Below are 72,089 nucleotides of genomic sequence, written 5' to 3' on the forward strand. Positions count from 1 at the left end.
CAAACCAAAATAGACACTATTTATAATGTCAAAAAATTTGGGGGAGTTCATGCACATAAAATGCAATGCATGAAACTAAAATTTGTCATTTTGAATTTTGAAAGTTGGGAACAATAAAATGAACAACTCAATGAAGCCAAGGTGTTAGTCCTCTAATGTTGCTAGGACTCCACAAAATGATCAAGATAAAATAAAAACAAGAGAAGTAGACAAACCATAAAGGAGGTGTAAAAATGTAGGAGCCTCCAAAAGTTTGCTAGTTCTCACCCATCGTGTCATCATCATCATCTTCCTCACTTGAGGCATCATCAACCTCCATGGATGTGGAGTCATGTCCACTCTCATTTTCACTCTCTTGTTCTTCCTCACTTTCCTCTTCTTCTTGAACTTCTTCATCTTCACCTTCTTGGTTACCACTCTTATCAACAACCATCTCCTCTCCACCTGGTCCACCACCACTAGAAGTGCTAGGAAAGAATACCTCTTTATCCGCCCAACTAGGCAAGGGACAAGATGGATCGAGAAGTCCTTGCCTAGCAAGATGTAGAAGGGGCAGATATTGGGCCTTGTAAGCATCAAATTTATCATTGTAAGCTTGTTTATGCATTTCCTTCATTAGTAGAGTCAAGTAATCATTTCCCGCCTTGGCATTTTCGGGGTTGAACTCGTGGTATTCAAATGGATAAGGTGGGTTGATAATGGAGGAGGAGGGCTCGGCAACTTCTTCCCCTTGGTGTTGAATGATGTGTTCGGTCTCTTCGGAGAGTGGGAGAAGGTAATTCGGTCTATGAACATTCAAGCGGCAAATTTTGCTAGGCAGTGTGAAGGATTTAGCTTAATTCGTCAACCACCCAAATTTGTTATCAAGAGTATCATTCTTGACCCATTTGAACTTTAGAATCATGGTGGGCAAATCGATAAGATGGCCTCCTTTTACCGGTGTATAAGTGTTATTCTTGTTGAAATCCCGGTTAAAATGCTTAGCCAAATAGGTAACTAATCCTCCATTGGTAATAAAGGTCGTGCCTTCTTTGCCACAATCAACATTAAGCCATCGATCAATCAAAAGTCGTAAAGCATTGTATGGCTTGGTAAACTTTCTCCCAATGTTTAAAGCCGACTCAAGAAGAATAAAATCAAGTTTGGTAAGATGATTTGTGCCTTTCCTAGCTATCAAAGTATTCCTAATGACCTTATGCCATACTCTAATGCCCGGATGATGGACTAAGAGAGGACGACAATCATGATAAGATACGAATTTCTTTCCGTAAATGGCCATCCAAAGAGGAGCGGGATCATACTTGGTAGGATTCTTTGTAAAAGTCGCATTATCACTAAGGCCAAATATCTTACCCATTTCGTCATAAGATAAGCATCTATCAACATTTTCAAGAAGAAACTAAATAATGGTTCGGGTCTCCACCTTTGTGACTTTCAAAGAGCTTAAAAACTCTAAGGTGAGGGAGGAGTATGTCAATTCTTGCATTGTAAACAATTTACTCAACCCCATAGACTCGAAAAAGGTCTTAGTTTGCTCAAGAACACCCAATTTTGACAATGCATCTTCACAAATGAACTTAGTAGGCATGATGGTTTTCTTAGCAAAGAGAATAAATTTCTTCCTATGGGAGTCGGAAGTGAAAATTACCTCCGAATAATCGGCTAATTGTTCAATGACCGGAGTGGTAGAAGTAGTAGCTTCCATAGGAGGACCTTGTTCTTGAATCTCCAACCTTGCATTATGAACTACCAATGCCTTTGATGCTTGTTTGTCTTGAAGAGCATGTTGCCTCTTAGAAAGTGTTTTCTTTTGGGGTGCCATGCTTCCACCTTTTGTTCTTGCCATACTCCTTTTCTTAGTAACACCAATGAAAGCTTGAAATCTTCAATTTCTAGTAATGCCCAAATCGATTTAGGATAGATGAAGGTTGCCTTGTATTCTAAAAATCGACTCAAAACTTGAAGATTTTGGTGTTTGAATCACTTGTTGTTGCTAAAGGAGTGATTAATTTTTGTTTTGAGGAAGTTTGGATTTGATGTGGTTGATTTTGGTTAAGAAAATTGGTTTTTGTTGATGGAGAGGATGAGGGTTTTGGGGTTTTGGGTAGTGTTTGTGTTTTGAAATAATGAAAATTAATGGGAAAGGAGGGTTTAAAAGACCCGTTGGTTTTTGAATTGCAGAGGGAGACGAGCGGCTTCAGTATTGGGACGCTCGGATTCTTCAATTTCTGGGTTCAGAAAAAGACGCATGGGACGAGCGGATTGCAGGAAGGACGAGCGGATTCCTGAGCTGAGACGAGCGTCTTCCGCTTAGGACGCTCGGATTCCTTTCCAGTGAAAAATCCCAAATTTTAGCAGTAAAAAGACGATCGTCTTTCCTCTTGGACGACCGACCTGACTGAGACGAGCGGATTCCTTGCTGGGACGCTCGGATTCACAGTCAGACCCAAAAATATTTTCTGCAGCTTCATAAGACGAGCGTCTTATGCCTTGGACGCTCGGGTTCTTTCAAGACGAGCGGACTATCCATCGGGCCACTTGGATTCTTCCTCAACCACATGGATTCAGGTCCATCCGTGGGTGCTTCGTAACCCGTATCATTTCATTCTTCAATTCTTGTGTTCTTCATTATAGGGGCACTACAAAGGCATGAATAGCCTAGGCAACTGCTATCCCCACACTAAAGCAAAGCACTACACATCAATAAACTCATAAGTCCCTCCCTTACTTCTCTCAAAATGATGAAAATCTTGATCAAGGCATAAAAATGTAAATCCAAAAATGACAAAAATGCAATACAATAATTGAAATGCAAGTTAGGGTGTTAGAATATTTACAAATGGTGGTTTAGGGAGGACTCCACCAAACTCTCATCCAATGTGAGATGTCAAGGGGGCATGTTCAAGGTGTTGTTGATGTTACTCAACACCTTGAAGAAGTAGTCGAAATCTTGCTCATTATCATGATAAAGATCCTCAATAGACCTTTGCACTTGTTTTTCTCCATGATGGTCTTGGGTCATAGCATTACCAATATAGGGATTGAATATCCCTTCAAAATCATCATCCCAAAGGCCGCATACTTCGTCTACTTGATCACTAAAAATGTCTTGAGTTGATGAAGACAACTCTCCTTCTTTCTTGTCTTGGCCAATGAGGCCTTCTTCTTCACTTGTCATGGGTGAGCTTTTCAAGCTCTCAATATTGCAATTTCCTTGCTCTTTTGATGGAGCATCATCCACTTTCTTTTTCCATTGAAATTCCAACTTCTTCCTATCATCTTTTCGGCTATAGTGATCAACCATAAAACATGGCTCATGCAATCAGGGAGCTCTCATAGTCTTGTCAAGATTGAAAGTGATGGTTTCATCTCCCACTTCAAGGGTGAGTTCTCCATGCCTTACATCGATCACCGCTATCGCAGTGTGCAAGAAACGTCTTCCTAAAATAATAAGAATGTTGGAGTCTTCTTCCATGTCAACAATAACGAAATCCACTGGGATGAAGAATTTTCCAATTCTCACGGGAACATCTTCCCAGACCCCTAAAGGTGTCTTTGTTGATCTATCCGCCATTTGAAGCGTGATGTTGGTGCATTTGAGTTCTCTCATGCCTAGCCTCTTGCTTACCGAATATGGCATAACACTCACACTTGCCCCAAGGTCACATAGAGCTTTGTTGATCGTGGTGTCACCAATAGTGCATGGAATGGAGAAACTTCCCGGATCCTTGAGCTTTGGAGGTGAACTTCCTTGAAGAATAGCATTACTTACTTTAGTAAAAGCAATAGTCTCAAGCTTCCGGATTGATTTCTTCTTTATAAGGATATCTTTCATATACTTTTCATAGGCCGGAACATGATTGGTCAATTCCGTAAATGGAATTGAGACTTCTAAATTATTCACAATCTCCATGAATTTTCCAAGTTGGTCATCAAACTTAGGCTTAGCTTGACGACTCGGGAATGGAAGTCTAATCACAATAGGCTCCTTTTCTTTGGCCTTCTCTTCATCCTTCTTTGAAACTTCTTGAATGGTGGGTTCTTCTTCTTTAGAGTCTTTAACAACTCTTTCCTTGTCACTAGCATTCACAACATCTTCATCAACGGGCTTCTTCGGCCCTTCATACCTTATACCACTCCTCAAATGGATGGCACTCACTGATTCTTGTCTTGGGGGATTACCTTGAGGTGGTAATTTCCCCTTTTGTCTTTGTGAACTTGAAGATGCTAATTGAGACATTTGGGTCTCCAACATCTTTGTGTGAGCTAGTATGTTGTTAATGGTGATGTCTTTTGCTTGGCTATCCTTTTGTATTTGAGTGAAAAACTCTTGTTGGTTCTTTTTCATTTGGAGGACCGCTTTTTGAACATCAAAACCTTGGTCATTTGATTGAGTGTATGGAGTTTAATTTTGGAAACCTTGGTTTTGGTTGTAAAAGGGTCTTTGATTTTGGTTTCTCATTAGAGGTGGGGTGTATGTTGGTTGATGGTTTTGAACATTTTGGCTTTTGTATGAGAGATTTGGATAGAATTTGGTGTTTTTATTGTAACAGTTGGAATAAGGGGTACCACTCTTGTATGCTTGTAAAGCATTTACTTGCTCACTTGTTCCCCTACATTCACTTTTGTCATGTCCCAAAGTTCCACAATTCTCACATATTCCACTTGAAATTGATGAAGATGCCACCATGGCATTAACATGTTGCTTTGGTGATTTTGAGGCTTCGTCAAGTTTAGCCATGGCCTTCTCAAACTTTAAATTAATGGTATCAATATGAGCACTAAGTTGAGCACCCAATTGAGTAATAGAGTTCACTTCATGCTTTCCTCCTCTAGTAGCCTTCCGAGGTCTACTATATTGTGAGTTATGTACCGCCATTTCCTCAATCTTGTTTCATGTTTGATTATCGTCAACTTCGGTGAACATACCATTTGATCCCATGTTGAGAATATTTCGGGAGTCTTCATAAAGACCATTCCAAAATTGTTGTACCAAGAACCACTCGCTAAGTCCATGATGAGGACATGAGCTAAAAGTTCCTTTGAATCGCTCCCAAGCTTCATACAAAGATTCTTCGTCCTTTATTTAAACCCCGTGATTTGGGCTCTTAGCATGTTAGTCTTTTCCGGAGGGTAGAACTTTTTTTAGAAAGCAAGAGCCAATTTCTTCTAAGAGTCAATACCAAGAGTAGCCTTATCAAGGCTCTTTAACCATTGTTTCGCGGTACCAATCAAAGAAAAAGGAAATAAGACCCATCGAATTTGGTCTTGAGTCACTCCGGTTTGTGAAATCGCATCACAATAGTCACAAAAAGTCTCCATATGACAATGAGGGTCTTCACTAGGCATCCCCCCAAATTGGCTTCTTTCGACTAATTGGATAAATGCGGATTTTGCAATAAAATTACCGGTCAAGTGTTGTGGTGTGGGAGTACCATTGGGTAGGTTCTCCTCGGTTGGTACGGAATGTGATGAAAATTTAGGCATTGTGGGTTGATTTTGTTATGGATTTTGTGTTGGGTTCTCCTCTCCTTCTCTTGCAAAAGGGTTGATGAACTCAATATTGTTTGGTTGAATATCCACAATCTCACCAATACCTCTCAAAGTATTTATAGCAAGTCTTCTATTGATTATCAAAGTTCTTTCAATTTCGTGATCAATGGGTAATAAGTTACCTTGTGATGTTCTAGACATGCAAAATATAAAACAACTTGAAAACAATTAGAACAAACCTTGAGGAGTTTTACTTCCCCAAGGCAAAGAAAGACACAACTAAGAATCAAAGAAAATCAAATCAAGTTAACACCGTCCCCGGCAACGGCGCCATTTTTGGTCGGACAATCGTTTTCGGTTACTTGTCGTTAGGAGCACCTAGACCAAAACAATATTTATAGCTTCACAAACTACTCTACTATTAGTAAAGGGGTAAGTAAAGGTCGGATCCCAAGGGACGGGTATTGATGTAGGATTTTCGATTGCAAGTAGTGGTGTCTAAGGGTGTCACAATTTGGGTTGAGATAAGAAGATCACTAAACTAAATAACAATGTAAACAAACAAGCAAGATAATTAAAATGAGATGTAAACAATTGATTAAAAGCACTAGGGTGTCATGGGTTCATAGGGGATTCATGGGAATTGATCATACAAACATATTCTCAAATTATAAGCAAGCAATTATTGTTGTGATAGGATCGAGTTGGTTTATATCTTACAATCCTAGGAAGATATGGGTCCCGGAGCCGAATCGATTAGATTGTCACCTACAAGTCGACTTAATCCTCCCTACTCAACTATATGCATGGTCTAATGAGAATCGAGTTGGTTTATGTCTTACAAGTCTCATTGAAAAGGTAAGTGATGGGTAAAAAATGCAAGGATTCATAGGCTCGCATTTCATCAAACATAACATGTGCATAAGTTGAGATCACAACAACTAAGCAAATAAATTATGTGAACATATTATATTAAGCATGAATCATCCCCCATGTTGGTTTCCCCTAATTCCCCTTAACCCTAGCTAAGGAAACTACTCACTCATTATCAAGTTTAACATGCTAACAACGTTGTCAAATATATTAACAAAGCAAAATATGATGAATGAATGGAAAATTATTAACAATAATTAAAACAAGGGTTAAGATAATTATACCTAATGATGATTCAAAAATAATAGGCAAAGAATAATAGAAGTACTTGATGATTGATGGAAGGTTGTCAATCTCCCAATAATACCCAAATAATCTTCAATTACCCAAAATAAATGATGAACAATAGAGAAATTAAGGAAATGAGATTTGTATTAATGCTTAATTAAAAGTTGATTACAAGATTAAAATGAGATTAGGAAGAACATAAATAATATTAAGGATTGATGATAATCTAATTAGTGCAATCGGGTATTTATAGTGAGGATTAGGTACATAAATTAGGGTTACCAAGGGCTTAAATGACGATTAAGACCCTTAAGAAAAGTTGAGGAAATGCTCCTCTCGAAGGAAGATTCTAGTCTCCTTTTTGCTAGTCTTTAAGAAATATGCGCATCCCGAGTGGAACAAGGAAGAGACGTGTTGTACTAGGCAGGAATCCGAGCGGCCAAGGGGTCGAGACGAGCGGATTGTGGTGGTGCAGGACGAGCGGGCAGGGTGTGGGACACTCGGATTGTGGAGGTCTTGGACGAGCGTCCCCGAGGCTGCGACGGGCGGATTGTAGTCCAGCAAGCTTCTTCCTCTTTTCTTCTTTTCTTCTTCCAACAATCCTCAAGGATCTTGTCGGAGATGCAAGGATCTTCTTCATCATTGCCCATCTACTACATTATTTACATACGCCTTCTAGTCTTGTCTTCACTTTGATGCTTGGTCATTAGATTCGATCAATTTAGCTCCATTTTGCCATGAAAATGCAAGGTTTGCACTCCTCTCCTACCAAGGAAACAAAACCTCAAAGAATATGCAAAAGAAAGAACTAAATATAGTAAATGATCCAATTATGCACTAAAAAGCATAGGAACGAGGCTAATTCGGGGACTAAATATGCTCAAATATTGGTCACATCAGATATAAACAAAGCATAGGAGTGAAACCGTCTCATCAAACAAACTTCTTTTTTTTCTTTCTTCATTTTCCACGGTTTCTTGTTCTTTTTTTTCTCTCTTTTTTTTTTCTTCTTCACGTTTTTTTTTTCATTTTCTATTTTTTTTCATCCAACCTCCTTTTTCCTTTCATAAATTACCAACTCCAATCAATATATCCTGAACCAAACTCGACACAATGAAATATATACCGCAGTAACACACTAAACTAGCTTGACATGGCAGGCTGAATTTGGATGTAGTTAAGGGTCAGAAAGGCAAATTTGGCAAATAGTGGAGTTAAATGGGTAAAAATGAAAGAAAGGGAAAATGTAAGCACCTCTCTGCATGTGACACCAACCACTAACCCGAATGTATGCAGGCAATAAGCAATTGAATTTCATATTTATGCAAATTAATGATACATGTTATGCAAGGAGTAACTACTCACAATCGTACATGAACTGGTCACAAATGACACCAGTTATTAAGGCTCTAAAACTTAAAATATATGAGTAGGTTGCCAAGATTTCAGGTCAAGTCTATTTGTTCAGCTAAATTTCAACATTAACTCATAGATTATGCAAATGACTATACTAAAAGATATCAGTTTATGCAAGGCTTAAGCAAAATGACAAAATGCAGTGCAATTTCATCATCGAAATACACCGTTCCGACTCAACCTATATGCAAAAGTAAACGTGACAATTTTTGATTTTTGGTAAATTTTTTAATTTTTATGAGATTTTTGATTTTTGTAAAGATAAAGAACAATGAATATGAATATTAAACGTGATAACAGAAATGCAATAAAGACATAAATGCAGACACGAATATGGATGCAAAACCTCCCCAAACCAAACCGTACAATGCCCTCATTGTACCCAAAAATAGGGAAAGGAAATACAAACTGGAAAGAAGAGTGAAGATGCGGAAAACTTACAAGATAACGCGATGTAGGGACCTCCCCAAACCAGCCAGCAACATGGGAGGTCACTAACAGCTCCATAGTAAACCAATGGAAATGAATCCAAATGACTGAACTCGATCGAAAGAATTTTGTACTCGATCGAGTAAATATGGCCGCGAAAGTGCTCAATCGAGGGAATATAAATCACTCGATCGAGAGTAATAAGCGTTCGATCGAAGGGGTATCTGCAGACCACAAATGGCGACAAAAACCAAGTCTAAAATTGTTTACAGTCTATGGTTTGTAAGCCAATTATTAAGCACACAACAAAACTAAAATGTTCAAAAATCAACTAAAAAGAAATTTAAACTCCGGGTTGCCTCCCGGTAGCGCTGTTTCAGATAGGTCCCAGCTCGACCTTCTTCTTATCATCCACCTGCAGAAATGAATGGCCAAATACAAGGCTATTGACTGAAGGAGGTTCCCTCAGCGTCCATCAGCTTGACCTTAGGCCTCCATACCATCGCATGAACAGGATAACAGCAACTTATTGCAGCATAATGGCCTCCACCTTTGGCTCTCTCGCGCGCTTTCTTCTTGTACGGCCCAGCCTTGTCCAGTCCTCCGCCTGGGTCATCAATCCACACTGTTCCAGCCTCCAATGGTAACGTATGATACCCACCTTCTGGGTCCATCAACCTATCAGTACCTGCAGAAGAAGTAACAAAGGAACTAACCTTAATTGCATAATCATCGTCTGAAATAAATTTAGACGACCATTTATTATTATCAGCAAAAAAGTTACTCGATCTAGCACTTAAGTTGTGACACCCCCATACTCCAAGTGCCTTACCAGGACCACTTAAGGTATGAGAACGTCACCATCTCGGTTACCCGAGGAATTCATAATCAAATGACAATGAAGAAACATATTTAAATAGCAATATAGTTTAAAGTGATTACATGTTCAAAAGCCAAAACTGATAAAAGTGAAATACAATGTTCTCAAGTCCAAAAGTACTAAACAACTAGTCCAAAACAGCGGAAGACTCTAAGACTGCATGGTGGTGCCTCATCCCAGCTGACCCAAGCGTATCTCCTCATACCTGCTCAACAACTGCTCACCACCCCCGAATGGAAACCACATTTTTTAAAACAATTAACGGGGTCAAAACTAGTTACACGAAAACAATGCCACAATGAAACAAGTACACAAACAATTCAAACAGCTCAACACAACCCCAGTCTCCATCTCCAATCTCCACATAACTGACTACACACTAAAGTGTGTAGCCCTGCCAGAGTACCAATCATAACAGGTACTCCTCGCCGCCAGTGGGGGACCGCAGCCGTTCCCATCTAAGCCCCGCTCATCTCTATCGAGCGATAAACCCATGTTCATTAATGTGCACATCTCTTCTGTGGCGGGTTCCACAGAAGGCGAATCAAGGGCGTGAAGCCACTCCCGCAAGTGACTCCACTCACCAGGGACGCACCCCGAAGATCACAGACAGGTTATACAGTAATCACAATACTTCTATCAACAACCACCAAATTAGAATCCAATACGATAATTACTCAACAACAACAATACTAACAACATCCATATCAACCATGCCATGTAATTAATACCGAGTAGGGAAACCCTACCTGGAATGCAAACACCGATAAAAGATGATCAAGCAGCTAACTCAGAATATCTCCTCAACGAATCCTCCTCCTATACATGGATACATACATACAATCACATAAACCGCCAAAACCCCCAAATTACCCAATTAGGGTTTAATCAACTTAAACAAAACGATATAAAAATTATATGCAAAGCTTACCCTCGACACAAGGATCATAAAGATGTAAAGAACGACGAAAACCGACACACCTAGCTCCGGGATTTGCTAATAATGCGATGAGGATGAAGCAACCTAACTTGAATCTTCTCTTTTGTGATTTTAGGTTATAAATAGTGTTTAAGGAAAAAGGTGACGGAATATTATATATCAATCCGCATTATTAACAAACTCGTCGCAAATCACCCGTTAACCGACTTACTCGATCGAGTAAGTCACTTACTCGATCGAGTGACCCTTACTCGATCGAGTGCCAAGCTTACTCGATCGAGTACCCATCAGACAGACTATTGTTTTGCGTAAAACCATACTTACTCGACAGAGTAAGTCCCACTCGATGGAGTACCCTAAGACCCATAAAACCGTAGTATTACAGTCTGCCCTCCTTAAAAAGAACTTCGTCCCCGAAGTTCAAACCACAAACAAAACAAAACACACTAACATCACCCCGACACAACAACAACATCAAAACTCAAAACAAAACTCAAAAATAAAACTCCCAAAACAAAACTCAACCTGACTCAAAACAACTACTAACTGTACTAAAACCAACACAAAACATGCGAAAACTCTATGCGACCATCTCCTACCCTCCTAAAAGAAACAAGGTTACGTCCCCGTAACCACACATACCTGATCAAACAGAGACAGGTACCGCTCCCTCATAGCCTCTTCCGCCTCCCATGTAGCCTCCTCAGCCTCATGGTTAGACCAAAGAACCTGAAGCAACACTGTCTCACCATGTCTAGTTTTCCTAACCTTTCGATCAAGAATCTGTTTAGGCACCTTAAGATAAGACAAAAACTCATCCAGCTTGATGTTCTCTACCTCTAACACATGTGAAGGATCACTAACATACTTCCGCAGCTGAGATACATGAAACACATTATGCACTCTATCCAAAGCAGACGGTAAAGCTAACCGATAAGCAACCTCACCCACACGATCCAAGATCTCATATGGTTCTATGAACTTCTGGCTCAGCTTACCTTTCTTACCAAATCTCATGACCCCACGCATAAGAGACACTTTCAAGAGAACCTTGTCCCCAACCTGAAACTCTATGTCCCGACGATGTAGATCTCCATAACTCTTTTGTCGATCCTGGGCCGCTTTCATCCTTTGCCTAATCAGCTTAACATGTTCAACCATCTCCTGTACCATCTGTGGTCCCAAAACAACTGCCTCAGCACTATCATCCCAGCAGATTGGACTCCTACATCTCCTCCCATACAATGCCTCAAATGGTGTCATGCCAATACTGGTGTGATAGCTGTTGTTGTAAGAAAACTCAATCAAATCCAACCTCTGCTCCCAGCTACCACCAAAATCCATAACACAAGCTCGCAACATGTCCTCTAAAGTCTTGATGGTCCTCTCTGTCTGGCCATCTGTCGTAGGATGAAATGTAGTACTCATCTTTAAGGTAGTCCCCATCATCTCCTGCAACTCTTTCCAAAACTATGATATGAACCTCGCATCTCAATCAGACACTATATCCTTAGGCACCCCATTCAAATGAACCACATGCTTCCTATAAGCCAAAGCCAACTGCATCTTGGTCCAATTATCTTTCATCGGCACAAAGTGAGCTGATTTCGTCAGTCGATCTACTATAACCCATATCATGTTATTACCCTGCTGACTTTTCGGAAAACCAACTATAAAATCCATAGAAATGGAGTCCCACTTCCACTCAGGTACCTCAAGAGACTGAATCTTACCTTGTGGTCATCGCTGCTCTCCTTTCACTCTTTGACATGTCAAACAACGAGCCACGAACTCCGCTGTTTCCTTTTTCATCCACGGCCACCAAAAAGTCTTCTTCAAATCTTTGTACAGCTTGTCACCGCCTGGATGTACCGAGTATGGTGTGCAATGAGCCTCTGTCATGATTATCTTTTTTAACTCCTTATCACTAGGAACACACCATCTCCTATCGAATCTCGCACTACCATCTGTATGAATAGAGAATCTAGACATTGTCCCTTTCTCTACCCCAGCTCTCCACTCCTCAATCTTGGGATCCAAAGCCTGTTTCCTGCGAATATCATCATAAAGGTCCAGCTCCACTGTCAAATCCCCTCTAGCATCCCCTCTCTGGATCATATGTATCCTCATCTTCCCCTCCTCATCTCTCAACCTCATCAAAGACATAGCTGTGCATAGAGAATGCACACTCTTCCTGCACAAGGCATCTGCAACCACATTAGCTTTCCCTTCATGGTATATAATATCCATGTCATAATCACCAATCAGCTCCATCCACCTCCTTTGTCTCATGTTCAGCTCCTTTTGAGTGAAGATGTACTTAAGACTCTTGTGATCTGAAAACACCTTAAAAGTCGCCCCATAAAGATAGCTAGTGTCTCCAAATCTTGAGAGCAAACACAACTACACCCAACTCCAGATCATGTGTAGGGTAGTTCTCCTCATAAGGCTTCAATTGCCTAGAAGCATAGGCAATCACTTTCCCATTATGCATCAACACACAACCTAACCCATGCTTCGAAGCATCTGTATACACCTTAAAGTTCTCACTCCCTTCGGGTAATGCTAAGATTGGAGCTGTGGTCAGACGCTCCTTTAAGGTCTGGAACGCCATCTCACAACTTTCATCCCAACGAAACTTGTTCTCTTTCCTCATCAAAGCTGTCATAGGTCTAGCTATCTTGGAGAAATCCTTCACGAACCGCCGATAGTACCCTGCTAACACCAAGAAACTTCTGATCTCTGCCACATTCTTTGGTGCTTCCAACTTGGTAACCGCCTCAATCATTGCGGGATCCACAGCTACCCCTTTCTTTGAAATCACATGCCCCAGAAAAGCAACCTCTTCTAACCAGAATTCACACTTAGACAACTTTGCATACAGCTGATGTTCTCGCAAAGTCTGCAACACTATTCTCAAATGCTCCCCATGCTCCTCTTTAGTCTTAGAAAAGACTAAGATATCGTCTATAAATACTACTACAAATCGATCCAAGAACTGACTGAAGACCCGGTTCATCAAATCTATAAACACGGCAGGTGCATTAGATAACCCAAACGGCATCACAACATACTCATAATGACCATACCTCGATGTAAAAGCTGTCTTTGGTATGTCTTCCTCTCTAATCTTCACCTGATGGTAACCCGACCTCAAATCAATCTTATAAAAGACTGCTGCATCGCTCAACTGATCAAAAAAATCATCTATCCTTGGCAAAGGATACTTATTCTTTACTATCACTCTGTTCAGCTCCCTATAGTCGATGCACAACCTCAAGCTCCCATCTTTCTTCTTTACAAACAACACTGGTGCTCCCCACGGTGATACACTAGGTCTAATGTATCCCTTCTTAATCAGATCATCTAGCTGCTTCCTTAGCTCCTCCAACTCCTTAGGACCCATACGGTACGGTGCCTTAGAGATTGGCCCCGTCCAACACTGAAACTATCTCTCTCTTAGGTGGCAACCCCGGAATCTCCTTTGGAAAGACATCTGGAAACTCTCCCACCACTGGTATCTGCTCAACTGACGGACTCTCCATTCTATGATCTCTCACATGGCATAAGATCAACGGGCATCCCTTCCTCAGATAGGACTTTAAGGTCACTGCTGTAATCAACTTGACTTTGGGTTTGACAACAAACCCCCGATAAGACACACTAATCCCCTTAGGACCTCTCAAAGAAACCCTCTTTTGATGACAATCTATCTTAGCCTTGTACTTACCTAACCAGTCCATACCAACTATCATCTCAAAACCCTCCAAAGGAAACTCTAACAGATCAACTGGTAGGTCAACCTGCCCAACTATCATAGACACACCTCTATACAACCGCCCACAAGATACATACTCACCAGAAGGTATAAAAACTTCCTCTCTCACAGACTCATACTCACTCAAACCCAACCGTTTAGCATGACTCGACGATACAAACGACTGTGACGCTCCCGAATCAAACAAAACAAAAGTAAAAACTCTATTAACAAGAAATGTACCGGTGATAACATGAGCATCATCCTCAGCTACTTTCTTCTCCATCATAAACAGCTTGCCACTAGACTTCTGTCCACCTCCCTGGACAGTACTAGCTGAGGTAGACGGCTTAGCAGTCGACCCCTGGTTGTTGTTATTGTTCGTCGGCGGTCTCTGGTATGAATTACCGCCATTGCGGTTAGCCTCACCGTTGTTTTTACTCTGACCACCCCTGTTGCTCCACGACCCAACCGGCCTGTTACTAGCATAGCTCTGTGAAGGACCCTGAGAGAAACTCCCCTGTGATGGTCTCTGGAAACCCCCACTCACAGCACTGGTGCACTCATGCCTCTTGTGGTCCACACCGCCACAGTTAAAACAAGTCATACCCCAACTGCTACTGCCACTCCCAGGACCACGCCCAAAGGAATCCCCATCACTAAACCCCAAACCCGTTGAATATGCCCTTGCCTGGTTATGGCCACCCTTCTTGTAACCGGATTGACCTCCTCCCTCACTCTCAGCTTTCCTCTTCTCAGAACCTATCTCCTTGGTCATCTCAACTAACCTCTCAGCCCTCCCAGCACGCTCATAAACCTCCTTCACATCCGTAAGAGCTCCCACCGGTAACTTTTCCATAATCTTGGGGGTCAACCCCTTCTCAAACCTCAATGCCAAGTTCTCTTGGCTCAGTCCCATGTCCTCAACATACCTCGATTTTTCATTAAACTTATGGTAGTACTCAGCAACGGTCATCTCATAGGTCATCTTAAAAACATCAAACTCTTCCCTCAGCTTACTACGCACATGTTCAGGCACGAACTTACACCTCATCGCTTTCTTGAACTCATCCCAAGGTATCGCAGGTAACCCCTGTTTCTGATATATATCCAAAGCACTCACCTTTGCCTTGTCCCGCCACTCACCAGCTACCTCCCTCAAGTAGAACGCAACCTGTTCCACTCGAAGCTCATCCGGGCAATGAACCAGATTGAGTATATTCTCCATCTCTCTGTGCCAATTATCCAGTAATATTGGCGCCCTTGTCCCCTTATACTCCTTAGGGTTAAACCTCGATATGTGAATGCTGATCTTGCAAGGATCAACATCTCTATCCTTTCCCACCCTTTTCAAAGCCTCTGTGAGAGCATCCTGGTACTCCAACATCTATACTATGTCATCAACGGTCATACTCTCAGCTCTAGCATACAACGCGGTTCTCTTTGGCGGCATCTTGTAACTATATAAGAGAAAAGTAAACATAAACACACATCCCACGTCTCAAACACGCATGCGACCTGTATAGAACCTACTCGATCGAGCCCCTTAACCCACTCGATCGAGTTGAGGTCACTCGATCGAGTTGCCCCCTCCACTCGATCGAGTGCCTCGACTCCAGAACCTGACCAGAAGCTTCTAAAAACTTACTCGATCGAGCTGACTACCCACTCGATCGAGCCGACCCTACTCGATCGGGTGCCACCACCTACTCGATCGAGCGCCCAAAAACTTGCTTCTGCCAAGAAAATGTAAAACTACCTACTCGATCGAGTCAGACCCACTCGATCGAGCCTCTCCCCTACTCGATCGAGTGCCCCCTACTCGATCGAGTGCCCCCTACTCGATCGAGTCATGCAGACTCGTATACACTACCCGCATGTTCAACTCACACCCCCAACATTCTATACTCTTAGCAAAACGACAACATCAACATATGTACTTACGCATCAATATATATATATATATATATATATATATATATATATATATATATATATATATATATATATATATATATATATATATATATATATATATTAACAAAACACTTCTCATAAATCTAACGTGCCACATTACACATCAAACAATATACTTTCAAGCTTTATAATCATCCAACACACAATTCACATAACTATCATCCTTCATCTCACATTCCCACCTTCCACATACATACACCCACCAATTCACACCACATACTACTATATAGATATGCAAAGCACAAGAATAACACATAACGATCCCGACACGTACCCCATGTGACCGGTTCAAAATTGCAGGGCGGGTTCGCGCACTACAAGAAAAAGACGTATTTGCGACGAACGAGTCCATTGCAAAAATGCCTGAATCCGTCGCTTAAATACATTTTGCAACGGACAGTAGTCGCAAATAGGTATGTTGCTTATCTGTCGTTGCAAATGACAAATTTTGCAACGGATCTGCGTTGCATAGTATTTTGCATCGGATATGAAACTTTTGCAACGGAATTGCAGTTCCTTAAATGAGGTCCACCTAGCAGCCATTGGGTCATGTATGCGATGGATATCCGTTGCAAAAAGGGTTTTTCCGTTGCAATATATAGGCAGAAGTCAACAAATTGGCTATTTTGATTCATGGATAACCGTCGCAAAACCTGTTATTTCCGTTGCAAACACAAAGGATAGGACAGCTACTTCATTACAGCATCCTTTTTCCTCCTTTAGCTCCTATATTTTACCAAACAATAAACTTAAAAGGAGCCAACAATATAAGAACAACCGGAAAATGTTTGTCGCATTAGTCATTAAGTATATTAAAAAGTGTATATACACAGAAAGCATCCTTAAATTCATACATAATATAACATATATTGTTAGACGAACATTTCCGATGTCACTAATTAGTTGGGATTGATGTAAAGTCGCTATTTCCACTATCATCATCATTGAAGTCCTCTCGATTATGGAACTGGTCGATATTACAATTTGGGTCAAAGGTAGACCCAAATTTTGCTTGTAAAAACGCCTCCATTCTTTGTACTCTGTCTTGGAGCTCTTTGTTAAGGCGCTCAGCTTCGACATTCTTGCTCACAAGCCGAGGAAGTATTCCGGGCGAATAATTATGGGCGGTATGATTGGGCTCCTTACTTCCTATGGCCGGGCGATCAAAGTAATGCACGAGTGCAGAACCAACACCAAAAACTAACCCCTTCTTATTAAAGCCGCATTTTTCAAGATATACTTTATCTTTATCGATATTAGTTACCCCTTGAGTTTCAAGGGCACTAATTTCTGCCTCAATTGATTCCTGAAACAAAAGCAGAATTATTACACTAGAAAAGTATATAGACTCGTAACTTTTGTGCCAATAATATATCACATTACTTGGGGATAGACAAGTAAAATTAGAAAACCCAAAATCTCCTCCAAGTTTAACGTAAAAAATTTCAAATAGTATTGTATGGAGACCTGACAAAACTCCTAGAGTCCTAGTCAAATACCCCAATAACAGCACTTGCACGACTGCACCAGAACATAGGGCTACTCAGAGATAGAATTGACCAATTCATATGATCTAACCCAAATGCTGACTGATTTACCGTCGAAGCATACTGACCATTATGCATAAATAACTTTATAACAACCCTCAGAAAGTCAACGATGATATAAACACAAATGACTCCCAACTTGAACCAATCCAACCTAAATACTTATTACAAACTCGAAATAATCCAACCAAAAGTATCAACTCGAACCCGACATAACTAACCTGTTTATCAGGTCTACTTATGGATGAGACTTGGACAAAATTGGCTTAATTTCATCAATGGTAACAATGATTTGTATAGAAACATGTAAGTAATCCAACGTGGGAGAATGTATGTGAATGGTAGATCACACGTATAAGTTTTATCCACTTAAACCAAACCAAAGGGTATTTGTATTTGTATTTCTATTTCTTCTCAATTGAACCTTTGGGGCTTATTTGATACTTTGCCCGCTTCCAAATTAATCATCAACATGAAACAAAAGAAATTTAGGGGCGGAAGACATCGTAAATGGGATATCTGAATGCAGGGGCTGAAATCAAAGACAACCAGCTGGGAGAAGTCTCACAATAATAAAATCATAACTTACAGCAAAATCTTCAGCTTTCTTTGAAACATATCCTCCTTTCTTCTTCTTTTTTGTCGCTTTTAATATCTCAATTGCAGGCGGGTAATCTCCACTGTTAGACTAGACATGTTAACAGAAAACACAAACATAAAAACACTGAAGAAAATCGCAATTGTTACATATTTATTGAACCTATTAAGATAAATTTGCTACTTACTAATTTCTCCATCACTTGTAGAGAATTCATTCGCCCCATGGTATGAGTTCCCAAAGCTTTTCCACCTTCCTCTGCATTTGATTTGCGATTGGCCTGTGCTTGAGCTGTTTTTTTTTCCTTTATCGGATTGTCTATCATGCAACAATTCGGCATGGAGTGCATCACCCATCCATTTTGGCTACTTTTTGGCAGCCCGGCTAACCATGGTCCGTAGCCTTGTTTTGAAGCTATTGGTAAACTCCGCTCTAACTTGATCTTCTTCATCTTTAGGATAATCCACTTGGCTCTGTTTATTCAAAAATATAAAACTTGTTAAAATTTAATTTACATAAATTATTTAACATTTGTTTTCCCAAAGTCTAATTCAAATAAAAGTAGATGTTTACCTTAAACCACTTCCAATACTGTTCTCGTCGGGCAGGTTTAGTGTCAGTCCAATTTGGCCCATGCTCATGATAATTACCTTTCACAGTTTTTGTCACTAACTTCGAAACCTGTGGATGTTCAAACCTGTTTGTTGTTACAAATAAGTTATGTGTGTATTAAAGAAGCAAAAAGGAAATTTAATTGTTCCTGGTGTTACAATTACAATGTACTCTAACTTTAAGAACTTTGCTTAGAAGTGGCAGGCGGGGTCGTGCTCAGCATGCGGCTGCTTGACCTTCAACATTGAATCAGGCCTCAAGGGTGGCAGTTCCAGGCCAGTTCCAGGGATGGTCGATCTCACTGACTATACTACTAGTAGTTCAAAAAATGACAATACATAGAAAAATACCAAAAGGAAGCAGACTAAGAATATTTAGATGACAAATTCAAATGCATATCCCAAAAGTCAGCCGGTTCCTTTGTATATTAAACAATTTTAGCTGGAATTTAGCCCATTTCACTCACCACTTATACTCGATGGATATCCTTAGCTTTTTCGTTGGTGATTCCGAGACCTCATCATCTTCATCGCCGGATCTTTGTTGGTTGCAGCTACTACCTTTTCTTTGTCTTGACTCGCTCTGACATTATTTACCAACTAAAAACCATACAAATGTTTAACCAAATCAATAAATATCAATGAGTGTCAGACTTCAAACATAAATAATGCAGAATATTCTCAATGAGCGTCAGACTTCAGACATAAATAAGAAAACAGGAAAATAAGTACAGAGTTCAATAAATCTAACATCACAACTTATGCAAAGCTCAAAAGAAAATCATAGAAGTCTTTGAACGATACTCTAAACAACATCATGATCATGCTTCATTGTCACTATCATTATTAATATCAGCATTGTCATCGCTATCACTATCGGGGAAAAGTTCTTCATCTGCTTCTTCATCGCGACTTTAAGACGTCTCCCAAGCCTTTGCATTAGCTCCTACAACCCCGGGTTCATTTTAGTTTGACTCCCTATGTTCATTAGGTTCATTGGTTACAGGTTTCATGATCGTCTCTCTGATACCACTTTGTGACACCCCATACTCCAAGTGCCTTACCAGGACCACTTAAGGTATGAGAACGTCACCATCTCGGTTACCCGAGGCAATGATAATCAAATGACAATGAAGAAACATATTTAAATAGCAATATAGTTTAAAGTGATTACATGTTCAAAAGCCAAAACTGATAAAAGTGAAATACAATGTTCTCAAGTCCAAAAGTACTAAACAACTAGTCCAAAACAGCGGAAGACTCTAAGACTGCATCGTGGTGACTCATCCCAGCTGACCCAAGCGTATCTCCTCATACCTGCTCAACAACTGCTCACCACCCCCGAATGGATCACCATAGTTTTTAAAACAATTAACGGGGTCAGTACTAATTACACGAAAACAATGCCACAATGAAACAAGTACACAAACAATTCAAACAGCTCAACACAACCCCAGTCTTCATCTCCAATCTCCACATAACTGACTACACACTAAAGTGTGTAGCCCTGCCAGAGTACCCATCGCAACAGGTACTCCTCGCCGCCAGTGGGGAACCGTAGCCGTTCTCATCTAAGCCCCGCTCATCTCCATCGAGCGATAAACCCATGTTCATTAATGTGCACATCCCTTCTGTGGCAGGTTCCACATAAGGCAAATCAAGGGCGTGAAGCCACTCCCGCAAGTGACTCCACTCAGTCAGGGACGCACCCCGAAGATCACGGACAGTTATACAGTAATCACAATACTTCTATCAACAACCACCAAATTAGAATCCAATACGATAATTACTCAACAACAACAATACTAACAACATCAATATCAACCATGCCATGTAATTAATACCGAGTAGGGAAACCCTACCTGGAATGCAAACACCGATAAAAGATGATCAAGCAGCTAACTCAGAATCTCTCCTCAACGAATCCTCCTCCTATACATACATACATACATACAATCACATAAACCGCCAAAACCCCCAATTTATCCAATTAGGGTTTAGCCAACTTAAATAAAACGATATAAAAATTATATGTAAAGCTTACCCTCGACACTAGGATCACAAAGATGTAAAGAATGACGAAAACCGACACTCCTAGCTCCGGGATTTACTAATAATGCGATGAGGATGAAGCAACGTAACTTGAATCTTCTCTTTTGTGATTTTAGGTTATAAAAAGTGTTTAAGGAAAAAGGTGACGGAATATTATATATCAATCCGCATTATTAACAAACCCGTCGCAAATCACTCGTTAACTGACTTACTCGATCGAGTAAGTCACTTACTCGATCGAGTGACCCTTACTCGATCGAGTGCCAAGCTTACTCGATCGAGTACCCATCAGACAGACTACTGTTTTACGTAAAACCATACTTACTTGACAGCGTAAGTCCCACTCGATAGAGTACCCTAAGACCCATAAAGCCGTAGTATTACATAAGTAACTCGATCGAGAAGTTTTCTCAGCATTTGTACTCGATCGAGCAACTTGTGTCACTCGATCGAGGACCTGGTTCTCCTCATTGCTCGATCGAGAACAGTCATCCTCTCGATCGAGTACTTCCTCAAGCATTTCTGTCGATCGAGCAAATAAAAGCCCTCGATCGAATTCTGCAACAAGGGCATGCGTGGCTGCATTGAACTCTTCCTCTTGAACAATATTTTTAACATCTGAGCCATCATTTTCATTAATAGGCAGAACCGGTCCTTCACAGGGAATATAAGTCCTGGTGCGAACAGCATAGACTATCTCGGGTCGCCTAGAAATTTGCTCAGCCATTACTTGAGCCAACTGAGCTTCAAGTCCCTTGATAATGGCGTCTTTAGTTTGCATAACCTCTTGCACTTGAAGCGCAAGTGTCTTCACTATAGACATCAACTCAGCAATTTCTTCTTTCTGTTTATTAGGAGGAGGAGTTTGTTGTCGCGGCGGCCAAATAAATGGAGACTTTTGATAGCCTCATTGCTGAAACGGATGTGGCGGCACATATGCAAAAGATTGACTAGCTTATCTACGCCGCCTAAACGCATAAACTTCGCCGTCCCCGCTAGACAAATAACAGCAGTGTGCCCCGCAGCACCACATCTCTCACAGTAAACCACCTGTTGCGCCATAGTATGGAACTGAGGTGGACTACCCCAAGACTGTCTACTCTCCGGCTTGCCAGATCTTGTATTCTGAGCTTCAAACTATGCTATAATTCTGGAGACGCTAGTCATCTTGGTAGAAGAGTCAAAGGTACTCAAGCCTTCCCTTTGACGATCTTTCTCCTAGAATCCTGTCTAGGTAGGACATGTAGGACCTATCAAAACAACACTAAAGGAAAAAGATAAAAACTGCCTCAATGAGTAAGTTCCTTGAGGCGAAAGACAGACAAAAATAAAACAAGTAAATAAAATAGTTGCCTCCCCGGCAACGGCGCCAAAATTTGATACCGTCGTTTAGTACCAAAAATAAATACCTAAAACTACTAACAGAAGCTAGTGGAAATAGGGTCGATCTCCACAGGGAGGCGGTCACTATCTACTCGTTAATTCAGTCCGTCTGAGGTCACAAGATGGGGATTTGAAGATTTGTTCTAAACTACGGAGATTAAAAGATAAATAAAGTAAAGGAGAATAATGCAGAAATTTGACGAGTTTACTAAGTAGAGAGAAACAGCTAAGACAGTCGGTTCACCATGATTCTTAAGAAATCTAGTCTAGGTTCTTAGGTCAATGCAAATTCGATCTACAGGGTAGTGAAAAGGTCCTTCCGGTCCGCTATTCGCCCTAAAACATTACTAACTTAGCTTCCGCCCTCATTAGAATGCTCTAATGTTCACTGCAGGTCTTACCCTCCGATCCAGGTCAGGGTGTACCAAGGTTAATTATCTAATCGCCTCGACTCAAGTAGACAAGAACAATTAATTGCAGTGATTAACAACATAGATCTAATTCGCACTAAACCCTAGTCACCTATTCATAATTCCCTTAAAATCATGGCTCCCCTATGTCCCATCAAAGAGAATTAGCTACGCATAAATAGAAATAGAGCAAGAAGAAGATATGAAGAAGAAACAAACATAATAAAGGAACGAGCAAGAGAGAAATAACATAAAAGAGAGAGAGAGAATTACAAGGAATAAAGTCCGGAAGGAAGAGCGAAAAATAACGTCTGACCAAGAAATGTCTACTGAGTATTAAGAGTAAAAAGTACAGAATGAAAGATGTCCCAAACCTAATTAACTCTCTCCTATTTATAGGAAAGATAATTATTAACCTAATACGATATTAAAACCCTGCGGCAGATAGAAAAGTACTCGATCGAATACTTTAAAACTCCTCTATCGAGTAACTTCTAGCAAAACCTCTCGATCGAGTAGAAAACCTACTCGATCGAACACTATCAAAAAGAGGCCATTCGATCGAAGACAATAGGTGCTCGATCGAGCAAGATAGTACTCGATCGAGTAATTTCCAGCGCACAATTCCTGCTTCGCGCACTGAATTTCAAACGGCCGCCATTTCTTCGTTACTTGGGCAAACAGAGCGTTTCTAGTGGCGTTGGAAAGCTAAGAGGACAAGCTTTCATCTTAAATTGGAATCACTTGAAAATCAGTTGTATAACTCGAGATATGGCTCTTCAAAGTAGGCACTAGTAATTTGAAATTCTTCCTTTGCTCGCCTAGCTATCTTACTTCTTTGCGCATCTCAAAATAGTAGTCTCCAAGTTCCGAATCAACTCATCTCCTAAATTAATGCATAGGGACGTGTTTTAAGCTTGATTCCGCTTCTCTTTGGTTCATTTCTGCAAATAAAACAATAGAAACCAAAGTAGACAATTCGGGGGACATTTGTAGCTAAACACTACACAAAATGCATAGAGATGCGTGCAAATATGGTACAATAAGTCTATATAAAATGCACGCATCATTGAGCTTTGATCCTATATGTTTGATATATAAACATCACACGTGATACGTTAAAAATTCAAAAATGCATCAAATTATATTCACATTGTTTTAAACAAATATTAATTGATTTGAAACATAACGTATAGTGAAATGGTCTAACTTAAGAACTTAATGTTGATTGTTGCATTATTCGAATACATTTATTTTATTTAATATGATATTTGATAAGTCACAAAATTATTTATTTATATAATAACGTTTATCATGAATAGCAAACTATCACTTATTAGTTATAACTAAAACTCTATGTATTTTATTTTAAAATATTGAAATTGAACCTAAGAAAATAAGAGTGGAGAAAATTTGTTTTTATTTATAACTGTATGTATTTTATTTTAAAACATTGAGGTTAAACCTAAGAAAATAAGAGTTGTGAAAATTAATTTATTTTTATTTATAAGTAAAGATATTAAATGTCATATATGAATTATATAATTTTTCTTCAATTAGAATAAAATAATTTTTCTTCAATTAGAATTAAAGCGGGATGGTTGAAATGGAAGAGTGCTTCAGGGTTTCTATGCGATAAAGATATGCCCCAAAGATTAAAGGGAAAATTTTATCGCACGACAATTAGGCCTGCCCTACTTTACGGCTCTGAGTGTTGGGCCGTGAAGCATTGTCACATTCAAAAGATGAGTGTGGCGGAGATGCGCATGTTGAGGTGGATGTGCGGACATACAAGGCAAGATCGGTTAAGGAATGAAGTGATTAGGGAAAAGGTAAAAGTGGCGCCAATAGAGGACAAGATGATGGAAAACAGACTAAGATGGTTTGGCCATGTGAGAAGAAGACCTATGGACGCACCAGTTAGGAGGCTGGAGACTTGGAGAACATAAAAGGTCCCTAGAGGCAGAGGAAGACCGAGACAGACATGGTTGAGAGTGATAGAGCACGATATGAGAGTTCTGGGGCTTGAGGAGAGTATGGTGACGGTGAGGGCACAATGGAGGGAAAAGATACATGTGGATTTTTAGTATTTGATGTTTTTTTTTTTTGACAGATTTAATGTTTTTTTATTTAATTTAAAAATTAAATTATTTATTTTTCTCTCCTTTATTACACTTTTTCACCAACCACTTTCTTATAGATTTTACCTGGTTCATTCCGAAGCCTTAACTCTATTTCGGTTTTTAAAAATCGTTTTAATCTTTTCTCTCGATTTAAATTTTAAGTTTTTATAAAAGAAAGACGGAATTCGATTTTAAAACCCCTAAGTTTACCTTGACTTTCCATTACATTTTCGTTCTTCCTTTTTGTTTTTCATCTTCTCTTTTTTTATTCGCATTTTGAGGTGTGCGTTCACCCATGGACGGTTCGAAAGGATGATTCATGTCAGCCGACCCCAAATCATTTTGGGATTAAGGCTCTGATGTTGTTGTTGTTGTTGTTGTAGAATAATAAAATTTTCAAGCAGGCCGCGCGAAGCGCGGGATACTACCCTAATATATATATATAAAACTGGGTTGAAACGTTGTGGATGCGCCACATGGCGTTTCAACCTTAATTACAGTCATTAATTACAACTATTTATTAAATATGAACATAATAAATACTGCATAAATCTCAGCAAAGTTTTAATTATAGTTTAATAAATGCTAAGGTTTTTATTAAACTATACTCCCTCCGTTCTAAATAATTAACGTTTTCATTTTACGAGGCAAGCCTTTGAATTCAATTTCTACAAAAATAAATTGGTTGAAAAATTATAAAAATTACATCATAAATTTATTTACGAACAGAGTTTTAATATGAGTATACATTTCAATACATTTCGTTATATATTTTGAGAGATATTGAAAAAAGAATTGAGTGTATCGAAAAGTAAGAATGACAATTAAAAAAGAACAGAGGGAGTATTATAAGTACGATTATTTGATTCTAAATTTAGTAAAAAAAATATTTTAATAAAAATTCTAAAATGTAATACATATAAGATTTTATGAGGGCTTAAAAAGTGTGATAACGATCATGTATGTACACAATGATAGCGAGTGCATTTTTATTAAATATTTTATATGTTGTATTTTAAAATACTTTGATGTTAAACCTCAAAAAACTATACTTGAGAAAAGTTCAATCAATTTTATTTATAAGTAAAATCGTAAACACCATTATATATAGTTGTGTCAAAAAAAAAACAAAACATGCAATTTTATTATAAATATGTTGAACCCTATACATTTGATACATAAGCATCATATGTTATACATAAAAATAAAATGAAAAAAAGAAGCATAAAATTATATTCACATCCTTTTGAACAACTATTAATTGATTTGGAAAAATAACGTATGGTGAAATGATCTAATTTAAGAACTTAATGTTGATTATTGTATTATTCGAATACATTTTATTTTCATTAATATGATATTAAATATTACTAAAATCTATACGATGTATATGAGAAAGAGTAAAAGAAATTCGACATGCGAAAAATATAGGAAAAACTTTATGTGACATCTATGTTTTTAACAATAGCAAAATTTATCGCAAAAGTTTATGTATGTACATACTAAATAGAAGAACATATCACGAGCTCAAGTGGGCATAGATAATATGGTAGGGAGAATGTATGTGCTATGTGGCATGACATCAATATGAATAATCACCACAAAATTAATGCCATTAGACATTTGCGTGATAAAATACATGAGAAAGAGAGAAAATATGATTCTTTTTCTAATAATTATCGTCAAATAATCATTATATACTTATTTATAAAACAATGATCCCGCAGAAGAAACTAAGCTTATTACTTATAATACATTTATACGGAGTATGTATTTTATTTAAAAGTTTTGGAGTGAAACCTAAAAAACTAATATTTGAAAAAAGTTAATTTATTTTTATTTATAACTAAAACTATAAAATGTCATATATCAATTCTAATATTTTTCTTCAATTATAATAATAAAAATATTCAAACAGGAAGCGCGGGATCAAGATGCTACCTAGCGTACTTTGTAAAATTGGTTTCCTTTAATTAACAAAATTGCTATAACACGCCCCCTGTTTTACTTGTTACGCCCCCTACTTTTTCATTTATTCCTTTTTTGCCCTTGAAAATTATTTAAACTAAAAATAAATATTGTTTTATGGTTATTGACTTTCGGAGATGGTTTTTTACATTAGTGTTGGATTATTGTTGTGTAGAGCCTATTAGGGTTGCGTTTTTGTCGTAAATATGTTGTGTTTTTGTGGTAGTGACAATCGAAATAGTTTAGAAAAAAAACAATAAACGCCGCTGGTTGGGTAGTGTCATGTGAACTACATGATGGAGCCAACGCCTTGTCGTGTGACTTACATGACGGAGCCAGGGCCTTGTCATGTGACTTACATGACGATACCATGACCATGACATGTGGTCTGCACGACGGTGCCTGGGCCATGTCGTGTATTTCACATGATGGAGCCTGAGCCGTGTCTTGTAACCCACATGACATACAAGATTTTTTTTTTTTTTTTATCGTGTATAATGTATTTGTTGTTGTTGTTGTATCGTGTATAATGTATTTGTTTTTTTAATCGGTTTTGTTATTTAAATACATTAAAATAATTTATGTCGAGTGTTTTAAGAGGAACCGTCTACATTACTAAATTAATTGTTATAAAAATAGTCGTCAAAATATATTTGCGTAAAACGATATTTAATTTTTACTAAAATTAATTTGAATGTCCAAGGGCAAAATAGGAATAAATGAAAAAATAAGGGACCTAACAAATAAAACAGGAGGCGTGGTATAGCAAATCCCTTAATTAACAAAATCATGTACCCTCTTCCCAAAAAAAGAACGGAAAAAAAAGAAACAGAAAAGGTATTAAAAGGCGAAGGCATTGTGTTGCGTTGGTTTCTCCAACATTTGCCGCGGCATAACGGCGTTGATAGAGTCATTTAATCGAACAGGTTGAGTGCAAGATAAGTGATGAAGGGCGGCGTGTTGAGCCTAGCTATGAAATGCAAGGTTGTCTCTATTTCTTTCCCTCTTTATTCAATTAAATTACTTGGTACTCCGTATTTGTGCTGATAGTTTACTACTCAATACTTGTCCAGAACATTCTTGCCTCTAATTGGCAAGGTAATCTTAACACCATTAAAGCTGTTTCCAAGGGAAGGTAATTTCAACACCATTAATCTTCTATTCTACCATTGTTTGAATGAATTCCCATCGTCTTCTGGTTTGAACCGTCTTGCTTTGGTTTGTTTTAGCAAGCAGGACATTTACACTTCAAAAGTCAATTATTTGCTCAACACCGGGAAGCCATATATCTGGGTTCCCAAAGATGATTTGCATAATGTGGTTAGTCACCCTTTTTTTTTCGTTTTTCTATGGAGTAATAAACAAGTTACAAACTAATAAGAGTTGATGGTTAACATTTACGGAGTACTAACTACTGTAGTTTGTTTATATGCTGCTAACCCATCTCTAGTACCTTTATGTACAGAATATGAGTCTTTACTAATTCCTGGGAAAATCAGGAGGCGCAACTCTTAGCTCTTTTTTAATTGGTGTAGGGATACACTAAAAGCTTTAGTTGCATTTAAAGAATGTTGCCACGGCTCACGGAACGACTTTTCACCCTAGTCACGATTTATGGGCGACAATCCCATTGTAAGCCAAGTTAGGCAAACCTCAAGCGATTAGGCTATGCCTAAGTCATATGATCAAGCAAGCGTAAGAGCGAAAGTTAGCAGGGTAGTCGCTTAGATGCTGAAAGCATAATCCTTTACTTGGTCAAGAGTGTACAAGGAATGTTTACAAAGCTCTCAAATAGTATATACAAGGCTTTATTGTTAGAATGGTGTATGATCCTTTAATACTTGGATGGTCATGGAGGACCTCTATTTATTAGGCCCTCAACCCTCTCCTTGTCTTAAGAACGATCTTGGTATGATCATCCGAGAATGGTCTAGCCGTCTAAGTATGTCTCTTACAAGCACCGCGTGGACCATTCTAGTCCGTCTTAGATACTACTGTAAGCTCCTAATATATACATGAAGATGTTAGTACACCCAAGTACCTTCAAGTATGCATGAAAAAGGTCTAGCGCTCTAGTAGGACACGACATTTCCACCTGATTCTTCACCCTCTTATACTCGTTTACTTCTACGTGGCTGTAGAAGTATGCGGACAAACCATAGAGCTTCTCTTGTGTTTTGGTGTTTCCCTTGAAGTTCTGGAAATTTTGCCCATGTTCATTCTCACTCTATCACCATTAGGTTCTTTGTAGGCCGAGAAGTCACTCATGACATTTCTTGTTATCATTAGTATTAGTATTAGTATCAGACACCAGTATTAGTATTAATATTAGTATTATAGTATTAGTATTAGTATTAGTATTATAGTATTAGTATTAGGGTTTTTTGATAACTGCTACCATATGTAATTCAAATTTTACCAACTGCTATCAAAGTAAAATTTGTTTAAAAACTGCTACCAATATTGTTGGTTCGGTTTAAAACTAACTACCAAATGAGCACGAGCCTCCTATTTGCGCGTGAAAAGACAGTAATACCCCTATTTTACCCTCCTTTCCCATATGAGCCAATTACCCAAACTTATCCCCCTTTTAACCTATTATTATTCAAAATAATTAATTTCACTCATCACTAATTTCAACCTAATTAACTTCTCATTTTACTTCCCAATTAAATTGGGGTTTTTAGAAATCAGCTAAATCGTCCGATTTACCAAATAGATTAGAATTACATGTTGATTCGTCAATCTACTTTTTACCCGGACTTTGTTACACCATTTACCAATATGTTATTGTATATATGTTTCAAATCACACGGACTTGATCAACTTTTTAACGGGGAGTTAGGGGAGTCAATGTGTTACAACAATAAATAATCTTAATGCTTGGGTGTGTTGCTTATTTGTGGGGGTTGTCATTCTTGATTCTTATTTGGGGAAGTCTTGTCTTTATCGTATAGCTGCATCCCTCCTTTACATATTGGTTAGTTCATTCACATCTTTACTGTGTTTCTTGTTTAAGATATTTATTTATGGATTTGGGTTGTTGAAGATGTTGGAAAGCAGGGTTTATGTACTCCCCAATTCATCCACCCAACTAACAAAGCTCACCCAAGATTGAAATTTGATCCAAAATATTTACTTGAAATCAAAATTAAACTCTAATTAAATTGAACCCTCAAAAAAAAATCGATCAATAAGGGAGAATTTCAATAGCTAATAGCTTTCAAAATTAGGGTTTTTAGCACCAATTTTTAGGGATTTTTAGGGAAATAATCGATTGTCGACTGTAGAGTAAAAACAAGTGAAATGATGTAAGAGGAGGAAAATCAAAAGGGTATATAGAAAAAATTAAGGGATGAAAATTAGGGATTTTTAGTTTAATAAAAAGTGTGTGGACTAATGAGCCAGCTGGGAATAATGAAGGAAAAATTACCAGAAATTGATGATGAAAAAATGAGATACGAATGAAAATCAAATTAATGGAATAAAGAGAGAGTGAGTGAGAATGAGAATTGAAATTGGTGAAAATTGAAAATGAATGAGATGTGTGATGAATGGATGAACTAGAAACACAAGGGAGGGGGTAAGGGCATTAAAGGAAGAAAAATAGAACTTAAGATAAGATTTTGAGATGGACGGCTGAGATTCTCTCTATTTGCGTCCTAACCTCATTGGGTAGTTAGTTTTAAACCGAACCAACAATGTTGGTAGCAGTTTTTAAAAAAAAATTATGTTGGTAGCAGTTGGTAAAAAATGGGTTACTTGTGGTAGCAGTTATCAAAAAACCCTTAGTATTATAGTATTATAGTATTATATTACTAGTTGGAAAGCCCGTGCGATGCACGGGGCTTCCATTAGGATTATCTGTGAAAATATATTCGTAAGTTGATAAAAAAGTCCTACTATGTTGTCATTCATGAAAAAAAAAATCGTGATTGGTATAGATGATAACCGGTGAATTATTAATTGGTGCTTTTAGCATAAGAGTTTTGCCATTATTTAGTATAACATCAAGTGACATAGCTATAGTATGTCGCTAGCTTTTTCATTGTTATAGGCACAACCGGTTTTTAATTAAATACAAAACGCTTCCTCTATAAACATTGCGGAGCTCACCAATATAAACCCTTAATAACAGAGTTATATCTTTATGAGTTTTGCAAATTATTTTAGAACTACGTAAAACTGAATGATCTTACAAAAAATAGCAGGTATTATAATTATATATATATTTATTGCGTTGAGAGAAAATGTTAGAACTCTTACAACATAATTTTACCTTGACTATTTACAATTAAGAGTATTTGCTCCTTATAGACATCTCGCAATATCTCTGATTATATTACATAGAATGCACGGGCACCTAGTAGTATCATCTGTGACAACATCAGTTAGTAGTTTATCTCATTTTTTAAAATAGTTGGGTTACCAAGTTAGTATAATAATGTTAGTTAATAGTATATATTTTATAGCACTGCTGAAAACATTATTTTACGTTACCATGGTCGGGTAATAGAAAACTATTAAATTTAACAAAAAGTAAGGGTTTACCCAGTGCGCACCAAAGGTAGCGGCTGCGGGTTCCCTCGTCACCAAAAAAAATGAAATAAATTATGCTAAAAATGGAAGCAAACAAAAATTCGGGGGTGTATTTAGATGAGGACAGATTAATCATCAATTCCTAAAACAAAAAACGCAACGGAAGCATTGTGGCATTTGGTATTTAACTATATCAGTTGTATACTAACATTCAGAGATATAGTTGGATTATAGAGTTACCGTTCTTATTTTCTTAGCACCATCTATTTTTTACCGAAATAGTCTTTGACTACTTATCCTTGAAAAATTCATGCAAAATATATAATAATATATCTTAATTTGGTAAATTATGAAAACTTCTTTGTAAACAATGTCCTTGTGGCCTTGATACATTTGGTCTCTATCATTGATGTAGAACCTTAATCTCTCGGATGACGTTCTTGAGACTACATAAAGCTGACCATTAATAAAAATTGGTTTTGGCAAGTAAATTTCAACATGATTTAGTGATTGTTCCTAACGTACTCTTGTTTATTGTTATGGCACGACATTAGAGCCGGCAAACAATGACACGACACGAAAACACGACAAGAATCCGATACGAAATTAACGGGTTTGGGTTGACATTTAACGACCCATTTATGCAAGTGGGTCGACAAGAACACGACACGAGATTTAATTGGCTAGGTTTGGGTTCAGCACTTTACACACGAACCCGACATGAATAACCTATTTACTAAATTAATCCCAAGTTTTCTTGATCCTCACATAAATATACTTACATTTTCCAAATATGACATGACACGAAAACACGACACGAAATTAACGGGTTAGGGTTATTAATGTAACTGGATCGACACGAACACAACACGGGATTTAATTGGGTCAGATTTGGATTTAAGAGTTCGTGATCCGTTTATATGTGACACCTGAACCCGACACGACCTGATTTGTTTGTCACGCCTACGTAGAATGGTCTCAACGTATATTGTCTTTGCTTAAAAACGAAAAGAATCTTTGTATATGAGGAAGTCATTACTATCCTCGGGTACACCTTTTGCCGACTCTGGAACCCGTAAGTATCTTCCCTTCTACTATGAATTTTTCAGGGCGATTGATAATAAGACATTCCCCGTTAGATAATCCTCTTACGGAGTTAATGCTCCTCTAAGACGTAATCGGCATACCACACTTGGTTGAGTATACTATTCAAAAAATTCATCATGTATACTCTCTCCCCTTATTAAACTCTTCCACCTTGCTTCTTAGAGGTCAAACTTTTATAACTTTGACTATTAATATGTCGAAAATCATGATCAAACTTCCGCATTAACAATTGTGTAGAAACAATACGGAATATCATTGCGAAGAGGATGAAATACATTTAGTGTGAAATTCCTAAAAGATAATGAATCTTACTCCCGAAGTCCACACCAACTAAAATACCCGACCATATCTCGCATAATGAAAACAAAAGCGACGCCTGAAAATAAGGATACCAAATGGAGGATAAGACATGACGAATATAAGCCTTCTCATACCCGTATTTAATAGAAAATTACATCCCCCTACTTGTCGCAAGTAAAAATTTTCAAAACCAAAACCGCTTCAACTTTGGGAGATCTTAAGATAGTTTCGTTCCATTTAAATTGTCATATACTCGTCTATTCTATAACTTTCTCAAATAATTCTGATATTATTTTACCCATATATAACACCCATGGTGGCACGATTTAAAATGCAGTTTGAGTCTAAAACTTTATTTATATTCATTATATCCAAGACAAATGCGATATAGTTGGACACTAGTGATAGATTTTCCTTTTTGATCAAATTAATTTGTTTTTTTCTTATTGTAGGGCTAACAATAATTTTTATTCTTATGTAGAAAGTTAGTAATATTTATTTTCAACCAATTACTTATTTATTCTGTTCCTCATGATTTTGGAGTATATGTACCTTGTGTTACAATGCCTAATTGCTATTATTTATTCTGAACGAATGGCTATAATGGAGATTATAAAATTAAAAATTGAACCTGAGATCAACTACTAACAATAGGGTCAAAAATAAGTAAACATTGGCAAAAAAAAAAAAAAAAAAAACACAAGAAGTAATTAATTAGATATGAGGAAGGTCGGGAGATCATGAAAAATCTCATATTTAGGTTTTATTTCAAAGAAATTAGCTTTTGAGCAAAATTTCATTTATCTTAATTTTTTTGCAAATATTTGATATATAAATTATTTACCAAAATAAGAGTAGCATGTGAGAAATAAGTTATCTGTTTTTTTATTCATTCAATTTATAATATTAAATATAGAGAACTTATTATGCCCTTTTATATCTTTTTACCAAAAAAATAGCTACCTTTCGGTTAGTTTGCCAAACATTTTTGGCTTAATCAAATAAAAAACCACCTTTTCATTTTCAGTTATCTTTTAAGCTACATTTTTAGGTTTCATTTAACTTTTCAGTTAGTGTGAGAAATGAAATCTAAGATATAGTAGAGTTAATTATATTTTACTCCCTTTTGAAATCCACATTTTAAAAATTACCCCCTTTTGAATTTTTTTGCTAAAATTACTCATTTAAGTTGTATTTCTTCTTCTTTCTAAATATTTGTTTTTTCTACAATTTTCTGGTTATTTTTAATTCAATTTCCTATTAATTTACATTACCAGTGTTTTCAGTTACTTTCGTTTTCTCTTTTGTTTTATTTTATTTTCGACTCACAAATTTGTTTTATTTCTATATTGTTCGGGTCTCGGTGAAAAAAAAGTTGATGTTTTCCGACTTCCGTAACTGTATATATTTTTTCTTTTTTAGCCCAATAACTAATTTCTTTTAATTGTTGAATTTCTCTTTTATTAATTGTTGTGTCATTGCGGCAAAATTTAATTTAATGGGGAGTTGGTTCATTTCACTTGCACACTTCATGGCCTCATGGGCATTTACTATTCCGTCATCATTTTTCACTATTTTCTCTCTTACTGAGGATTTGAAATGGCGGTTCTTGTTGTGATCGGCAAAAATGCTTCCAGCCCCTGATGGTGTGAGATTGTAACTTTCAACAATCGAGAGACTGTATTGCTTTTTATTAATTTGGTTCAATAATCTCTCACATTCAATTGCCTAGCTGGATAACTGTGGAACAATATTAATTGCCTTGAATATGTACTCTAATTCTCTTCAAGGTTTCATATATGATATATGCAATAGGATTATTCTTAGCTGGTAAAAGTACCCCACAATCCCACACTCTAGCGCGAAGCTGCTCTTAAAAGCAATTGATCTTAATACAAGGCCTATGAGTTTCTCTTCTCCTTATTTTAAAGGCGATTGTACAAGTGAGTCCCTTGCTTGGTCATCGAATGGGGGCAATAAAAGTTCAAATCGGTGGAAAAACTAACCGAACGATGCAAAAATCTCAAAATCAAGCTGGTTGTCAAGTGTCAACAATCAATCTTTCTTTTATTTTGTGTCACTTCATACAATGTCTGGAGGAATGTGTAGAAGGCTTTTCCCGACATTTGTTGTTTCATTTAGAGAAAGTATACATCTTGTTCTTACCTATTTCCACTAATGTGTTTTGTTCCACATTCTAAATGATTTAGCTGTATGCAACCTGATGATACATCTAATACTGGTAAATGCGTCATTTCTGTTTCAAATGTCATTGAAATACGTAAAATTAAAAATATTTTTTTTTGATACAGAATACTGAAGTAGATGAGCGTGCTTCATTTGCTGTCGCCAGTCCTCACCCTGGGCCACTTGCAAATTTATTTCGATCAATGAGAAAGGTTGGTCCTGAATGCAGTTGTTCTTCAGGTGACTAACTTAATGTATTGTACAAGTTTAAGCTTAACAAATCTTCTGGTTTTTCTTTTCTACAGCTTCCAGCCCGCATTGCGTTGTCTGGTGAAGTTGTTCCTGTAAGAGAAGAAAAGGTAACTAGAGTTCACATTTGAATCTGTTTGTAGTCTTGTAGACGGCTTGTGGTTGATATGGAAATAAGAAGATTAGTTTCTGAACCCACTTTTCTGTTTTGCTTTGATTTGCTTTCGTGCATTTAGCCTATAATTATACCCATAATCGCCCAAGGGCTTATGATTCTTCTTTCACTGTGACCGTATCTCCTATGAATCACCTCCTTATATTTAATTGTTAACCAGTGCTTGAATCTTGATAGTAATGGTATTATATATTGTTTACTGAATGGTATACTAAATGCACTAGATAGTCTTGTTGTTTAAAGGACTTATGAAACATTAGTACACAAAGTTTATAATTTACACATATAACGAGTGGCTGCGCAGAAATGCTTGCTTAGATGGTTTACAAAATTGTATTACCTGGAACTTTGTTCTGGTCCTTAAATTTCGTCTGGGTAAGTGCGCTGTTGACACAATCATATACCTAGAGAGGATACTTGGTCTGGTCTGGATATCTGATATCTCTTTGCTGTTTTTGCTTCTTATGAGCACTATCATCGCCTGCGATCCACTCTTCACTTAAATCGCACAAGTAGTATCTGTTTAGTCTCTTTTACTCTTTAATATCTTGCCACTTCCCCCATTTTTTTTCTTTTTTTTTTCGGCTGATATTTTGAATTCGTACCATTTCCTTTTTTCCTTTTTTTTTTCTCGTAAACTAGACGTGCCTTTTACTACTTCTCTAAACTTACCCTTTCAAAAATCAAGTCCACTGTATGCTGTACTTAATTGCACCCTTCCCCTTTTAATCTGTTTGCAACTTGCTTTGTTGCAAGAAAGATGCCCTTGGTTTCTTGCCCAATCTAAAATCACAAGAATTCTAAGAATCGGAGGGATTAACATTAATCTTGGATAGCTATGTTGTTTTCTTGTTTTCATATGGATAGGGAACCATAACTATTTTAAAAGAGTCAAGCTTGGAATAGGGTTATATTAGTAGTAGTATTCGTGCTTTTCTATGTTCGTTTATACTTATATTAGAATAATTATTAGCAAGAATTTATTTGCTCGTTTTCTTCAGTAATCCAAAGCTTTAGCCATTTCAAGATAATCCCATGTTTTGGGGATAGTCTACTGTGAATGGACTCGACTAGGGTTTAAACATTCCAATGGAAAAGTAAGCTTAGAAATTTTGATCATCCCTCGGGCGTTCAACCTCAACCTCATTCTTCCCTGCTTCTCCCATCTTTTCTTCTTTGTCCTTCTTAGGCTTCTCCGTGATATATTCTTGAAGGCAATATCTGTAAATTTTCCATGCTTGCAAAAGAAAAATAGATCTCTTCTCGTACAATCTCCGCATGAACAGAGAACTAGCCGGTTTTGGTGTAGCCGCAAGCGGGTAATCCATCGTCTAAAAAACATGCTGTGGAACCCCTTTTGCGTAAGGGAAATTTTTTGACACAGGTGATGGCCTCCTTGGATCAAGTGTCTCGTCAGAGAGAATCGATTAATGGAATTTGAGTATCTCCTCTTCACTTCTGTGTACCCATTGGACAACAACCCTTTCGGGGGTTTGTTTCCGTTTGAGCTTGGAAGCAACCTGCATATATCGATGAAGGCGTTCATGGTAGCACTTTTCATCCGCCAGCAAAGATTAGTGGAGAAAGGGCCGAACTAAAGGGGGTGCCAAGCCGAAGTGTAAAATCTCATTAGTCAATGTCTGATCAGTCTCTATTAGCAGCTGCTACAAATTTCGAAGTAGTTAAAAAGCAAACTAAATAAAAAGAAGTTGCAAGTTGGGTAACTTTCGTTGATGTTCACACATCAGTAGGCAAAATAATGATTTTCAGAATCATCTTAGTAGTTCAATTTTGATAGCTGTAAAGTGAATTGGTGGTAATTTTTACTCCGCAAGGTTTTTTCTTGAAATCGGAAACCAAATTATGCAATCCACCAAATTCATCCATCACATATAAGTTTTACTACCTCCGTCTAGGTCAATAGTTATCTATTTTCTTTTTTGGGTGTATTAGTCAATAGTTATCCATTTCCATTTTCGGTAACTTTTGCTTTTGTGAAATAAGTAAATGACACAGGTTTCCTTCTCACCTCTCACCTGCTACTTGCCTACTGCTCAACCTTAACCCCTCCCATCTCTTTGCCAACACATCAGACCTCACCCCAACACCATGACCTTCTCCCACACATAATTACCATCTTCATTTAGCCATTCCCGACCACCTTAAAGAAACGGTGAAACCGTCACACCACTACTAGCCTTGCCACCGACTTACCACTCATATTAACAACCTACCATCACCGTTCCTCCCGAGCTCCTCCAACCACACTTATTACTGACCAACCATCACATCCCCATTTTCAACCGCATGATATAATTTTCAGGCACCAAACACAAATTCAAGACCATTTCAAAGTACTCACCCAATTTTCGACCACTGTCAAAATTCACAAACTTATCCCGAGTTTGAATGAAAATTCGAGACGAAGGGAGTCAAGATATGATAGGGGAAAAAGTGACTTTAATTTTTGATGTGATTTAATTTTCAGGTCACCATTTAATTTGACCGCTAAAATCTGACAACCCTATGCTTTTTGATGTAGAATAGTCTTAATGGGGGAGACTGGAAAGAAAAATAAAAGCTGCGAAGTTGGGAAATAATAAGATGAGATATGACAGGTGAAAAGCTGAAAAAAGTGACAGAATGAACAATAAGATGATTAAAGAACAAGAAGAGGAGAAAGGTAAACTGGGTATTTGGTTACTTTTCTTGGTCTTTGTGCCATATACTGATATACAATAGATAACATTTCACTCGGACGGAGAGAGTACACTGAAAAAATAGTGGAAGAATAATACTTCCTCCATTCCAATGAATTCTATACATTTGCTTTTGAACACTATTCATAAGTGTGGAGAATCTTCGATACAACTTCTAATATATAGTATAAAAGATAGTCCTGTGAGATTTTGTTTAAATTGTCTTACCAAGTACTTGATGTTTTTGACATATTTAGTGTTTTTTATTTAATTTCAAGAAATTAAATTATTTATTCTTCTCTCCTTTATTGCACTTTTTTACCAACCACTTTCTTATAGATTTTACTTGGTTCATTCCGGATCCTTAATTCTATTTCCGTTTTTAAAAATCGTTCTAATCTTTTCTCTCGATTTAAATTCTAAGTTTTTATAAAAGAAATCCGGAATTCGATTTTAAAACCCCTATGTTTACCTTGACTTTCCATTACATTTTAGTTCTTCCCTTTTGTTTTTCATCTTCTCTTTTTTATTCGCATTTTGAGGCGTGCGTTCACCCATGGACGGTTCGAAAGGATGATTCATGTCAGCCGACCCCAAATCATTTTGGGATTAAGGCTCTGTTGTTGTTGTTGTTGTTGTTGTTGTCTTACCAAGTACATTCTAAATATCAAATTTTTATAATTTTCTATTAATACGTAACTAAAGATATGAGCAAAAGAAAACGAGCATTGATATACGTGTATAAAGTAAATGTATAGAATTCAAAAGAATGGAGGAAGTAATAAATTAATCTTTTTAAATAAACCTTATTGCTGACAGGAAAGGGAGATTTGGAAATTCAGGAGCTAGGTAGGATATGTAAAATTCAATGCCAGCATGTGTAAGGATCTTCTCTTTGTCGTCTATGCAAGATCTTTTCGTTTTTGTTATGTTTTAAGAGGTTTCTCTCAACGATACCAAGTAGTAATATTGTAGAAGCTTTCAGGGTCATTGAACCAAATTTTGAGATCATATGAGATGTATCTTGCCCTAGTGATTTTTACAGCAAATAATATTCCTGCAATTGCTTTTGAAATACCCTTATTTATAGTGACAAACATTCTAGTCGAATTATCTCTCTGCTCCAAGACTTAGTTTTAATATGTGTGCTTCGCGTGCACTTAATTTCAAAGCTCACTAGGGACCAAGCATAAACGCCTCAGTTTGCATTAAGTGTGCCTTATAGACAAGGCTGTCCTGCAAGGCGTTCTTCCCGTTCTTGTATTATGCCCTTTTCTTTGGCAAGTTATCCCTAGTATTTACTCCGTTACATATTAACCCTCTTTAAAATTCAAAAACGAGAAATAGTGGAAAAAACTGCAGCTAAAAAATACATATTTAGTTGAAAAAATTGTGCGCTTCAGCCTTCATGTATTAAGGCATGCCTTTGCCTTGCACCATATGCTTTGTCGCGTTGGGACCTTCTCGCCTTACTGCGCCTTTTAAAACTAAGCACCAAGGTCATTTTAAAATTTAAACTATAGTCACTATTCACTTACTATGGACTATCTAATGTGCACAAAAGGTTCAATAGTGCGCCTGCACTGGTCCTTTAAGGATGTAATAGTAGCGTAAGATGTACTTGGTTATGATGTCAAAACTTGTGTAATGCAGCTAAAACATTAGGTACGGACTCCATACTCAGATTGGCTATTACTCCATAAGGGAAGATCTGAAGTAACATAGGTCGTGACAATTCATTTATGATGTTTTTAATTGCAATATGGGTGAGAAAACATCTTTGAATAATTGAAGAGTGTCCTAGTAAGAGGCATTAATTTTGTGCGGACATTTTGTTTACCAAAGTGAACTATTGGTAACTCATTAGACATATTCTGATTCTTTTTGCCAACACAATCTTTCTTAAAGTGCAATAGTATTTTGTCTAGAACATTCCCAACCGTATCAGTTATGAGGAGACTACTAGATTAATGAAGAACTCATTTTTAATGAGAATATGAGATGCTGAAATAAAAATGTCGTATGATATGCCGACCTGAACCTTAAACCCTATCGCGTCACTGCCTAGGTCTCATTGAGCACACTCCTTCGTGTCTGTTCCGAGGTTCAGTTGTAGCATAATACTATGTCTATGTTTTTGTGGAATCACAAAATGATCGGTAAATTTAATTTGTTCGGTATTGTGTTTATGAATTCTCCTGTTAATTTGTATGCTCTTTTCCTGTATACTATTTGCCTTTAATCTTATTGGTTTTTGTAACAGGTGAAATCTGCCTATGAAAGCCTCCGGGAGATGATTACGGCTGAAGTGACGGAAATAGCAGAATCAGGTTATGCTGTATCTGGTATATTAAGTTCTTCTACTATTGGCCACACATCTCGAAGCGAAAACCTTGTTGAGCTACTCGACAATGAAGAAAATTATGTGGTGTACAAGTTCAACATCAGGTAGGAAATTGACCTACTTCTCTATTGTATTTGTGAATATGAACGAATATCTGTGAAAAAAAGTTAGATTAAAAAAAACTTGTCTATTATTTAAGAGCATTTTTTCCTCTTAAAACTACGCTACTTTGACACTTCACTGTGGTTTTGTGTTGCGTGTTCTACAGACCATCCTCCCAACTGGACACGACCCTTTATTTTAGGCTAACTGAATTCTGATTCATAAAATAGCCATGTTCGACATTCTGATGCTGCCTCACAGTGATGAATGGCGACACTTTAAGCCAGGTCTTAGTAACTTATCTTAAAATAGATATCATACTGAAATTTATTTATATGGTCTGGGAATAGTGGCCTACCAAGTTAGACTTCGAGTTTTAATAGGATTTATTGGTTTTATGAAGCCCCCCCCCCCCCCCCACCACCACACACACACACACAAGGGGGGGTTGATATTAGTGAGGCAGCCTAGGATACATCCTCGATCACAAATCCACAATGATTGATTCTGAAATGATTTATGGTCTCCTATAATTTAAATATGAAGCCTCATTATCCAATTGCCTCGAAGAACAGTTTGGCACCGGTGAGGAGGATTGAGAGTTGAGAAATGGATAATATTGTTAAGGGAAGGGGAAGACCGAAACAAACTTGGATAAGGGTGATAGAAAGGGATATGAATATTTTGGGAATTAGTTAGAGTATGGTGAGGGAAAGGGTTGGAGAGAAAGAATTCATGTTAGAGGATTTAGTTTGAGATTTAGATACTTGCTCATTTTTCTCATTATACTATTTATTTATTGATTTATTTTTAAAATGATTTATACCCTTTTTGTATTAAAAACCAATTTTGCCGCTTTATTCTCGTTTTCCATCTTTTTTTACTACCAAACTTGTTCTCTGTAACACCCCAAGAGGTTATGAGATTAAGTTGTCTTACATCGAGAAAATAAGAGGCTTGTGATATGTTTATCGGATTTCACCCAACAGTTAGTAAGGCCTAGTGCTTTTGAGCTTAAGCGAGGACAAATAATGGGCCCAAAGGTGCACATCGCATCTTATTGGGATTGTGTTACGACTATGGTGGGTCGGGTTATTATAAATGGTATCAGAGCCTGCCACCGTATGACAGGCTATGAGTACGCGGGTCACCCACCTAGCAGGCGAGGATTTTGGGCTTGACTGCTGTCAGCTTTAAGGCACAACGAGGACGTTGTGTTTTTTAAGTGGAGGAGTTTGTAACACCTCATGAGGTTATGAGATTAAGTTGTCCCACATCGAGCAATTAAGAGGCTTAGTGTGTTTATAAAGGATTCCACCCACCACTTAGTAACAAATAAAGGAGCCCAATTTCTCTCCATTTCCTAAAAAGAAATGGAGAGGCAAGTTCCTATTAATGGTCCGGATCGCATCTTGGCAACATCTAACGGTTCTCAATTTACGCATAAAAGTAAAGGAAAAATAGGAGTGTAAGGGATAATTATTATTAAAATAGATTGTGAGAGGAAATGGAGAGGATCCAAATCCCAAATAAAGGCCTTATGCTTTTGGCTTAAGTGTGGACAAATAATGGGCCCAAAGTGCACATTCCATCTTATTGCGATTGTGTTACGACGGTGGTTGATTGGGTTGTTATATTTTCTTTTACTTTGTTTATTCACCTCCGCTCGGCGGAATCATCTTGACGGATTCGGAAAATGATTTATGTTAGCCGACCCCAACATAACTTATGTTGGAACTAAGATGTTCCCTTTCCTCTAATATTATCCAAACAAAGGGTAGAACCGTACAAGACAAAATGTGCTGATGCTGATGCTGCAAGTTCATTATGGCATTGAATCTTATTTTTCTGGTTGTAGAGGTTTAGGCAGGGAAGCTTATACGATTCATTTGTTCGCTGAGGTGGACATTCCTCGGTTGAATCGGTTGAATGGTTAAGTTTGCTCTATTGAAATTATACCAACTAGTAATAAATTATACACCAATTATGGATACTAAGATGGTCGGTGTGGGGAAAACTTATAGTAAAAGGTTGCCTGAAATCATACAGTTTTAACATATTTTTTTGTCAAATGGAGGAACTTAAACTCCACTTGAGTATCCACTTCCTACAAAGTGGAGGAAGTTCACAATTGCTCACCTAAAACAGTAGTTAAGTGGAAATTTTCACAGAAAGTTACTCCCTCCATTAACAACAACAACAACAACATCAACATGAGAGCCTTAATCCCAAAATGCTTTGGGTCGGCTAACATGAATGATCATTTAAAACCGTCCATTGGTGATCGCACACCTCAAAATGCGAAAATATAGAACAAGAAAAGTGAAAATCAACTGTGGATTGAAACATAATACAAGTCACTTGTAGGTTTGAAAATCAAAACTCAGATTTCTTTAATAAGAACTTAGAAAGTAAATCGAAAATACAAATTAAAACGATGTTTTGAAAATCGAAGTATTTCAAATAAGAGCGCAATCTAAAAACCCACATGTATCATTTCCCTCCATTGTGTCCTCTCCGTCACCATTCCCTCTCCAAGCCCGAGAAATCTCATATCATGTTCTATCACTCTCAACCATGTCTGTTTTTGTCTCCCTCTACCCCTAGCAATCTTTTCTGTTCCCTAGGTCTCGACGTCTCGGGCCTTCTAACCGGTGTGTCCATAGGTCTCCTTCTCACATGGTCAAACCATCTTAGTCGATTTGCCACTAACAAATAAACAAAATTTCCAAATTCCAAATTCCTAAAACTGTTAGAGAGTATTTACTTACCATGATTTGAAACATCATAGGTCACCTATTTGGTGTGAACCAAACCAACTAGATATCTCGAAGTAAAATTGTAATTTAGTTATCACTTTTTCTTTTTAGACATTTCCATATATTCGCCTTAGTTAAACTATTGAAGCATATATGTATACTTGTACAATTTCATATAGGATTATTTCAACGTTGGTACTATGAGGTTTGACCGAATTCCACTTTGGAGGCATGAAATGTTATCAAGATGAGAAAATTTTCAGACCATAGGTCACCAAAAAAGGAATAGTGAGATGTCACAACACAAAAGTGGAAATAAGCTCATCTCACTTTTGTTCGTGGCTGGATGTGAGGCCCTTAATGTTTAATTTTTATTCTTTAGCATATAAATGTTTAGTGTCGAGTATTCGTACACATTACCTGTCTACAATATGTTTGGCTTTGGTACATGGGGAAACATGAAGAATCGAAGAAGCGCTGCCTCGGCTATATTCGAATTATTATGGTGGTGTTAGTTATTTTATGAATCTGGTAGACAGTTAGACTGCTCCAGTTAGGACTTAGGAGTAGCAATGTTATTCCCGATTTTCCCCTACCATATGGGGTTAAGGTTTTTGGTGATGTTCATGCACCTTAACTCATGAAATTACTGATGAGAGCTCTTTAAGTTATGTTTCTAAGCTACACATGGTCCTTGTATCTTTAATCTTTCAGCGGAAAGTTTTTGTAAGAAACTCGTTTTTCATTTACCCATAATTTCTGGTGTGCAGCTCTTGTACGTTCATCGATGGAAATGGTGGAAATCATGAAGTGGATCTAGATGATTTTGATAAATCAAAGTTTGATAACTTATGTAAGATTGTCACTGGATACATACACCCGTCAATTCAGTACTACTTTCCACATTCATATATATACATGAATTAAGATGTAGGAATAATAACATCAATGCTTGTGTTATTCTTGCACCAAAACCACATAATTTTTTATATTTCAACATTTACGCTTTATTTTTATATGTATATAATAATATGATATGTATCCCTAAATTAAAGGGAGTACTATTTCTCTGAGTTTCGGTTGTGCTTGGTTGGAATAATAATACTTAACATAAGCTTTTCTTCTGTGCAGCTCCTTTATCCACGAAACTAATTGATGGTATCAATCAGAGTGAGCTACGACGAAGAGCACTACTGGTTTTATGTTTTGCATTTTTGAATGTAAATGCAAGGGTAAGAATTTACCTATTTCTTTGGTATCATACTCTATCCTAATGATCTGACCGGGCTCAGGCCGAGACTAGTAATTTTTTGGATAAGTACTCCTGACCACCTTTTGTGTGTTCTTATTTTCATTTGATGCTTTTTACTTCAATTTAAATTATTTAAATATTGTAAATAGGCATGTTCTATATAGTTACAAATCGTTAAACACAAAATCTTATTTGTGACGGCACGTATCCGTCACTTTGGAGTGACGGATACCATTTTCCCTCACAAATGACCCAAATAGAGGAGAGAGGGAAGCACATGGGGGTGCCCCCACCTTGTCCCCCTATCCGTTTTGTGAGTGGCATTATCCGTCACTTGTTCTGACCCGTCTTCAGAAAGAGTAATTGATCTTTAAATATGATAAAGTAGTTGTTTTGACTGTATCTCTCTACTTATATTTGAAAAATTATTGGTCAAAGTTGACATTGATTGACCACCAAAATCAAATGGAGGCAATAAATTCAGGATGGACGTAGTACAAGAAAACATGTTATTCGTGTGGATCAGCCCCTTTGTATTGGTTGTCTGGTACCCTGAAGGTTTATATCCACACCAATGAGCGAGCCTCTAAAGTGTTTTCACCATTTTTTTGGCCTGCTGATTAATAACTTACATCTGTTTCCATTTCTAATGGACCCAAAGTCGGCTAATTTCTTACTTTTGATAAAGTAAATTGGATTATTAAATTTGTTTAGCTTCTTTTTATTTTGAAATAGTGATGCAGTTTTTGCAACATTTTTCATTATCAGTCATCTGTAAACAACCTCTCTCCCTTGTTAACATAATGGTCAAATTTTGTAAATCAACCCTCCTTACTCGGTTAAAATAATGATTTTGATGGTAGTCTTGTAATCATTCCTCTACGCTGTCCTAGAACCATAGAAGTTGATTCTGCGTGTAGTGGGATTTGTTATCTTCTTGATTCTAGGTTTATCCTTATTTTCTCTATTCATGAATACTTACATAGTCTTTGGTGATATGTTACGCAGGATGCTTATGTTCATTCAGTTGATTGCAAAGGCTTTGATGTCTTGTTGAAAGTAGCTGGTGATAACGACGCATACCATTGGAAAGAATACAGGTTGCCATTAAGCAAAGACGCACCGGATGTGGAGTCATTTTGCAGTCAACTTGTTCAAATGGAAGAGGCTGCTCTTGAGAAAGTGAAGAAATTAGGTGGCTTAGCATAAAATGCTTTTTTTCATAAACTCATCGCCTCTTGATGATACCTCTTCATCTACTTTGTGCCTGCCATATCAGGTTTGGTTGAATGTTAAAAGTGTATTACATGTAATTCTGAGCATGCTTTTGTTAGTCATGGTTAAAATGGTGGGGGTGGTACGGAGTAGATGCATTTGCAGAATATGATTTGGCTCTCAGGTTAGGGCGCGTCTCCTTTAACAGCCTGTGATTCTAGTTCTTGCGGACAGCAAGATTTCGTTTAGATTAATTACCTTGTGTTTGTCAAGGCTACTTTCAACAATGACGTTGAGGACATCAAGCATATTAACAATAACCATGTCAGTCGCATGCGTGTACCTCTCTTTACCAATGACATTTTTTTTTTTTTTTTTGGCAGCAGTAAAGATAGTTTTACACAGTACACACCCGACTCTCAGAGTCGGGATTTATTATTACATTATTTGTGTAAGAAATTAAACAAAGGATTGGGTTAACAGACAAAGTAAGCTTCTTGAGGGGACGATCAGAGCTGTCCAATTCAGCTAACATTTTCTTTCTCTTCTTTATCAACTGAGCTTCGGAGAAGTACCTACAACAAGACACACTTACGCTACGAGGACATAGGATTTTAAAAAAGGAATATCTACTTGAAGTAGATAAGATGTGTCTTGGAGATTCATCTACTAGGCTATGCTGCTTCTTGGAAAGGATTATTCTCCTTTTTCCTCGCACATGATGTTTCATAGGGTACCTCCAAAACATACATGTATTCGGATTGCAAACCTGTTTATCAAGAGGAGAGGAGTGCACCTTACCCTCCTTAGGATAAGCTGAAAAAACAAAAGGCTGGTTGTCATAAGAACCATTCTGGACTTGAGTGCAAATAGAGGTGGCAGTGTCAGTCACCAAAGGAAAAATCGGCATACTTGAATCATGGGCAGCAACCTTAGTGGGTCCATGAAGGATCCGGGAACCAGGAGACGTGGAGATATCACGAGCTGAGGACACACTCAAACTTGTGTCGGGATAAGCGGGCTTAACATTGTTGATAATTAAAGAAGTCGAATCGTCGTTGATGTCTGCCTTAATCTTTAGTTTCCGCTTTTTTGGACATCCCCTCCTCTTCTTCTTACCACGCTCTCTAGTGATGCCTCTGGACATCAAGTATTAACAATAACACCCTCAATGGCTTGGGAGGATATTCTGCGAGGTTTGTGTTGTTACATACGAGTTTAAGATTCTCTACTGATTGAAGATAATGGTCACGTGAGGGATAGGCTGTGCAAGAGGATTGGATAAAGGGGTGTGGTCGTGTGGTATCATCAATGAATTTCAAAAGATTGTAGCCAATGAGAACGGTACTGTACGAGTGAGTTTTTTAGGTTGTAGATAGAACGAGTTAAGTTTGAATCTCAAAACGAGTCAACCGATTACCATCAAGGATTCTTCTCGATTAAGGTCGCTCTATCACAAGCTCTTTAGAAACAGATGCACGCTCACCCAAGTTTGACAAATTGTTGAAATTACAAGTCCATCTAACTTTTCACATCTAACGGATTTGCAAAAGCGGTACTATCACTCAAGTATAGTGTTATAGCTTCATCTTAAGCACTCAACACAACCCCAAATTCTCCAAACCATATTATCAATAGACTTGTCAAATGTAAGACTTTCTCTACCCAAATAACCTTAATAGTCAACCAATATCAAGTTACAACGCTCATTCATCCGTGGTCATTAATGTCCTAAAGCATTTTCCTCAAAGCTCGCATCATTAAAGTTTACTCACTATCTAATCCTCAAGTAGCAAGGTTTTACTTATAACAACGCTTCATCACCTTATATTTCTAGTCTCCGATGCCATAGATTAAGGTCATATCCTTAAACCTAATAATAAGTATCAAACACTTTTCTACCAAGCCTCTAAGACACACTAGCACTAAAATTTCTCATTCTAGGCCAACTAGTCTCACAATGGGCACAATTCACAAGATGTTTCTCAAATTACCAACCTCATAAATCTAATGTGTCAAGTAGCTAAACGCTGGAATCTCCATAGCACGTCACACCACATTTTTCAATAATACAATCATTCACTACTAAGGGTTGAGACACAATTCCATACGCTTTCCTTAAAACCCAATTTATTTACCCAAAGTTGATACGAGTTGGATTCAAAGAATAGAACTCGTGTGAGTGCAGCGGAAAACCAACGAACTGAACAGTAGTCGAAACTCGAAACTGTCTGATTGTCGAGTTTTATGGGAAATGAACGTTTTTATGGACTGTTTGAAAGTGATTTGAGTTGGTAGCAGAAGTCTTAGAACAACAAACACACGACGAGATTCGAATGCACTAGGTGCAACCCAACCTAAACCATTATATTTGAAGCAATCAATTATCAAACTAAGGACTGATATTTGGCGAGTTAGACCTATAACTCGACAATGGTAATCTAAGCTCATGACCTATTGAGAATGATCGAGTAATTACTCAAAACGCGTTGAATAAAAACAATAGTAATGAACTGAACAGTCAGCTGAACTGTTCGATGTCAGATTCTGGAATAGTAACAATGGTTTTAAACGATAACAATGAAAGAACAAACAAGATCCGAACGTACTAGGTACGACCTGATCTGATTTGTAAGGATATTAGACAAACTAGATCTATAATTTGCCAATGAGGTTGATTGAACTCAAGACCTATTGAGAAACAATCTAGTTAGGCTCGAAACGCGTCGAAAACTAACTCAAATTAAACTTGGTATCTAAACTACACACTCAAATTAGAGAGAAAACACAAGTGTTTATCTTATTGTCTTTTTTTTTTCTTGGAAAATGCTTCATATCTTACAAGCTCACAACCAGACCTATAAATAACCTTCAACACGTCAGGAAACTGTTCAAAGCTAGTTAAGAGCAATTAAGAGGGCATTTACCCATGAGTTGTAACCGAAATAAACATTTAGAGGGGGTGTTAAGTGCTGTAACTATCGTAATTAACACCAACCATTACTACCATCATTTATGCAAAACATTAAGGGAAATAAATAAGGAAATAACTACTAATAAATAGCTGTGTATTTAATCCAAACATTGGATTTAAACACACATGCTCCCTTGAGCTAGAATATCCGTTAACCATGGCTGCTACGGACCTAGCATTGGCACCTGTGCCTAGCTTCACCAAGCCCCATCCAAGTGAGCTTCACTCGAACCAAGCATAATTATATCAAAAGTTAACATTACGCAAAAAAGAGGGGGTCTACAAGGTTTCCTGGGAAGAACAACAAGATACGAAGAAGAAATGTGCAGGAAAGATACAAAAGTAACTTCCAAGGTAAGGAAGGAGGAATTCGAAAGATAAATAAGTACCACGATAGAATGAATAAGGCAAGGTACACTATGAACGAGGAAAATCTTCGAGGAAGTAGAACACTCTTAAATTGGCCTAACACATTGATGCGTGCCTATTTCATATAATTATTCTATTCATTTGCACGCATTTCTATGCATTATTGAGTAGCGCATGCTACTATTCTCCCTGTTTTGGCTACTTTGGGCCGTGTTGTGTTTTATGCAGGTTATAGGTTCGAGTATGTGCAAATAAGCTAAAACACATCACTAAAGCTTTAAATCTTGGCCTTGGTACGAAATGAGCTTGGAAACCATCTTTTTGGATTCCTTAGTGAAGTAAGAAAGCTTATCGAGCAACAGAAAAGCTTCACATTACTAGTGCCTACTTTAAAGAGTCATAACTCGAGTTCTACAAATGATAATAAAATGATTCAAATTGGAGATGAAAGCTTGTCCTGTTAGCTTTCCAACGCCACCGAAGAAATGATGGCCGTTTGAAGTTCAGTGCGCATTGCAAGAACTGCGCGACGACAAAAAGTCGATCGACTGTTTCTCTTGGTCGATCGACTTATCTCCAGTTAGGTCGAAATCTGCTTTATAATTTCAGCCCATTAGTTTATTGATTAATAATTTACTCCTCTTGTTATTTAAGGGGGACTTCTTAAACATTATTAGATTATCTTTTCATACTGTAAAAACTCCCCTTTACGTTTCTTTTGTTCTAGACTTTTGGGATCTGAAAACTTGTAATCTTTCTTTTCCTTTCATTCGTTAATCCAATTTACTCTTGTTCTTCTTTTATACCTTCTTCTTGTCTTCTCTTTTCTCTTTTAATCTCGTTTATTTCATGCTTATTTATTCTTGTCAATTGCTTATCATCTTTGAATCAATCGTCATATTTTCTATTGTTATCATAGATTTAAATATGCGTAGCTAAATTTCTTTTGCTAGGATTTAGGGGAGCCATGATAATAAGACGGTCTTAATTAGGTGATTTGATCTGGCATATATTTGAACCTGTATTGTTAATTGTAGCAATTAATAGCACTTAATTAGTTAAGTCGACGTAATTGATTATTTGAACCGGTAAACTACGACCTAGATCGAGAGATTGGAGAGAGTTAGACCCGCTGCAAACAATAGAATATCCTCATTAGAGCGAGAGCTATATTAGTATTCTAGGGCGAATAGCGGACCGAGAGGACCTTTTCACTACCCTGCAGACCGTTTTATGACTGACCATTGACCCTAGACTTGACCGTTGCATTTTCATGGTGACCCGATGTCCTAGTCTTTTCTCTTATTATTTGAATTTTATATTTTTTACGCTTTATTTATCGTTCTTTTGCTGCTTTAGTTAGTAAACAAACTAATCAACCCCCCCCCCCCCCCCAATTTGTGACTTAGACAGATGTAGATTTTGCAAATAGAACACAATTGTCTCCCTGCGGATACGATCCCGACTTCCTCTACTGCATTAGTTTAGGCCAGTTGGTTTATCTTTGATAGGTGTGCGATTTAGCCTAACAAATTTTGGCGCCGTTGCCGGGGAGACAATTTTTTTTTTTCTGTTTGTTAATTTTAGATTGTCTTTTGTCTCAGGGAACTTCAGTTCCTTGAGACCGTTCTAATGATTTTCATCCAGTTTCCATAGGGTGAAGATGAGAACTTCCACAATTACATGCATAGATGGAATGATTGGATTCGTTCTCATAACTACAAAGGCAAACTCTCACGGCTTACTATGTGCCTTACCATCATAAGAGGTATGAACAAACAAACCCAAGCATATATTGACTCCATAGGTAAGGGAGATTATGGTAATAAGAATATTGAAGATGTCCTTTCTTTCTTTAAATGGCTTGCTCTTGAATGCATTAAACCCACTTTCTCATTTCAGTCAGACATGGATGAGGGCATGGGTGAGACCATATAAGCCGTTTTAAAGAATGAAAAAGATATTGACGAAAACATAGAGGATGACACCATATGCTCAATTGATAACCCCTTTTTTGAGGATAATCTTAAACCCCTCTATGACAATTTTACAGACAGTGAGCCACGTGAGGAAGACTTGACGGATCCTCTAGAGAACCCCTTTTGTGATGAGTCTTGCGATAAGGAGAGCGAGGATGTGCGATTTGAAGGTCTTGAGGTCAAATGGGACACATATGACGATATAATTGATGAGCTTATTATGGGAGACCTCGTTGACACAATTGACTTTACCACCCCTTGTATTTGGGATGACTACCCACCTTCTCCTACTACGCATTTGACTCCCCCGCTTCACATAGAAATCCCGTCTAAGCATGAATTTTCTACTCGCTTGCTTTCGATGTTAAATGCTTTAGTGCTCCATAATTTTCCCTGTCCCTTTGACATTAGTAGAGGTGGACCTCCCGACCCATATGAATTAGTGATGAAAAATACTAATATGTTGGTTGTCGCCGCGGGAGTTGGTTGTTTGTCTTCTGTGACCTATGATTGGAGCTTTGATGTTCCACCCTTAGCTAATGGGTGGAATAATTTGGTGGATTGTTACGAGACCTGTCAAAGGGAGTTCAACAAGCTGAGACGGTTTTTAACTTTGTTTTTATACGCTCCTATTATATGTTGGTGCTACTTATGCTTTTGTGTAGCACATGCGCAGATTTTCGACCGACTTTTGAGAGCTCCGAGTTGTTTTGATTATGCACATTTGTGGGTAATTATTTGGTAAGCTAAGCAAGGTCGCGCGGAACCTATCTGAAACTAGCGCTGACCGGGAGGCAACCCGGGTTGTATGACCTCCCCTTGTTGTTGGCTGGTGTGGGGAGGTCCGTATTGTATAAATCTGTAAGATTGCTTTCATCTGCTTTATTTCATTTGCATTCATCTTGTTCGTATATCCCTTTCCCCTACATGTTAATGCTATTGTTGTTTGCTAAACAGAATGAGGGAATTGTGTGATTTGGTTTGGGGAGGGTATACATATGTCTATGTTGCATCCATATGCATATTTCTTGCATTTCTGCATAGCATTTATAAAAAAAACACAAAAAATTGAAAAATTTGAAAAAAATACAAAAACATGTTTTATTTTGCATATTAGGTCGAGTCGGAACGGTTAGGTAACAATGATGAAACCGCGTCTATGTTTTTATCTCTTGCCTAAGCCTTGCATTGCCAATGCCTTTTATGTACAATCATTGCATAGTCTACGAGTTTTTGATTAACTTTACTGAATGAATAGACTTGACTTAATATCGGCAACCTACTCAAATTGATGACATTCATGATCAGTTTCATTTAGGATGTGAGTAGTAATCCTTATAAGACATGTAACATCAAATTGCATATGCATGACAGTTGTCTCTTAGTACATGTATGCATTCGGGTTAGTGGCGGTGTCACATGTGGAGAGGCATCCTTTTTTTTCTATTTTTACCCTTGAGCCTTACAATAGCCAAATTGACTTGTTTTGCCCCAATTGTTAACTACATTCCTATATAGCCTACCCTAGTCAACCTAGTACGATTAATATTTTTGGGTATGTGTGTATTTGTCGATCTTGGCATTCTATTTTGTTATGAAGGGTCTGAAGAAGAAAATGAAAAATGAAAAAAAAAAGAAGTTGAATGAAAAAAAAAGGAAAAAAAAAACGTGAAGAATGAAAAAAAAGAGAAGAAAATAATAGAAAAAAAAAGAAATGAAGTTGAGAAAAAAAGATGGGAATTTCGTTACAGTCCTATATAGCTATTCCATATTATTTGAAGAGTATTTTCTGTTTTGGTGCGTGAGTTTTATGCCACATTCGGCATCGTTTTATTTTATATGGTTGGGTTGTTGAGCGGGATTTGTTACTATTGGCTTTGTTTGGTACTAGTTTGGCTCTTACCTCCACTTTTCCAAATCTTTTTTTCCCCTTTTTACCCAATTACCTCACTTCACCATATTTGTAAGTCCTCGGCATGTGACTTGGTCCTGTTTGGTTGGAATGCATATGTACGGTCGGTAGAGATAATTATCATGTTAGACTGCATGCATGTTTTTATAGGTTGCAGTTAGGTGAGTGTCTTATTTCCTTCTTGTCCTACAATGAATAATCTCACCATGTTCTTTAACGAGTGATGATCGACCCGTGAGAGTCCGATATATACAAGTCTTGCAAGGTCGAAGGTTTGGTAGTTGTTTCATTAGTCTAACTCGTTTGCAATTGATTTTGTATATTGGTTTTGGTTGCTTGCATTAAATTGGTTTGGGCGTATAAGCATAGTTAGCTCTGAGATTGTCTACCGTTCCATTAGTTGTTTCTGTCCTTAGTTTTTGCTTGCTTGGGGACAAGCAAGATTTTGGTTTGGGGAGGTTTGATGCGTGCCTATTTCATACAATTATTCTATTCATTTGCACGCATTTCTATGCATTATTGAGTAGCGTAAGCTATTATTCTCCCTTGTTTTGGCTACTTTGGGCCGTGTTGTGTTTTATGCAGGTTATAGGTTCGAGTTGTTAGAAATCTATATATCATTTCTTAACATATTCATATATGTGATGAATTAATTTAGTCATAAAATTAAATACAAATCTTATGCATGCAAACATAAGTGAATATAGAGAAGAAATCGTTTTCTCACCATATGATTTTCGGATTAAAAGGGCACCAACAAGATCTCCTTCTTGTTAGTTCTTGAGCATTCCAAATAATGGATGAACAAAGGATTCAAGTATAGAATCCCTGCCAAGGAATAATACCCAAGGTAATCTCTTAATAAAATTAATATTATTGATACTAGAACAATATTAATTTGAATAAAATTGACCCAAAATAATTATTTAGGTCTCTTAATTTCGGTTAAGAGAAGGAGAAGGAAGAAGAATTTTTATCTCTCTAAAAACTCTATAGTTTTGATGGTGAATGAATAATACACACTAGCTTTTGCATGTAGTGTGTGAGTGAATAATAAGCAAAAATATTTTGCTCTTTTCTTATGGGAAAACCGAAAATGGGGAGAGGAGATAACCCAATGCATGCTCACATTTTCTTCCCAAGAGAAAGCTATGTATGCAAGGCTATATGTAGGCATTATCATTATGTTTTCCACTTATAAATAATCAACACAATTTCATCCTAAATACTCCCTCCATTTCGGTACACATACATAAAATGGATGAGTCCATTTTATTTGTGATTTTGTCAATATGTCACATGTGACACATTTCATGACATCTTATTTATAAAATGTATTTTTAACCATTAAAAATCAACATATTAATAAAATATGTCACTTATAAAAATTAACATAGTAATTCAAAATTACTTGTACCAAAAATGGTTTACCAATTTATAAATCACAACATCTTGCATTTATAATAAATTATTCATTCCGTTTCAATTGTTTCCGTAAACATTAATTTCATCTAAGTAATAAAACAATTCGATTACTTAGACCGTATCTTATTTAATCAAATTACAATGAGACACGTAAATATTACTTCCAAAATCGTCCGTCACTTTTAAGTAATTTAATTAACTCGTATCGTCATACGATCAATTAAACATTCAATTAAGAGCGTTACTCTTTAGGTATGACCTAAGGGGATCAACTGATCACCACCGTCGCACGACAGTAATGTCAAACTCTAGTCAGCCAAGCATTACCGATATGTGTGGACCAGTTGACTGTAAAATATTACATCCCACATGTATTCTTAAAATGAGATTTAAACATGTGATCATTATGATCAACAGTTGTGATCGCATTATTGTCGGAGGACACATATTCCAACAATCTCCCACTTGTCCTCGACAAGTGTGCGTCACCAATTCTCTTGTCCTATTACTATCTCCCACTCAATGCAAGGTGTCTTCTAGGTCGTACTTGCAAGTGATCATATCGAGAGTGGTTTCCTCGATCTGGAGATTAACTGATTGACCGGAGTTATCTACCATAGATACCTTCCGAGTGTGGCCACGCATTTCCAGTTCATTGCTCCTCGAGTGGCCCTGAGATATTGTTTTAACCCTGACAAGGGGGTGGACAATTCCTATCGCACTTATTCCCTTCGACTAGCCACAGCCATCATAACCCAAAATATGCCCATTTGACCCCATTTACGAAGGCCGTAGTAACACAAATCAAAGTTAATCTGAAACTATGTCACCTTAGGCGAACAGTCTTTAGTCAAAAGAATCGACTCATTAGAATACTATAGTAGCTCTCGCCACGACCAGGCTATATAAATTTGCCAGAACTCTATAAGCGGTCATAAGGCCCGACAAAGCGTTCCTAACAGTCTGCCTATGTGATCGACTAGTCATCTCATATGACTCTATGGCACTTGAACTTGCCATCAATCGCATCACACTCTAGTCACTTCGAGACGTCACCTCATACAAGTGACTATGGGCGAATACTATGTTAATCCGGGTTCACTTTAACGGGGTTCAATGTTGTCTCTACAACCCGTTTGGATGTAACAAAGTATAAAAGGAGTTTTTCAGCTTAAAAACTCGAACGACAAATGTGATTATCACATATGAATAGTTAATACCTGATTACTATTTCATATTCTATAATCTAATTTGATCTTTTATGTAGTTATTAATCTCAATCCAATTGAAATGACATGACTCATCATGTTAAGCCTATGAAAAGGCTTTGGTTAGTAGGTTTTATCAACTTCTTGTACCTAACTCAACCTTACTACATACTTGTTTTCCTTTGTAAAGTATACATTTGCATTACAAAACTTTTTGAGTACGTGTCGAGATCCAATCAAGACATAGGCCCTCTAGCCTTAGAATAGCTCCCACTGTTTTCACAGTGTGCGAGACTCATCCTTCTTGCACATCTCATGATTGCAAATGTACTCAATTTCCGTTGTAAATATTTCTCATTGTTCTTTATTGCCTAGAACGATTCTAGAAAATCTATTTCTTAAATAACATAGCCACAATGGTATCTTAACCATCCTAATGTGTTTTGATTATGGTTTTGTCGGAAACCATGCGCAATCTCAATTGTCAATTGTCATTTGTGTAACACCCTTACACAAAATTGCATCAAAAACACTTTGCATTAAATCCTTAAGGGTAATCTTTATGGCTTACTTGGTAACTATTACTTAAATTCGATTTGAAACAATTCATCATACTCAAAGTATATGAAGTGTTATACATCATTTCCTATTTAATTGATTCGGCAGCGGAAGCAAATGGAATCAATCAAATATGTTCAACTTGATTGAACTAGTCATGAATCTTATCAACATAAGACTTCTTATTTGACGCTAATATCATGTGGATTTATCTCCATAAATCTGGATATTAAAGATGTATTATATATCTCCAAGTCTTAAATCATTCCCAACGATCAATATGTCATCCACATATAAGATTCATTAAAATTACCGTAACTCCCACTAAACTTCATGAATAAACACAACTTCTCAACCTATTGAGAAAAGTTTTATCACATGATCAAAACATTGATTCCAACTCATTGATGTCCTACTTAAGATCCTCTCTTAAGTTTCACATTATCTTAGGATGACAAGAATCTACAATACTCAAGACATGTATTGAATACATTCCTTCTAATTGAAGAAGTGGGTTTTAGATTCACTTGCTATATGTATATCATCATAATGGAACACAATCCCTAAGAAGATCCAAATAGACTTAAGTATTTCAACCAGTGCAAAACCCTTTGCCTCCAATCAAGCTTTGAAATCTCTCTTTATTAGTGCAAAACCGTTTGTCACTAATCAAGCCTTTTATTTCGGATTTTCATGGCTGTAAGCCTTGTATTGAGTTGTGACTTAAACACTCTCATGTAAGTCATATGTTCATTACTTTCCAGAAGTAATCAACTTGAATCAAACAATTTCTTTGTAAGTTGTAAGCTCTTTACTTTCTTAAAAGTAACATGAATTCATCATCTTCAACAAGTGACGACTTTAACTTCCTAGGTTTTGAAGAAACAACGTTTTACACAAAACGTCTCATGTAGCCAAGAAAGACCAGTTTCTTGTAACATAATCATCCTTTGACACAATACAATTTGTGGCTCTTGAATATTTTCTCCCACTCTGTCTTCTAGAAATAAACTTGTATTTTAGAAAGACAGCTTCACGAGCCACAATCCCGTTGTACTCGTGATTATAGTAAGAAAAATGAGCATTTGTTTCTTTTGAAAAAACTTACAAACATGGTACCCTACCATTTCATTTCTCATATGATTCGTTTTAGATTTAGTGGAAAAATAATTTAGACAAAATTATAAAATCCCCAAAAGGATCAAGTAACTCAAAGTAACTTGATCGAAGTTCAAACCATATCGAATAGCGTTTTATTTCTTATACAACCACACATTATCCCATAATGTGTGTTGAGAGAGATTAACTTGTGATACTATATCACATTTCATTTGGCTTATATCAAAGTCTTCACTTTGATAATCTCATCACGACTAAATCGTGATTCCTTGAATTCTTTAAACTTCTTCAAAGATTTCTCTATTTACCTTATTAAGTGAACACATTAGCGTCAACTTAAATCGTTGGTAAAAGTAAATGATCAACCTATTTTGGATCAATGATTTACAACCTCGATCTCCTTTTCAACCAAAAAAGGCACGAGACATCTTGCTTTGAATACAAGATACGCATATACCATAAGATCTAATGGTTTCAAGAGTACTCGATAACTCTTTGCGTTCATCATTCCAGAAACTAAGGTTTAATCTTGGGTTACCAATTTGAGTCTTGCATCATCTTCATGATATATCATTCTAGTTTGGTTTAGAATATAATCACCTTGATAATGGGCTAGCCATACATCAAATCATGGTGTATAGGGTCACAAAAGTGAAACGTCTTTTGTATCTTAACAAGTTTATATTCTTATTTAGAGTTTATGCACTTAATAGTCACAATTAAGTACAACTCTAAACCCAAAAACTAGATTTAGTATATAATGACTCTATCTCTTATCTTCATTGTTGCTAGTCGTCATATTCTAATCATCCTATGTATCAAATACAACGATGAAAACCACCATCGGTTTCTAATATTGACGAAGTAGTACTAGCAAAATTTATGTCAATCAAATAAATATTTAAAGAAGAAAGTCTCATTAGATGTCCCACAACTAATTTGCTAATTCTTTCAATAATTTGGGGTAGTTTCCTTTCTAGTGTCCAATATTTAAGACAATGGAAACTTTATCAGTCGGGATTGATAGGTTTAGTATCGTTATTCTCAATAACTTAACTTTTAACATTACCATGTATCAATTCCATTCTAATCTTTACTTCTTGAACCTCGTCCTTTTCTTAACAGTTTAAGAGAATGCACCCACTCATTTCAATGAGTCTTTGCTTAGAGAAGCAAAATTTAATTTCATGAAGACTACTCTTCATTCGTTCGTTTAGTCTTAAAACTTTCATTGAAGTGGTTGCGGTATTTTGGTCAATTTTGATTTCCAACAAATCTAGTTACCAAAATGATTTAACGTTTTAAAGTACTTAACTCAATTAAGCATATGAGAAACAATTGTAAGTAAATATGTTAGTCAAGAATCAAAAACCCTTTTGATTACAAATAACTTCCATCTATAATCTTCACAAGAGATCCTTACAATGTATAATTCGAGGTTTTTAGAAGGAAAAATTCATATTTGTCTTTTGTTACGATGTTTTAATGGAGATTTGAATTAAAAACGAAATGATATCGTATATGAATTGTGGGAAAGAAATAGAACAATATGATAACTGAATAGTGGAAAACATAACATATATTGTTTTATTAATACTTGTAAATAACAAGTAAAGCATTTACATAGTGACCTCTACCCAACTATGATAAATGATTCCGAGATCCAAATTCATATTAACTTGGGCACGGGGTAGCCGATGAAACCCTTATCAATATAACTCGGTGGATTAACTCTTTAATCGATTCTACTTTTAGAACTCTCGGTCGATAAAATTACATTAACATTTATCTTTAGCCCAAAACACATCCGACAAGGGCACGGGGTAGCCGATGAAACCCTTATCAATCACTTTTGTTGAGTTCAACCCAAATTTCGAATAAATGTGTCTATGTTCCAAATTCACATTAACTTGGGCACGGGGTAGCCGATGAAACCCTCATCAACATGAATTCGGTGGATTAGACATTTATCACCCACTTCCCCTACGTAACAAGGTTTGTACCCCGGGGTGGCCGAGTGCACTCCCTCGCGAAATAAGTTTTCATGGTTTCTACTTTTTGGTAAGGCTAAGTCTCAATTGTTTATTTTAGCGAGAGGTCATGTCAATTTATTATCTATCACGTTTTAAGTGAACTAAAGCGGTGAACTACGATAATTCTAATTGACACGGTCGATAAACTCGATTAAAATGACAATGCATGTTTTAGTTATGGCGATTTAGCGATGCATGCAACATATAAATAAAATGCATAGCATAAATTAAATCCTAGTATGACCTTCCTAAAATAGAAAATCTAATTAACTATTACATATTCGGAAACCAAATCCATTGGTCCCTTGAACTTCGGTTTTGGCACGCATATCGAGGTAACACCATCTTTATGAATCGTCTTCCTTGAGTGACACCGTCTTCAAGGAACTCCGAAATAAATAAATTACATAACAAATTACATAATTTCCTATTATACATTTGTAATTAAAATAAAATAAATCTATTAAATTACAAAACGGTGATACGAGATCACAATAAATTACAACCGAATCGATATTCCCATACATTTTGGGTAATACCAATTAAAACTAAGGCCATACTAAGTAAAATTACATAATTCAAAAAATACATAAAATAAAATTATGACAATCATAAATAAAATGCAGCATTATAATATGTATGAACATGCCCAATTTTATGCTAAATCGCCTTTAAGGAGCCAATATCGTATATTAATCGGTTTTTACGGATTTGCGTGATTCAACCTTTTAAAATCACAATAAATTACATAAAATCATATTTATGCACAAGTTAATTAACCTAACCAACTTAGGACTCAAAATTAGTCTTCACTAACATATTTACAATAATTAACTTTTATTTCTTAAAATTTGTTCATTAATGGACTCAAAATTACAATAAAATGCCATAAACTCCAAATAAATCATAAAAATTTCAAATAAATTCAAAATTTAAAATTTAAACTCATGAACATTCTGGAAAAATACCATGACACGCATAATGTTCAAAAACTTAGATTAAAATTTCAAAAATTTATCTGGAAAAACATTGTTGCGGTTTATCGGATTTATCAAATATAATCATAAAAACATGATAAAAATTATATTTATCAACTTTTCAATTTTAGATCTGAAATAGGCAATAAAATGCAATATGTGACATTTTTCCTTAGTCATGAAGTATGTTTTAGCAATTATTTACTAATTAAGTCACTATTTATGTTATTTTTCATCAAAAATTCATAAATCATGCATAAGGACTTCATTATAGCCAATTATTTTACACACATCTTGTAAAATTGCATGTGACAACATACTAAAGTTTTATGACCAAATTCGAAATTTATCTCATATTAACCCCATTTTTCATTTAAATTCGATTTTTATCATGAAAAATCCATATTTCGAGTATAAGAACTCCAAAAATTATGAACATTTACAGGTCATCTAAAAATAATATATGTGAAAACATATCCAAAAACCACTGAAAAATTCGAAGTTTAGCTAATTTTAGTCCGAAAATGACATTTTTATCATAAAATCACCTTTTTAATGCCATTATAATATAAAATGAACAATAAAAATCCATAAATTAACCAAAATATCCTAAATTCATTTTAGGATCAGAAACTTTAACATGCAAAATTTATTTCGTGATATATCATAATAAACACAAATTTATGAGTTTTATATGTTAATCGTATAACTCGGAAAAACTATAACCGATTTGCATGCAAACAACCTAAGGCTCTTGATACCGATTGTTAGAAATCTATATCTCATTTCTTAACATATTCATATATGTGATGAATTAATTTAGTCATAAAATTAAATACAAATCTTATGCATGCAAACATAAGTGAATATAGAGAAGAAATCGTTTTGTCACCATATGATTTTCGGATTAAAAGGGCACCAACAAGATCTCCTTCTTGTTAGTTCTTGAGCATTCCAAATAATGGATGAACAAAGGATTCAAGTATAGAATCCCTCCCAAGGAATAATACCCAAGGTAATCTCTTATTAAAATTAATATTATTGATACTAGAAGAATATTAATTTGAATAAAATTGACCCAAAATAATTATTTAGGTCTCTTAATTTCGGTTAAGAGAAGGAGAAGAAAGAAGAATTTTTATCTCTCTAAAAACTCTATATTTTTGATGGTGAATGAATAATACACACTAGCTTTTGCATGTAGTGTGTGAGTGAATAATAAGCAAAAATATTTTGCTCTTTTCTTATGGGAAAACCGAAAATGGGGAGAGGAGATAACCCAATGCATGCTCACCTTTTCTTCCCAAGAGAAAGCTATGTATGCAAAGCTATATGTAGGCATTATCATTATGTTTTCCACTTATAAATAATCAACACAATTTCATCCTAAATACTCCATCCATTTTGGTACACATACATAAAATGGATGAGTCCATTTTATTTGTGATTTTGTCAATATGTCACATGTGACACATTTCATGACATCTGATTTATAAAATGTATTTTTAACCATTAAAAATCAACATATTAATAAAATATGTCACTTATAAAAATTAACATAGTAATTCACAATTACTTGTACCAAAAATGGTTTACCAATTTATAAATCACAACATCTTGCATTTATAATAAATTATTCATTCCGTTTCAATTGTTTCCGTAAACAATAATTTCATCTAAGTAATAAAACAATTCGATTACTTAGACCGTATCTTATTTAATCAAATTACAATGAGACACGTAAATATTACTTCCAAAATCGTCCGTCAATTTTAAGTAATTTAATTAACTCGTATCGTCATACGATCAATTAAACATTCAATTAAGAGCGTTACCCTTTAGGTATGACCTAAGGGGATCAACTGATCACCACCGTCGCACGACAGTAATGTCAAACTCTAGTCAGCCAAGCATTACCGATATGTGTGGACCAGTTAACTGTAAAATATTACATCCCACATGTATTCTTAAAATGAGATTTAAACATGTGATCATTATGATCAACAGTTGTGATCGCATTATTGTCGGAGGACACATATTCCAACACGAGTATGTGTAAATAAGCTAAAACTCGTCACTAAAGCTTGAAATGTTGGCCTTGGTACGAAATGAGCTTGGAAACCATCTTTTTGGATTCCTTAGTGAAGTAAGGAAGCTTATCGATCAACAAAAAAGCTTCACATTACTAGTGCCTACTTTGAAGAGTCATAACTCGAGTTGTACAAATGATAATAAAGTTATTCAAAATGGAAATGAAAGCTTGTCCTGTTAGCTTTCCAACGCCATCAAAAACGCTCTGTTTGCCCAAGTAACGAAGAAATGGCGGCCGTTTGAAGTTCAGTGCGCATTGTAGGAACTGCGCGACGAAAAAAATTCGATCGACTGTTTCTATTGGTCGATCGACTTATCTCCAGTTAGGTCGAAATCTGCTCTATAATTTCAGCCCATTAGTTTATTGATTAATAATTTACTCCTCTTATTATTTAAGAGGGACTTAGTAAACATTATTAGGTTATCTTTTATTACTGTAAAAACTTCCCTTTACGTTTCTTTTGCTCTAGCTAGACTTTTGGGATCTGAAAACTTGTAATCTTTCTTTTCCTTTCATTCGGTAATCCAATTTACTCTTGTTCTTCCTTTATACCTTCTTCTTGTCTTCTTTTTTCTCTTTTAATCTCGTTTATTTCATGCTTATTTATTCTTGTCAATTGCTTATCATCTTTTAATCAATCGTCATATTTTCTATTTTTATCATAGATTTAAATATGCGTAGCTAAATTTCCTTTGCTAGGTGATGTGATTCATAATTGCGCACATTTAGTCCCCTAATTGAGCCTATTTTGCATACTATTATAACATTCCATAGCCATTTTATCCGTCAAATGCTTTCTATTTTGCTTTCCTAGTGCATTTCGTATGTTTTGTAGGAAAGAAGACAATTAGGCGGAAATTCCCGTCTCCCGTGCATGTTTGGAAGCTTATTGATGATAATGGGTGAACTAGTGTAAAAGAGGAGGCAAGAAAGAAGACCGACAATACAAGAATAAAAAGCATGCAAGAGAAGGAAAAGCAAGGACCATTCTGAGGAACAATCCGAGCGGACTACAAAGAAGATGCTCGTCTCCCCTGCCCAGAATCCGAGCGTCCCGAGCAGGCGACGCTCGTCTTCCCGTCTCTTCATCCGAGCGTCCCGACCATCAACCGCTCGTCGCCGCAACCCACAGTCCGAGCGTCTCCCTCCTTGGTCCGAGCGGATAATGATGACTCTAGCACGATATGCTCATCTCTTTGAAGAGACTTGCATTTCCCTAATTTAGAACTTGGGATTGTTAATTACTAATTTATCCTTACTTAACCTAGTAATGCACTACTATAAATACCCCATTTTGTAATAATGAAAGAAAAATATGAAGGAGGTTCCCATAGTAGGAAATTATATTAGATTAGATTAGGAGTAGATTAGAATAAACTAATCTTAATCATTCCACAAAATTACACATTAATCTTTCCTTAATTATTGTTCAAGTTTATTATTATTGGGTAATTGAAGATTATTGGGTTATTATTGGAGAATTGACAACTCTTCATCAATCAATCAAGTTTTCTTCTTTTATTCTTTGCTTTATTATTTGGAATCATCTTCATAGGTATAATCTCTTTTGCTATTGCTTTAATTATTGTTAATCTTTCTTTCTTGTTCATCATGTTTGGCTTTGTTAGTATGATTGACAACCTTATTAACATGTTAAACTTGTTCATGAGTGAGTAGTTTCCTTAGCTAGGATTAGTGGGTAATTAAGGGAAATCAACATGGGGAATGATTCATGCTTAATCTAATATGTTTTTTCATAATTAATTTGCTTGCTTGGCGTGATTTCAACTTATGCACATGTTATGTTTGATAAAATGTTAAGCCTATGAATCCTTGCATTTTTACCCATCACTTATCTTTTCAATGAGACTTGTAAGACATAAACCAACTCGAGTCTCATTAGACCATGCATATAGTTGAATAGGAAGGACTAAGTCGACTTGTAGGTGTTGTACAATCTAATCCATTCGGCTCCGGGACCCAAACCTTCTTAGGGATTGTAAGATATACACCAACTCGATCCCATCATAACAATAAATGCTTGCTATATAATTGAGAACATGTTTGTATGATCAATTCCCATGAATCCCCTATGATCCCATGACATCCTAGTATCCTTTATTATTTGTCTATACCTTTATTGCTTATTTTACTTTATTGCTTATATTAGTCTAGACTCACCAACTACAAACCCAAATCAATTGTGACACTAGCATAAATTGAGATAGATAGACTTAGAACCCAAAACACACCGTCCCATGGATCGACCTCGACTTAACCACTAACTAGTTTTTTGTTGAGAATATAAATGTGTTTGATTGGGAGACACGACGACAATCTCACCCGTCAAAATGGCGCCGTTACCGGGGACGGTGTTATGTGATTAAGTTCTTACTTGTTTGTCTATTTTAATTTTGCTCTATCCTTGAGGAACTTGTTCCTCAAGGGTCGTTTTTTACTGTTTTGTTGTAGTTTCCATGTTTGTAGTTGTTTCCATGTCCCCAGTTTTTCCCACCAAAATCACCACATCCAATACCCACTTCATAATGAATTTCAATTGACACAATACAATCACTTTTTCACCTACCCACAACAAGAAGATGAACCTATTAAAAGCATGATCCTCCAATTGATGGGAGATCAACAAAACTTTTTCAAACAAGTGCTAGAGGAGAGCCAAAATAGAGACAATGTTCTTCAAAGCATTGTTACCCATGGTGAGGAGTTGGCAAATCAAATTGCCCAAATGAAGGAAGCCCAAGTGGCTACTCCCCACCAATCTCCAACATTGTCCATGAATGTGAGTTGAATGGGCGGAGTGAGACCCGCTAATTGTCTCTTATCGGTTATATTAGTAGGATATTTTAAATAAAGGTCTAGTTTTAGTCACCTCTTTACTCGGGACGAGTAAAGGTTCGGTTTGGGGATATTTGATGTGACTCATAATTGCGCATATTTAGTCCCCTAATTGAGCCTATTTTGCATACTATTATAACATTCCATAGCCATTTTATCCGTCAAATGCTTTCTATTTTGCTTTCCTAGTGCATTTCGTATGTTTTGTAGGAAAGAAGATAATTAGTCGGAAATTCCCGCCTCCCGTGCATGTTTGGAAGCTTATTGATGATAATGGGTGAACTAGTGTAAAAGAGGAGGCAAGAACGAAGACCGACAATACAAGAATAAAGAGCATGCAAGAGAAGGAAAAGCAAGGACCATTCTGAGGAACAATCCGGGCGGACTACAAAGAAGACGCTCGTCTCCCCTGCCCAGAATCCGAGCGTCCCGAGCAGGCGACGCTCGTCTTCCCGTCTCTTCATCCGAGCGTCCCGACCATCAACCGCTCGTCGCCGCAACCCACAGTCCGAGCGTCTCCCTCCTTGGTCCGAGCGGATAATGATGACTCTAGCACGATATGCTCATATCTTTGAAGAGACTTGCATTTCCCTAATTTAGAACTTGGCATTGTTAATTACTAATTTATCCTTACTTAACCTAGTAATGCACTACTATAAATACCCCATTTTGTAATAATTAAAGAAAAATATGAAGGAGGTTCCCATAGTAGGAAATTATATTAGATTAGATTAGGAGTAGATTAGAATAAACTAATCTTAATCATTCCACAAAATTAGACATTAATCTTTCCTTAATTATTGTTCAAGTTTATTATTATTGGGTAATTGAAGATTATTGGGTTATTATTGGAGAATTGACAACTCTTCATCAATCAATCAAGTTTTCTTCTTTTATTCTTTGCTTTATTATTTGGAATCATCTTCATAGGTATAATCTCTTTTGCTCTTGCTTTAATTATTGTTAATCTTTCTTTCTTGTTCATCATGTTTGGCTTTGTTAGTATGATTGACAACCTTATTAACATGTTAAACTTGATCATGAGTGAGTAGTTTCCTTAGCTAGGATTAGTGGGTAATTAAGAGAAATCAACATGGGGAATGATTCATGCTTAATCTAATATGTTTTTTCATAATTAATTTGCTTGCTTGGCGTGATTTCAACTTATGCACATGTTATGTTTGATAAAATGCTAAGCCTATGAATCCTTGCATTTTTACCCATCACTTATATTTTCAATGAGACTTGTAAGACATAAAACAACTCGAGTCTCATTAGACCATGCTTATAGTTGAATAGGAAGGACTAAGTCGACTTGTAGGTGTTATAAAATCTAATCGATTCGGCTCGGACCCAAACCTTCTTAGGGATTGTAAGATATACACCAACTCGATCCCATCACAACAATAAATGCTTGCTATATAATTGAGAACATGTTTGTATGATTAACTCCCATGAATCCCCTATGATCCCATGACATCCTAGTATCCTTTATTATTTGTCTATACCTTTATTGCTTATTTTACTTTATTGCTTACATTAGTCTAGACTCACCAACTACAAACCCAAATCAATTGTGACACTAGCATAAATTGAGATAGATAGACTTAGAACCCAAAACACACCGTCCCATGGATCGACCTCGACTTAACCACTAACTAGTTTTTTGTTGAGAATATAAATGTGTTTGATTGGGAGACACGACGACAATCTCACCCGTCAAAATGGCGCCGTTACCGGGGACGGTGTTATGTGATTAAGTTCTTACTTGTTTGTCTAATTTAATTTTGCTCTATCCTTGAGGAACTTGTTCCTCAAGGGTCGTTTTTACTGTTTTGTTGTACTTTCCATGTTTGTAGTTGTTTCCATGTCCCCAGTTTTTCCCACCAAAATCACCACATCCAATACCCACTTCATAATGAATTTCAATTGCCACAATACAATCACTTTTTCACCTACCCACAACAAGAAGATGAACTCATTAAAAGCATGATCCTCCAATTGATGGGAGATCAACAAATTTTTTTCAAACAAGTGCTAGAGGAGAGACAAAATAGAGACAATGTTCTTCAAAGCATTGTTACCCATGGTGAGGAGTTGGCAAATCAAATTGCCCAAATGAAAGAAGCCCAAGTGGCTACTCCCCACCAATCTCCAACATTGTCCATGAATGTGAGATGAATGGGCGGAGTGAGACCCGCTAATTGTCTCATATCGGTTATATTAGTAGGATATTTTAAATAAAGGTCTAGTTTTAGTCACCTCTTTACTCGGGACGAGTAAAGGTTCGGTTTGTGGATATTTGATGTGACTCATAATTGCGCACATTTAGTCCCCTAATTGAGCCTATTTTGCATACTATTATAACATTCCATAGCCATTTTATCCGTCAAATACTTTCTATTTTGCTTTCCTAGTGCATTTCGTATGTTTTGTAGGAAAGAAGACAATTAGGCGGAAATTCCCGCCTCCCGTGCATGTTTGGAAGCTTATTGATGATAATGGGTGAACTAGTGTAAAAGAGCAGGCAAGAACGAAGACCGACAATACAAGAATAAAGAGCATGCAAGAGAAGGAAAAGCAAGGACCATTCTGAGGAACAATCCGAGCGGACTACAAAGAAGACGCTCGTCTCCCCTGCCCAGAATCCGAGCGTCCCGAGCAGGCGACGCTCGTCTTCCCATCTCTTCATCCGAGCGTCCCGACCATCAACCGCTCGTTGCCGCAACCCACAGTCCGAGCGTCTCCCTCCTTGGTCCGAGCGGATAATGATGACTCTAGCACGATATGCTCATCTCTTTGAAGAGACTTGTATTTCCCTAATTTAGAACTTGGCATTGTTACTTACTAATTTATCCTTACTTAACCTAGTAATGCACTACTATAAATACCCCGTTTTGTAATAATGAAAAAAAAATATGAAGGTTTGGGTTCATAGGAGATTCATGGGATTTGATCATACAAACATGTTCTCTATTAGATGCAAGCAATTATTATTGTGATGGGATCGAGTTAGTGTATAACTTACAATCCCTAGGAAGGTTTGGGTCCCGGAGCCGAATCGATTAGATTGTACAACACATACAAGTCGACTTAATCCTCCCTATCCAACTATATGCATGGTCTAATGAGACTCGAGTTGGTTTATGTCTTATATGTGTCATTGAAAAGGTAAGTGATGGGTAAAAAATGTAAGGATTCATAGGCTCGCATTTCATCAAACATAACATGTGCATAAGTTGAAATCACAACAAGCAAGCAAATTAATTATGAAAACATATTAGATTAAGCATAAATCAATCCCCATGTTGGTTTTCCCTAATTCCCCATTAACCCTAGTTAAGGAAACTACTCACTCATTATCAAGTTTAACATGCTAAAAAGGTTGTCAATCATACTAGCAAGGCAAAACATGATGAACAAATGAAGATGATTAACAATAATTAAAAAGGATTAAGACAGAATTATACCTATAAAGATGATTCCCAATAATAAAGCAAAGAGTAATAGAAGTACTTGATGATTGATGGAAGGTTGTCAGTCCTCCAAATAAACCCAAATAATCTTCTAATTATCCAAAATAAATGATGAACAATAGAGAAATTAAGGAATGATTAAGAAATGAGATTTGTATTAATGCTAAATTAAGAGTCGATTACAAGATTAAGATGAGATTAAGAATGCATAAGAAGAACATGATAATCTAATTAGTACAATGGGGTATTTATACTAAGGATTAGGTACATAAATTAGGGTAACTAAGGGCTTAAATGACGATCAAGACCCTTAAGCAAAGTTGAGGAAGTGCTCCTCTCGAAAGAGATGCGCATATCCGTTTTGGTAGTCTTCATGGAGTACGCTCGTCCCGAGCGGCTAGGCAGTAGAGACGGTTGGCACTAGAGCAGAATCCGAGCGGATTGGTCTCGGGACGCTCGGATCACAAGGCCTCAAGACGAGCGTCTTGGGCACGGGACGCTCGGACTGTAGCAGGGGTGGACGCTCGTCCTGGGCACTGCGACGCTCGGATTGCTGGGCAGTCACTTCTCTTCTTTTCTTTCTTCAACAATCCTCAAGGATCTTGTTGGAGATGCAAGGATCCTTTCATCATTGCCCAATCTACTTTATTATCTACATAGGCCTTCTAGCATTGTCTTCCCTTTGATGCTTGGTCATTGAATTCGATCAATTTAGCTCCATTTTACCATGAAAATACAAGGTTTGCACTCCTTTCCTACCAAGGGATCAAAACCTCAAAGAATATGCAAAACGAAAGACTAAAGATAGTAAATGACCCAATTATGCACTAAAAAGCATAGGAACGAGGCTAATTCGGGGACTAAATATGCTCAAATACGAGTCACATCAAATATCCCCAAACCGAACCTTTGCTCGTCCCGAGTAAAGAGGTGACAAAAAGTAGGACCCTTATTCAAACTAACCTACTAATATAGCCGATGTGAGACAATTAGCGGGTCTCACTCCGCCCCTTCAACTCACAACAAGACAACCATGAGGTAGGATGACTTCTTGCAAGGCAAGGTGTGGCTTGCCAAAATGGCGACACATCCAAGCATTAAAGCACACAAGATCAAGTAATGGATGCATCTACAAAAATGAGTAGCCACTTTCCTCATCTAAGTGGCGGAAATTATCTAAAGGGGAAGCAATTCAAGGGTACACATTCCATCATAGATACGGTTTCTTCAAACTACTAAGCCTAGAAGGATACCAATAAATCACCTCCAAGTTGTGTCAAGCTAGGGTACCTTTGTCCTCAATCGTTAAATGCTTTCGTCAAGAGTAGACTCCCTATGGTGTTAGAAACACTGGAGGATCGCGGAATTCCCCTTCTTGCCTAGGCAAGAAGAAGGGTCGTTCCCTCTCTACCATGCACAAAAGTGGATATGATGGAAAAGGGATCAATAGAACTTTGAGTTTCATGTGGGAGTTTGCTTTTGTTGTTGTTTTTCCCCCCAATTTGTGGCATTTGGTATTTTGAGAACATTTCTTTTGATGTTTGGCATTTTCAACACTTGACAATTTTTCAACTTTTTGCATTTTCTTTTGAACATTTTCAAAGCTACCCCATATGTAGTGAGGGTGCTTATTTTTGAAGCTTTAGGAGTCTATTTTTGTTACTCCTCTTTTCTTTTGATGCAATTGCAAACTTTTTCTTTTCTTTTCATTTCTTGAACTCAATTTTTGAACAATTTTTGTGCCCATTCCCTTTTGTTGACAAAATGTGGTAAAACATGAATGATGGTTGCATGGTTTCAAGGGTCACCTTGGAATAAACGGTAGCCAAGGAGTTATCACACCACAAGGTATTCTTGACTAGGCCGTAATCCATGGGTCAAAGGATACTAGCATGACACATCCTAGGGTGTTTTACAAGTGTTCTAACAAGCAAAGTCTTAAGAAGAAAAAGTATCTACAAGGGCCATATATACACTTGTCAAGCTTCCCAAATAGACGGTTTCACAAAAGTTTTCCTAAATGCAACTATATGCTATGATGCAACTAACATATATACAACCTAATGCATATGCTTTTACCAACTAATATGCCAAATTATCTAAATGCAATCCTATAATCACATTGTTTTATACCGCATCAATCAAAATAAAGCCACATAGTCATTAACATAGAGAGGAAAAAGGAGATTGGAAAGATCATACCATGCGGTCTTCAATATCCTCATGTCTCGGATGTGGCGTAGTCGATCAATGTGAAAAAGGATAAACAAACACAATATATACAAGACTACACTACAAAGGAAATGAACATATTTTTGGATTTTTGTATTTTTCAAAATTTTTCAAAATTTTTAAATTTTTATCATTTTTGTTTTAAAAAGTCAAGTTAGAATTTCCCATCCCCACACTAGTATGGGCATTGTCCTCAATGGATAATACGATAGGAAATTATGCAATCTATATGAAAATGCATGATTTCTAAGCTAAATGCAAACTAAACTAAACTATACTACATGATGCATGGGGTTTTGTTATGTTGGAGAGCATAATTTAGATTATTTCCCAATGCATATGCATAAACTTCCCCAAACCAAAATAGACACTATTTATAATGTCAAAAATTGGGGTAGTTCATGCATAAGGATGATATGCATGAAACTACATTTGTCATTTTGGATTTTGAATGTGGGAACAATAAAAGAAACACCTCAATGTGGCCGAGGTGTGAGTCCTCTAGATGATGCTAGGACTCCAAACTATGATCAAGATGCAAATTATATGAAAAACAAGAGAAATAGACAAATCTCAATCTTCGCCCATGGCGTCATCACTATCATCTCCATCATCATCAACCTCTTCACTAGAATCAACCTCCATAGATCCAGAATTATCATCACTTGCACTTGAACTTCCTTCTTCTTCCTCACTACCCTCTTCTTCTTCTTCTTTTCATTTTCTTCACCTTCTTGAGCACCACTCTCAACAACAACCATCTTCTCTTCACCCAAGCTATCACCTCTAGAAGCACTAGGAAAGAAGGTTTCCTTATCCGCCCAACTAGGCAAAGGACAAGATGGGTCAAGAAGTCCTTGCCTAGCAATATGTAGGAGAGGCGGATATTGTGCTTTATAAGCATTGACTCTATCCTCATAAGCTTTCTTGTGCATTTATTTCATCAAGAGAGTCAAGTAGTCATTCCCCGCCTTAACATTTTCGGGTTGAAATTCATGGTAGGTGAATGGGTAAGGTGGGGTGATAATGGAGGAGGAGGGCTCGGCAATGTCTTCCCCTTGGTGTTGAATAATAAACTCGGCTTCCTCGGAGAGTGAGAGAAGGTAGTTTGGTCTATGAACATTCAATCGGCAAATCTTGCTTGGCAATGTGAAGGGATTTAGCATCTTTTGTTAACCACCCAAATTTGTCATCAAGAGTATCATT

The 72,089-nt window shown here is 36.9% G+C and overlaps 1 protein-coding gene and 1 non-coding gene across 2 annotated transcripts; both read left to right on the plus strand.

The window, feature by feature from the left end:
• The first annotated feature begins 5,009 nt into the window (after positions 1–5,009).
• LOC141615477 (small nucleolar RNA R71) lies at positions 5,010–5,115 on the plus strand. The gene has a single exon (XR_012529898.1). It is a non-coding gene; the product is annotated as a small nucleolar RNA R71 (small nucleolar RNA).
• Positions 5,116–27,547: 22,432 nt separating this feature from the next.
• On the plus strand, positions 27,548–46,008 carry LOC141611935 (uncharacterized). Its single transcript, XM_074430591.1, has 9 exons — positions 27,548–27,729; positions 27,819–27,880; positions 27,975–28,065; positions 35,004–35,090; positions 35,184–35,237; positions 40,265–40,449; positions 43,977–44,059; positions 44,338–44,438; positions 45,467–46,008. The coding sequence occupies exons 1-9, from the start codon at positions 27,691–27,693 to the stop codon at positions 45,665–45,667; spliced, it is 903 nt and encodes a 300-aa protein (XP_074286692.1). The 5' UTR covers positions 27,548–27,690; the 3' UTR covers positions 45,668–46,008.
• Positions 46,009–72,089: the final 26,081 nt, after the last annotated feature.

Source organism: Silene latifolia, chromosome 11 (assembly GCF_048544455.1).
Source record: "Silene latifolia isolate original U9 population chromosome 11, ASM4854445v1, whole genome shotgun sequence".
Taxonomy (NCBI): domain Eukaryota; kingdom Viridiplantae; phylum Streptophyta; class Magnoliopsida; order Caryophyllales; family Caryophyllaceae; genus Silene; species Silene latifolia.

Excerpts from the sequence above, each read along its gene's own strand:
- LOC141611935 (XM_074430591.1), top strand. The coding sequence starts at position 27,691 with ATGAAGGGCGGCGTGTTGAGCCTAGCTATGAAATGCAAG. Across the intron at positions 27,730-27,818 it reads GCCTAGCTATGAAATGCAAG|AACATTCTTGCCTCTAATTG; the intron begins GTTGTCTCTATT and ends ATACTTGTCCAG. Across the intron at positions 44,439-45,466 it reads TTTTGAATGTAAATGCAAGG|GATGCTTATGTTCATTCAGT; the intron begins GTAAGAATTTAC and ends TATGTTACGCAG.